At 43.1% G+C, this 72,089-nt stretch overlaps 1 protein-coding gene and 1 pseudogene across 2 annotated transcripts; one reads left to right on the top strand and one right to left on the bottom strand.

Moving 5' to 3' along the window:
• Positions 1–27,648: 27,648 nt before the first annotated feature.
• On the bottom strand, positions 27,649–35,716 carry LOC118371536 (WD repeat-containing protein 3-like; annotated as a pseudogene).
• LOC118371539 (ganglioside-induced differentiation-associated protein 2-like) lies at positions 35,712–70,709 on the top strand. 2 transcript variants are annotated; one of them, XM_052493382.1, is made up of 14 exons: positions 35,712–35,946; positions 39,028–39,246; positions 40,794–40,933; positions 41,348–41,501; positions 41,859–41,947; positions 43,926–44,002; positions 44,427–44,586; positions 49,562–49,712; positions 50,444–50,520; positions 51,218–51,294; positions 51,421–51,560; positions 58,304–58,358; positions 60,808–60,951; positions 69,894–70,709. In XM_052493382.1, the coding sequence occupies exons 2-14, from the start codon at positions 39,065–39,067 to the stop codon at positions 69,912–69,914; spliced, it is 1,467 nt and encodes a 488-aa protein (XP_052349342.1). In that variant the 5' UTR covers positions 35,712–35,946; positions 39,028–39,064; the 3' UTR covers positions 69,915–70,709. The 2 variants fall into 2 exon arrangements, with proteins under 2 accessions (XP_052349342.1, XP_052349341.1); XM_052493381.1 differs by having other exon boundaries at positions 69,581–70,709.
• The last annotated feature ends 1,380 nt before the right edge of the window (positions 70,710–72,089 follow it).

Here is a 72,089-nt window from a genome sequence, read left to right as displayed (position 1 = left end):
GGGTGGCTATGTGTATTGCCTTGCCTGGGTGGCTATGTGTATTGCCTTACCTGGGTGGTTGTGTGTATGGCCTGGGAGGTTGCTGGGTTGAGAGGGTTTGTTATCCCAGCTGTTTGGAGGGAAAGCCCGCTCCCATATTACACCCGTTTCTCCAGCTGTTCCTGGAACAGCACCCCTAGCGCCCTCTGCTCCGCTATGCCAGGAGGGCCCACTGGGCCTTAAGGCATCAGGATGCTCAGTTCGGCTGGCAACTAGCTGAAATCATCTAGCCGAACTGAACTTGTGCATATTCCCTTAAAATACCTTTGCTTGAAAAATGAGAAAAAACGGAAAAAATAATACTGTTTATCCATTTTGAGACGCCATAGTCAGTATACACCGGTGGCGGTCAGTGCCGTTTAAGAGGAGGGAGGACGTTTATTTTTTTCTTCATGAGCATGTCCTTATTTCTATTACAGCATATTGGATGACTGTCATTCATATTCAATTCACCCTGTTCAATGTAACAGCGACAGGTTAAGGCTACTTCATGATACAAAAATGTTCCTTATACCCATCATCAAAAACAGTTCACCTTCATAGCAGCCACATTGTATTCCTTCTCCCATCTATGCACTCTCCTACGCTCACCTCTTCCCTTCGCTTGTGGACTTCAATGCACAACACATCGGCTGTATGTGACCAGGCAACAAAAAAACTTTCCAAGCCAAACCGCTACACACAGCCTGCATCGTTGTCACCATATTAGCTAAAGTAACGTCATAGTCAGCATAGCTAATAGAACTAATGCTTTAGTTACCCGCTACAATCATGCAGTAAAGTTACAGTGTACAGTCAGTCAGCAGTTATACCAGCAGGCCCCGGTTGCAATAAATTAGTAAAACCAAAAGCTTACCATGACTTGGAAGAGTGTTCTGTTGGGAAGTCATCGCCAGCTAGCTAACATAGCATCCCTCTGCTTGAGCAGTGTGTTTTAGTAGGTAAACTAGCTACAGTAGCTGCATTTACTAGTCAGTGAAACTGAAAGTCAGTGAAACTGAAAGTGAAAAGAAATTGCACACTCTATTTCTCTCTTGCTTCTTCCTCATTTTGGAAGAAATTAATTTGTTCAAAACTGTTCAACTATTGTCTTTCTCTCTCTTTGAATCAACTACTCACCACATTTTATGCACTGTAGTGCTAGCTAGCTGTAGCTTATGCTTTCAGTACTAGATTCGTTCTCTGATCCTTTGATTGGGTGGACAGCATGTCAGTTCATGCTACAAGAGTTCTGATAGGTTGGAGGATGTCCTCCGGAGGTTGTCATAATTACTGTGTAAGTCTATGGAAGGGGTTGAGAACCATGAGCCTCCTAGGTTTTGTATTGAAGTCAATGTACCCAGAGGAGGACGGAAGCTAGCTGTCCTCCGGCTACACCATGGTGCTACCCTACAGAGTGCTGTTGAGGCTACTGTAGACCTTCTTTGCAAAATAATGTGTTATAATAGATTATTTGGTGACGTGATTATATTTAGTGTAGTCTTATCTAAAAAGGATAGCTTTTTAAATGTTTTACAATTTCAAAAATGTCATCACTGAGGAGGATGGTCCACCCCTTCCACCTCTGAGGAGCTTCTACTGGTATACACTTCCTTAAAATAACTTAAGAAATATGTCATTAACTTTGATGTTTTTGCCAGAGAGATCTAAGATGTTCAGTGCAGTATTTTTCAATGACATATGTGCATGAAAACATGTCGTCTCTGGTTGAATGACAACAAAGACTTTATTGAAGAACCCCCACTGTTGACCAAACACTGATGAAGTGGCATAGACTTGAAGCGGCTTGCCTCTAGAAAGAAATGTGTGTGCCCGAACAACCGAAAAAGCCCTCACCATCACAACATGTCTTCATAATATATGCACAAACTCTGCCAACCCGTTTTGACTGGGAAGCATCTGGACGCCTTCAGACTACACTACACAACACTACTACAGCCTGGAGCACCAGGCCTGACTACATTACTACAGCCTGTTATACTGAGCCTGGAGCACCAGGCCAGACACCTGTTATACTGAGCCTGGAGCACCAGGCCAGACTACACTACTACAGCCTGTTATACTGAGCCTGGAGCACCAGGCCTGACTACACTACTACAGCCTGTTATACTGAGCCTGGAGCACCAGGCCTGACTACACTACTGCAGGCTGTTATACTGAGCCTGGAGCACCAGGCCTGACTACACTACTGCAGCCTGTTATACTGAACCTGGAGCACCAGGCCTGACTACACTACTACAGCCTGTTATACTGAGCCTGGAGCACCAGGCCTGACTACACTACTACAGCCTGTTATACTGAGCCTGGAGCACCAGGCCTGACTACACTACTACAGCCTGTTATACTGAGCCTGGAGCACCAGGCCTGACTACACTACTACAGCCTGTTATACTGAGCCTGGAGCACCAGGCCTGACTACACTACTGCAGCCTGTTATACTGAACCTGGAGCACCAGGCCTGACTACACTACTACAGCCTGTTATATTGAGCCTGGAGCACCAGGCCTGACTACACTACTACAGCCTGGTATACTGAGCCTGGAGCACCAGGCCTGACTACACTACTACATCCTGTTATACTGAGCCTGGAGCACCAGGCCTGACTACACTACTACAGCCTGTTATACTGAGCCTGGAGCACCAGGCCTGACTACACTACTACATCCTGTTATACTGAGCCTGGAGCACCAGGCCTGACTACACTACTGCAGCCTGTTATACTGAACCTGGAGCACCAGGCCTGACTACACTACTACAGCCTGTTATACTGAGCCTGGAGCACCAGGCCTGACTACACTACTACAGCCTGTTATACTGAGCCTGGAGCACCAAGCCTGACTACACTACTACAGCCTGTTATACTGAGCCTGGAGCACCAGGCCTGACTACACTACTACAGCCTGTTATACTGAGCCTGGAGCACCAGGCCTGACTACACTACTGCAGCCTGTTATACTGAGCCTGGAGCACCAGGCCTGACTACACTACTACATCCTGTTATACTGAGCCTGGAGCACCAGGCCTGACTACACTACTACATCCTGTTATACTGAGCCTGGAGCACCAGGCCTGACTACACTACTACATCCTGTTATACTGAGCCTGGAGCACCAGGCCTGACTACACTACTACATCCTGTTATACTGAACCTGGAGCACCAGGCCTGACTACACTACTACATCCTGTTATACTGAGCCTGGAGCACCAAGCCTGACTACACTACTACATCCTGTTATACTGAACCTGGAGCACCAGGCCTGACTACACTACTACATCCTGTTATACTGAGCCTGGAGCTCACAGCTCACACAGACAGGTTACAGGCAGTGAAATGTGTTTTGACTCCGACCACCAGATGTGGCGATGACACAGGTCTTCTCCACACACATCACACATACTGCGGGACACCAAGCCCCTTACCCCCCATGTCCTCTCACATTAGTAATGAGGGCATCAGGTTACAGCACATTGTTTCACTAGATGAATTGGTATACATACGTGCACCGTGTGGGAGGGGTTCACTTTGATTTGCCAGAGACGTGTCCAACAGCAAGAGCTCTGACTGTCAACAGCCAGGTGTCATGAGTTAAGAGGAATTTAGCGCATGGGCGCGACCGAAGTAGACACTTGTTTTACAAGGTATGAGACACCAGTCAGACATTCAGCTATATTCTGGACAAACTGTTGTCCCATGAACCTATATGTGTCCAAATGCCAGTAAAAGAGTGTAATTTAAAACGTTATTGGACCAGACAGCCTTATCATATTCAACAATACCAATCCTTATTTTCTTGCCTTTATTTACTGGGACTCGAGGGTCTCTATTTACTTTGAGTGTGTGTGTATATAAGGGTGTCTGTGTATGTATGTGTGAGGGTCCTGTTGTACTCAGGGGTTAAACTCTGTCCCAGCTGGTCCGACGTGTCTGTCAGCAGAGGTATTACAATCCCCCTCTGAAGGAAGGGGGAAGGAGGGGGCGAGACATGGGCCTGTGACTTTGAACCCCCCCCAGTTTGTGTGTGTCTATATAAATTGATTGTCTTATCTAAGACAGTGAGGAGAACATATTTTTCACACTGGTCGCCATTTCAGCCAAAGTAGCATTAGCACCTCGGCATACAGTACATTAAGAAAATCAGTGTGTTGCCGTGGCGATCCTTATTGGAGGACAACGTGCTAATGCTACAAAGGGACTCTAACGAGCGAGAGTCCGTGTTAATTTCTCTGTTTGACAAAGGGTCTCTGTGATCAGCCAGTGTGTCAGCGGTTAGCAGCTAGGGCCTGTGTGCTGTAGCAGGTGTGTCCTCCACACTTCCTCAATGCTGAGACACACGGCATGTGTCAGCTAAAAGACATAATGGGTGTCCGTGGAGGGGGCCGGGGGAGGACGCGGGGTCAGGGGGTGGGAGGGATCCTGCTGGGGGTTATTTGTATCGGGTACAGAGTTGACAGCCTGAATGATAGATCATTTACATCTCCCTGCGTAACTCTGTGGTCCTGACATCAGAAGCTCCTTATTTTTCCTCCGTGCCCCTCTCTGGGCTGAGGCCTGTGGATGATGGTCATCTGTCAAGGGTTTGGCTGAGTAACCCAGTGGAAAGAAGAAGAGAGAAGAGAGAGGGATAGTGAGAAAATAAGTTAGAAAGGGAGAAAATAGAAACAGTGTGAAGGCTTGAAGAAGAGTGAGGAGGACAGGCTTCGAAAGGAGTGAAGAAGAAGAGACAGTTGAGAAAAGAACAGGAGGAGAAGAAAGAAAAGAGGTGCTTGTGACAGGTCTGATGGCCTCAGGTACTCACACTCCTCCAGTCCCAGGGTTACCTTTAAACCCAGGGACGGGGTGTGCACTTTGAGATATGTCACTGGGAGCTCAGTCTGGGCTTGAAAAAGTGATGAGGTCCCAGGACTGCTCTACCAGGCTACCGGTTGGTCTGAAACAGAGAAAACAGAGCACTACTGTCCATCAGAGAGATTTGGTATCTCACCCCCACCAGGCCCACTGATCAAGACACTGTAACAGCAGACTCCTAGGGGACCACAGACCATCCCACAAGAGGATTAAGCCCTCCACACCTCCCTCTTCTGATCCATCTCAAGTGGCACATATGTAAATCACAGTGTACACACTGACTGGCTGGCTGGCAAGCGGTACTGGACAAAAAGGACAAAAAGGCTTCTCAACAGTTTTTACCCCCAAGCCGTAAGACTCCTGAACAGGTAATAAAATGGCTACCCAGACTATTTGCATTGTGTGCCCCCCTCCCAACCCCTCTTTTACACTGCTGCTACTCTCTGTCTATCATATATGCATAGTCACTTTATCTATACATTCATGTACATACTCCCTCAATTTGCCCAACCAGCCAGTGCCCCCGCACATTGGCTAACCGGCCTATCTGCACTGTGTCCCGCCACCCACCACCCGCCAACCCCTCTTTTACACTATTGCTACTCTGTTTATCATATATGCATAGTCACTTTAACCATATCTACATGTACATACTACCCCAATCAGCCTGACTAATTGGTGCCTGTATATAGCCTCGCTACTGTTATTGCCTCGCTACTGCATATAGCCTCGCTACTGTTATTGCCTCGCTACTGTATATAGCCTCGCTACTGTTATTGCCTCGCTACTGTATATAGCATTGCTACTGTTATTGCCTCGCTACTGTATATAACCTTGCTACTGTTATTGCCTCGCTACTGTATATAACCTTGCTACTGTTATTGCCTCGCTACTGTTATTGCCTCTCTGCTGGGTCCCTCTATCGCCATTTAGTGGGTGTTCAGGAGAATGTTGGAAAGTATTGGGCTTCTCAAAGTGCGACTGTAAGGCCAATGACTCAGCAGTCAACATCTCATTGGTACAGCTCCTACCCCCAGACCATCAGGCTGCCAAATTCTATCCCCCCCCCCAACCAACATTTACCCTGCCCCCACCCCAATGGACATTTATTATTGCACAATTATTAATATGTATATATTATTATTTATATTGTATTATTATAAATAAATATATAGCATTGAATTGTTGGAGCTCGGAGCTCAATAATTTCACTGTAAGAGATTTAAATGTTAATAAGCATTTGTTGCATATTATTAGCCATTTGTTACATGTCATTCACCACCATTCACATGTAATTTCAATTATTAATTCCAAGTAAGCCCAACCCATGCAGAGATACTTATAGCCAGAAGTGGAGGGTAAACCTTTCCAAAGTAGAGAACAGTATGAGCTGATGCAGCAGGGCACTCAAGGTCTCTGGAGGGAATATACTTTGCCAAGGTCAAGTTCTGCTACCTCTGTTTCTCCAATTAGAGCCTCCAGTTGGATAGAAAGCCCCCTAAAATATCTAACTCAATCGACTTTCTGTAAAGTACAGGAACAATTTGTTGCTTACAGTGTCTTCTGAAAGTATTCATACCCCCTGACCAATTCCACACTTTGTTGTGTTACAGCCAGAATTCAACATTTATTAAATAGATATTTTAGTAACATTTTGCTTGACACCCAACGTCATAACGCATTATGACACGGCCGTAACCATGTCCTAATGTCATAACAGCTGACATAACTTGTTATATCCTGTCATAATATGGTCATAACACTGTCATGACCCATTTATTTACACCTGTTGTGACATATATTCCATTATTTTATGGCTGGTTGGTTATGACACCTACATAAGAATGTCAAAACCCACATTTATTCAAATGTATTTTTTCCCTGCCAAGAAGTTTCCTTTAATTTTAAAGAATGTTTCTTAAGTCCTTTGTTGTTGTTGTAACAAATTCTTTACAGTCATGTTTATTTTTATTTTTTTTTATTTTTTTTTACAGTCACCATTATTTTAAATAACTTGTTACAAAGCATTATGACCATCCTGTATCACTTTTCTTGGACCAAGAAAATACACTTTATGACACTGTTAAGAAGCATTATGACCATCATAATCATTTAAGCCAGATAGGCCTATCACGTACATGCCCTTATGTCAGTCATCAGTCAAAAAGAGGGTTTCTTGTCCTGCTCCTGAAATCCACTCCTGCAATCATCCCAGTCATCAAAAACAGAGCATTGTGGTAGGTGGATATCTGACATCAATGTGTGTAATTACAATGATAATTTAATATGGTCCATTTAAAAAAAAGTTATATATGGTGTAATAGAATGTTTGCCTTGTGTGGTAAGTTTTGTGAGCTTTCACACTCTTATGTAGGGGTCATAACAAGCCATAAAATAACATAATATGTACATAATTAAAAAAAAAAAACGTTTATTTAACTAGGCAAGTCAGTTAAGAACAAATTCTTATTTTCAATGACAGCCTAGGAACAGTGGTTAACTGCCTTGTTCAGGGGGAGAACAACAGATGTTTACCTTTTCAGTTCTGGGATTCGATCTTGCAATCTTCCGGTTACTAGTCCAACCCTCTAACCACTGTGCTACCTGCCGCCCCATATGTCTAAATATATGTGTCATTCCAGTGTGTCTTTTTTCTCTCACCAATCGACACACAAATACCCCATAATGACAATGAGAAAACATGTTTTAATACATTTCTGCTAATTTATTGAAAATGAAATACAGGAATATCTCATTTACATAAGTATTCACACCCGTGAGTCAATACTATGTAGATGCACCTTTGGCGGTGAGATTTGCACACCTGGATTGTACAATATCTGCACATTATTCTTTAAAAAATTCTTCAAGTTCTGTCAAATTGATTGTTGATCATCAGTCTTGTCATAGAGTTTTGACGTAAAAAGGACATGAAAATCTAACTAGGCCACGAAGGAACATTCAATGTCGCCATGGTAGGCAACTAGGTTATTGTCCTGGTGAAAGGGGAATTTGTCTCCCAGTGACTGTTGGAAAGCAGACTGAACCAGATTTTCCTCTAGGATTTTGTGCTTATAGCTGTATCCGTTTATTTTTATCCTAAAAAACTCCCTAGTCCTTGCTGATGACAAGCATACCCATAACATGATGCAGCCACCACCATGCTTGAAAATATGAAGAGTGGTACTCAGTTATATGTTTTGTGTTGTTTTAACACATTTTTTTTTGCAGTATTACTTAAGTGCCTTGTTGCAAACAGAATTGTCACGCCTTGGTCTTAGTATTTTGTGTTTTCCTTAATTATTTGTTCAGGCCAGGGTGTGACATGGGGTTATTGTATTGTCGTATTGGGGTTTTAGTAGGCATTGGGATTGTGGTTGATTAGGGGTGTGTCTAGTATAGGCTTGGCTGCCTGAGGCAGTTCTCAATCAGAGTCAGGTGATTCTTGTTGTCTCTGATGGGGAACCGTATTTAGGTAGCCTGGGTTTCACTTTGTATTTCGTGGGTGATTGTTCCTATCTCTGTGTAGTTTCACCAGATAGGCTGTAATTAGGTTTCACGTTCCGTTTTGTTGTTTTGTATTTGTATCAGTTATTTCATGTACCGCGATTCATTCATTAAAGACATGAGTAACCACCACGCTGCATTTCGGTCCGACTCTCTTTCAACAAACGAAGAACGCCGTTACAGAATCACCCACCACACACGTACCGAGTGGCGTGGTAACAGGCAGCGACAGCATGAGCAGCGAAAGGAGGATGAATTATTTGGAGAATGGACATGGGAAGACGTGTTGGATGGCAAAGGTTGTTATACTTGGGAGGAGATACTGGCCGGAAGAGATCGCCTCCCATGGGAACAGGTGGAGGCACTTAGGAGAGCAAAGGCAGCAGGAGATAGGAGCCGACGGTACGAGGGAACACGGTTGGCAAGGAAGCCCGAAAAGCAGCCCAAAAAAATTATTGGGGGGGTGCTTACAGGGAGTATGGCTATGCCAGGTAGGAGACCTGCGCAAACTCCCTCTGCTTACCGGGGGGCTAGAGAGACCGGGCAGGCACCGTGTTATGCTATGGAGCGCACAGTGTTTCCAGTGCGGGTGCATAGCCCGGTGCGGTTCATACCAGCCCTTCGTATTGGCCGGGCTAGAGTGGGCATCGAGCCAGGTAAGGTTGGGCAGGCTCGGTGCTCATGAGTTCCAGTGCGCCTGCACGGTCCGGTCTATCCAGAGCCAACTCTCCTTGTTTATCGTGAGGAGCCAAGGAGGAGACCAGAACCAGAGCCGGTGTTAGAGGTGAGCGAAGCAGAGACTGTGAAGGAGTTAATGGGGAAAGTGGAGGAGAGAGTAATGAGGGAGTTGCTAGTATGGTGCTATAGGTACGATATTCGTCCGACGGAGCATGTCGGGGATTTAATGGCACCTGGGTCAGCGCTCCATACTCGTCCTGAGGTGCGTGTTAGTCGGCTGGTGAGAAATGTGCCAGCCTCACGCACTAGGCCTCCTGTGTACTTACCTAGCCTTGCACGTCCTGTGCCAGTCCTGCTCTCAGGCTCTCCAGTACACCTTCACGGTCCAGTCCATCCTGTGCCACCGTCACACACCAGTCCTCCGGTAGCAGCCCCCCCCAACCAGGCTTCCTGTGCGTGTCCTCGATCCTGTAGCACCAGTTCCAGCACCACGCACCAGGCCGTCAGTGCGCCTCGCCTGTTCAGCTCAGCCAGAGCCTTCCTTCCCTCCTGCGCTACCGGAGTCTCCTGTCTGTTCAGCGCTATCAGAGCCTTCCTTCCCTCCTGCGCTGTCGGAGTCTCCCACCTGTTCAGCGCTATCAGAGCCTTCCTCCTCTACAGCGCTGCCGGAGCCTCCTGCCTGTTCGGAGCAGCCTGAGCAGTCAGTCTGCATGAAGCAGCCAGAGCTGCCAGTCTGCAAGGAGCTGCTAGTCTGCAAGGAGCTGCCAGTCTGCAAGGTGCTGCCAGCCTGCATGGAGCAGTCAGAGCTGTCAGCCTGCATGGAGCAGTCAGAGCTGTCAGTCTGTATGAAGCAGCCAGAGCTGTCAGTCTGCAAGAAGCAGCCAGAGCTGTCAGTCTACAAAGAGCTGCCAGTCTGCAAGGAGCTGTCAGTCTGCAATGAGCTGTCAGCCTGCATGGAGCAGCCAGAGCTGTCAGTCTGCAAGGAGCTGCCAGTCTGCAAGGAGCTGCCGGTATGCATAGAGCAGCTAGATCCGCCAGTCAGCCATGATCTTCTAGATCTGCCAGTCAACCAGATTCTTCCAGATCTACCAGTCAACCAGTCTCTTCCAGATCTGCCAGTCTGCATAGAGCAGCTAGATCTGCCAGTCAACCAGAATCTTCCAGATCTACTAGTCAACCAGAATCTTCCAGATCCGCAGCCAGCCAGGATCTACCGGATCCTACTACCTGCCTGAGATTAATCTCAGTACTGGGCTTCCTCTCAGTACTGGGCTTCCTCTCAGTACTGGGCTTTCTCTCAGTACTGGGCTTCCCCTCAGTTCCGGGCTGCCCCTCAGTCTAAAGCTGCCCCTCAGTCCCGAGCTGCCCCTCAGTCCCGAGCTGCCCCTCAGTCCCGAGCTGCCCCTCAGTCCCGAGCTGCCTCAGTCCCGAGCTGCCCCTCAGTCCCGAGCTGCCCCTCAGTCACGAGCTGCTCCTCAGTTCAGTGGGGTTCTGGGTGAGGACTATTAGGCCATGGTCGGCGGCAAGGGTGGATTATCCCAGGACGCGAAGGGGAGGAACTAGGACATTAATGGAGTGGGGTCCACGTCCCGAGCCGGAACCGCCACCATGGACAAACGCCCACCCGGACCCTCCCTATGGTTTTGAGGTGTGTCCGGGAGTCCGCACCTTAGTGTTCTGTCACGCCTTGGTCTTAGTATTTTGTGTTTTCTTTAATTATTTGTTCAGGCCAGGGTGTGACATGGGGTTATTGTATTGTCGTATTGGGGTTTTAGTAGGCATTGGGATTGTGGTTGATTAGGGGTGTGTCTAGTATAGGCATGGCTGCTTGAGGCGTTTCTCAATCAGAGTCAGGTGATTCTTGTTGTCTCTGATGGGGAACCTTATTTAGGTAGCCTGGGTTTCACTTTGTATTTCGTGGGTGATTGTTCCTGTCTCTGTGTAGTTTCACCAGATAGGCTGTAATTAGGTTTCACGTTCCGTTTTGTTGTTTTGTATTTGTATCAGTTATTTCATGTACCGCGATTGATTCATTAAAGACATGAGTAACCACCACGCTGCATTTCGGTCCGACTCTCTTTCAACAAACGAAGAATGCCGTTACAGAATGCATGTTTTGGAATATTTGTATTCTGGACAGGCTTCCTTCTTTTCACTGTGTCATTTAAATTACTATTGTGGAGTAACTACAATGTTGTTGATCCATCCTCATATCACAACCATTAAACTCTGTAACTGTTTTAAAATCACAATCGGCCTCATGGTGAAATCCCTGAGCAGTGTCCTTAATCTCTGAGTTAGGAAGGATGCCTGGGTGTATTGAGTGACTGGGTGTATTGATATACTATCCAAAGCCAAATATACACATCTACCTGTAACGCTCGTCGTATGAAGTAGGATCGGACCAAAGCACAGTGTGGTAAGTGTTCCTAATTATTTATTAAAACTGAACACTGAGACAAAATAACACAATGGCACAACACAAAACAGTTCTGAAAGGTGCAATAACTACCAACAAAAACCCTGTGGAAAAAAGCTACCTAAGTACGGTTCCCACTCAGAGACAACGACAGACAGCTGTCCCTGATTGAGAACCATACCTGGCCAAAACAAAGAAATACAAAAACATAGAAAAAGGAACATAGAATGCCCACCCAAATCACACCCTGACCAAACCAAAAGAGAGACATAAAAAGCTCTAAGGTCAGGGCGTGACACTACCAATCGGTGCCTTTCTTTGCGAGGTATCGAAAAACCTCCCTGGTCTTTGTGGTTGAATCTGTGCTTGAAATTCACTACTTGATTGAGGGACCTTGCAGATAATTGTATCTAAAAGGGGTACAGAGTTGGGTAATCATAAATAAATGATGTTAACCACTATTATTCAACACAGAATGAGTCTTTGCAACTTATTATGCGATTTGTGAAGCACATTTTTACTCCGTAACTTATTTAGGTTTGCCATAACATAGGGGTTGAATACTTATTGACTTATGAAATTTCAGATTTTCATTTTGTATTAATTTCTAAAATGTTCTACAAACAAAATTCTACTTTGAAATTATGAAGTACTGTGTGTAGATCAGTGACACAACATCTTGATTGAATCCATTTTGAATTCAGGCTGTAAAACAACAAAATGTGGAAAAACTTAAGGGGTGTGAATACTTGAAGGATGTGTTTGTTCTCACCAACAGCACTATAGGGCTTCTTTGGAGAATCAGGGTTTCACATTGTGATGTCATCGTTCCTTCCTGCCAAAGGATTGGTGATTTCACAGTGTGATCGGGGGTTAGTTCAGTTGGCATCCTGGCTTTGGGGCCCTGGCTGGTTGAGCTCTGGACGGTGGCTACCAGGTCGTAAAAGTGGCTCAGTTTGGGATCCAGAGAGGAACATGTCACACCCAGTCTGGTGGCTTCTGGGTAGTATGAAACAGCTCAGTAATGATCCCATTTGTGAGTTCAGCGGGACCCAGTTAGTCAGCCTCTTGATCAAGTCAAAATAAAATAAAATTGTATTGGTCTTAATCACATACAGTGGGGCAAAAAAGCATTTAGTCAGCCACCAATTGTGCAAGTTCTCCCACTTAAAAAGATGAGAGGGGCCTGTAATTTTCATCATAGGTACACTTCAACTATGACAGACAAAATGAGAAAAAAATCCAGAAAATCACATTGTAGGATTTTTAATGAATTTATTTGCAAATTATGGTAGAAAATAGGTATTTGGTCAATAAACAAAAGTTTATCTCAATACTTTGTTATATACCCTTTGTTGGCAATGACAGAGGTCAAACGTTTTCTGTAAGTCTTCACAAGGTTTTCACACACTGTTGCTGGTATTTGGGCCCATTCCTCCATGCAGATCTCCTCTAGAGCAGTGATGTTTTGGGGCTGTTGCTAGGCAACACAGACTTTCAACTCCCTCCCAAGATTTTCTATGGTGTTGAGATCTGGAGACTGGCTAGGCCATTCCAGGACCTTGAAATGCTTCTTACGAAGCCACTCCTTCATTGCTCGGACGGTGTGTTTGGGATCATTGTCATGCTGAAAGACCCAGCCACGTTTCATCTTCAATGCCCTTGCTGATGGAAGGAGGTTTTCACTCAAAATCTCACGATACATGGCCCCATTCCTTCTTTCCTTTACACGGATCAGTCGTCCTGGTCCCTTTGCAGAAAAACAGCCCCAAAGCAGGATGTTTCCACCCCCATGCTTCACAGTAGGTATGGTGTTCTTTGGATGCAACTCAGCATTCTTTGTCCTCCAAACACGACGAGTTGAGTTTTTACCAAAAGTTATATTTTGGTTTCATCTGACCATATGACATTCTCCCAATCTTCTTCTGGATCATCCAAATGCTCTCTAGCAAACATCAGACGGGCCTGGACATGTACTGGCTTAAGCAGGGGGACACGTCTGGCACTGCAGGATTTGAGTCCCTGGCGGCGTAGTGTGTTGCTGATGGTAGGCTTTGTTACTTTGGTCCCAGCTCTCTGCAGGTCATTCACTAGGTCCCCCCGTGTGGTTCTGGGATTTTTGCTCACCGTTCTTGTGATCATTTTGACCCCACAGGGTGAGATCTTGCGTGGAGCCCCAGATCGAGGGAGATTATCAGTGGTCTTGTATGTCTTCCATTTCCTAATAATTGCTCCCACAGTTGATTTCTTCAAACCAAGCTGCTTACCAGCCTGGTGCAGGTCTACAATTTTGTTTCTGGTGTCCGTTGACAGCTCTTTGGTCTTGGCCATAGTGGAGTTTGGAGTGTGACTGTTTGAGGTTGTGGACAGGTGTCTTTTATACTGATAACAAAACAAACAAACAGGTGCCATTAATACAGGTAACGAGTGGAGGACAGAGGAGCCTCTTAAAGAATAAGTTACAGGTCTGTGAGAGTCAGAAATCTTGCTTGTTTGTAGGTGACCAAACACTCATTTTCCACCATAAAAAAATCCTACAATGTGATTTTCTGGATTTTTTCCCCTAATGTTGTCTGTCATAGTTGAAGTGTACCTATGATGAAAATTACAGGCCTCTCTCATCTTTTTAAGTAGGAGAACTTGCACAATTGGTGGCTGACTAAATACTTTTTTGCCCCTCTGTATTTTGCAGATGTTATCGCAGGTGCAGCAAAATGCTTATGTTTCTAGCTCCAACAGAGCAGTAATACTTAACAATACAAACAATACACACAAATCCCCAAAATTAAAATAAAGACATTAAGCAGCCCAGCGATGACTACCTCATCATTAAAGTGACATTGTGATTTGTGCACATCCAAAACACCAACTGGAACAGGAAGAAAAACACAGCCGCAGTGAACCACCTGACTTCTACACATGCCACTTCCCCCTCCTTTTATACCTGCCATGACACCATCCTTTTTAGACCAAAGGTCACATCAAATAAAAGGTAACAGAAATGCTCTTGTATTTATTCCAGGGTATTGGTTATGGGTGTGAAAACGTTCTGTTGTTGTAACACGCACGTCGTGGGAAGCAAATTAATTGAAACATATCTAAAAATGAGTTGCCTAATTTTCACACTGCTATCGGATAGCCAAGTGTGATCTGTACCATGTTACGTCTGGTGTGGATTAGAGATTAGTCCACAGCTGTCCAGTGAACCTTATCGTGCCTAGATCTCCCGGTTTCTCAGAGAACGGGGTAACCTTTCAGTCCCTTGAGGGCGAGGGTGAGCGGCTGGGACCACCTGACACCGGATCGCCTCCCTGGAATTTGGGGAGAGGCGATGTCCGTTCACAGAACCCACCCCATGAGGGATGTGGCATCCCTGAATTGTGTTTATTTGTTGGTTGCCTGTCATGAAAACCTTACCATGCACATTAGTCTTGTCTATGAATTTTCAAGGCTTTTTTCCCTCTCTTCTCTTCAAAACCACTCCACCACATCATAACCTCTGTGAATTTATGACCCTCGCCTCATTTCTCCAGTCCTCCCTGTCCTCCTCCCTCTCTCACCAACTGTCTTCTCTCCTCCATGTTCCTCTCTCCTTGCCCACATACTCCTCAGTGTTCCTTTGCCCTCGTTACACACAAACGCACACACACACACACACGCACGCACGCACACACACACACACACACACACACACACACACACACACACACACACACACACACACACACACACACACACACACACACACACACACACACACACACACACACACACACACATACACATACACATAAACACGTAGCCCTGTTCTTTGGAGACACGTCGGCCTGGCAGGCAGCGCAGGGCACTAAAAAGCTCCAGTGATGAGAAACCTCCCAGTCCTGCTGAGAACCCATCTTCTGTTTCACACCATTGTAAATTTATGCGCTCAGCACTGGGCACTTAGAAGGCTGCCCTTTCTCCCTCAGAGGAATGAAGGGATGAAATGAGGGAGAGAGAGTGGAGAGGAGGGAAAGTCTTTACTTTTTTTCCCTCTGTGTACCTCTGTCTTGCCCTGCCAACTCAGCAGTGGCGGTGGGCCTCGATACACATTCCTACACTTCTTCGTTGCTTCTCTCTGAATTATCAGGTGCTTAATATGTGTGTTTTACAGGCTTGGGCTTGAACATGTGTGCTGGGAATCGGGTTGCTGGAGTCACATCAGAATTAGACGTTCGTCCATGTTTCTCAAACGTCAAATTCCGAAGTGTTTAAGGTTACGTTTAGAAATTAACTCCGAAATCTTTATGTTAGGCAATAACTCAGAGTGGTTAGGGGCCGAGGTTAACGTTCGGGATTTCTGTTGCAGGATTCAAACATGCAACCTTTGGCACCAGAGGCAGATGCTTACACCCATTTTCCATCCCAGTCCACAACACCCTGCATCAAAACTGAAACCTACTTGAAGATAGGGGCAGCAGGCAGCCTAGTAGCTAGAGTGTTGGGCCAGTAACTAAAAGGTTGCTAGATCGAATCCCTGAGCTAACCAGGTACAAATCTGCCCCTGAACAAGGCAGTTAACCCACTGTTCCTTGGCTGTCATTGTAAATAAGAATTTGTTCTTAACTGACTTGCCTAGTCAAAAGAAGGCAACTGTGGCCACTTCCCTTTTTATCTCTGGCCATCCTCAGAAATGGATGGACGTCAAATACTGACTTGTATCACGGGGACCTGGCTGCTTAGGGACCTATGCACACAGTGAGACCACAGCACAGCCAGCACTGTGGGTCCCACAGCCGCACACACACACACACACACTCACACACAAACACACACACACACACACACACACACACACACACACACACACACACACACACACACACACACACACACACACACACACACACACACACACACACACACACACACACACACACACACACACACACACACACACACACACACACACACACACACAGTCTTGTACAGCAAACCTTGTGTAGACACGCAATTCAGTCCCATTCAAAATCTTATTTTCCCTAACCCCTAACACTAACCCTAACCCTAACCCGTACTCTTACCCTAACCCTAACCCTAACCCGTACTCTTACCCTAACCCTAACCCTAACCTTAACCTTAACCTTAACCCTAAAACCTAACCCTAACCCTCAAACTAACCCTATCTCCTAACCCTAACCCTAAACCCAAGTGTAACCCTAAAACTAATTTTAACCTTAACCCTAAACCCCCTAGAAATAGCATTTGACCTTGTAGGGACCAACAAAAAGTCCCCAGTTGGTCAAATTTTAGTTGGTTTACTATTCTTGTGCGGACTTCTGGTCCACACACACACACACTCATGCACACACACACAAACACACAGCCAAGGGCCAGCCGGGGTCATCCGGTCTCCTCTCTCCCCCTGTCCTCCCTCACCCCATCTCTTCTCTCCCCCATCTCATCCCACCCTCACCGCCCCTTCTCCTCACACCCTCACCCTTTCTCCCCCTCCACAGTTCTTCCCACCCTCATTCTGTCTCCCCCATTTCCTCCCACCATTACCCTTTCTCCCCCCTCCATCGATCCTCCTACTCTCACCCTGTCTTCACTCACCCCCTTCCTCCCCCCCTCCATCGATCCTCCTACTCTCACCCTGTCTTCACTCACCCCCTTCCTCCCCCCTCCATCGATCCTCCTACTCTCACCCTGTCTTCACTCACCCCCTCACCCCCAAGGTAATACATCATAACCCAGCTCTGACATGAGTTACTGTCACTCATTACAGCTGGCCAACATGTCTCCTATTCCCTCTCTCTTTCTCTCTTACTATTTTTCTCTATGTCTCTCTCCCTCCGTCTTTCTCATTGGGGTGACTGGTGGATGGATGCATCCATTAAAACATACTCTTACCCAATGTCGTATGTGATACAAGTGTGCAGTGAGAGGTAGCAAAAGCAGCGGTGGTGTTACACACACTTTCTTTTTACAATTCGGACACACGGCGCTCTCATATGATATGGGCGGTTAATCGCCTCTGGTGTAATTCATATTCTATTCAGGCAGTGTGTCAGGCAGCTTCAGAATGAGGCCCCCCACAGCTTAGTGGCACTCTGCCCAGGCCAGACCTCTCCACCCTTACTTCACCAGCTCTCTGAAAACCTCACTAGAGAGAGAGCAGTCCTTAACACTCTAGACACCCTAGACCAACAATATTTAAGACTTGTCTTATCTATGATCGTTTCCAACATTTGATTTAACCTTTGCTAAAAAGAAGGGAAATATAACCTTCAAGGGTGGTTATGTGTTCATAATTCTTCTTACCTTCCCGGCTAAACCCAGATGAAATCCGGGCAGCTTAAATCAACATAGACTTTCAACGGACTATAGCAGTAGTAGTGTGTGATGAATGAAAGATTTCTATCGTTTTACAGATTTTTTTTGTCACAGTAGTTTGGGAATTAAATAAAAAGTGCTGCCAAATCGGTGTAATGGAAGTGTGGGAGTCACTGTGTGCTTTAGATGGATTTATGGCTCTGTCGCAAGTTAGCCAGTAAAATGTTACTTGAGAGCAGCTGAAAATGTAGCTAAAATAAACAGAGGAAGAAAGAGAAGGAGAAAAATAGAAAACAGAAAAAGAAATCTTAGAGACCAGGAAAACAAATATCTAATGATCTTACACGTGGTGCTTATCTTCCGAACAGCTGAAAATACCCCTCTTTTCTAAACCATTGATAAAACAACCAAAGGGAGAGAACTCTCAAAGAGATTTCCTTCCCTCCCCTCCATTCCTCCCCTCCATCTCTTTACAGCCAGCACAAGCCTCTGGAGAGCAGGCCTGACTCTGTTTAGCCGGCCTGCGTTAAAAAGGGTTATCTGTAATGTTTGAAGGTGCTAAGCAGAGATCTGTCAGTGTGAGCACGCTGGGGGGCTATTCAGGGATGTAGGGAGGGATGGAGAGTGAGGTTAGAGAGGAGGAGGAGATGAAAGAGAGAGGGAGTGAGCCACTTAATGGTTCTATTGGATGAATCACGAGTGAGAGATCCGCCGTGGCCAGAGACGATCACAGGGCCTAGCAGTGTAGCTGTAGCTTGAGCTGTAGCTTTAGCTGTAGTGGTGATCCCAGCCAATAGGAATGCCAGCTCAGAGCCATGAAACAATAGACGACTTCAATTGGGTTATTGGTCTGTGGAGAGACCAGCGCGGCACTTAATTAAACACTAATATGAAGTAGTCAGCAACTCTCCCTTTGTTTTGGAAGGGCTTTGGGAAGAGGTGGGTGGAAATCTTCTCCTCTGTGAATCCTGGTGTCCTGCGTGGGTTGGGGGTGGGGGTGGGGGTGGGGGGGGGGGGGGGGGGGGGGTAGTAGAGGTGTTATTAGTGAGTGAGACGAGGATTAAACCGTATGTTTTGGTGGTATGTGTGAGTGTGTGCATGTGCGCCCAAGCTGGTGTTGGCTCCCCTGTCCAGCTAGAGGGCTGGCCACTGACAGAGGGATTACCCTGAGCTCAGAGCCCAAGCCTGCCTGCTGACAGATGACTGGGGCCTCAGAGTCAAGACACACCCTGGGGACACACACTCTGCACCCTCATCTGACCTCTAGGTATGAGTGTGTCTGTGTGTGCATCGTGTATGTGTGTTTGTTTGTTTGTTTGTTTGTTTGTTTGGATCAGCGATCGTAGTGAGCGGGCAATAATCCAACAGGCTGGCAGCCAGTCTAACTGTACAGGGGGATAAATATTAGCTACTCAGCTCTGAAATATGGCAAGAGTGAATATACTAGCTTTATTGTTCCCTCTATGTGCAATCTGCCTACATTAACCATTGCTGACAGTAGAGCTACTAGAGCAGGGCTCTCCAGCCCTATACCTGGAGAGCTAGCCTCCTGTAGGTTTTCACTCCAACCCCTGTTGTAACTAACCTGATTCAGCTTATCAACCAGCTAATTATTAGAATAATGTGCGCTAGATTAGGGTTGGAGCGAAAACCTACAGGACGGTAGCTCTCCAACAACAGGGTTGGAGAGAGAGTGTGAATCTATAACATAAGACAGATGAAGAACAACTATGGCCGGGTTTCTCGATTTGTTCGGTCTTATGGATGCATTGTTACTAGAGTGCTTTAATACAAAGTGGCTCATGAAAATATCTGTTAACTTTACCTAATATTGTATTTATCAGTGTCGAGATGGTAATAAAAGACTATAGAGCGTGTTAATTCATGGTTGATTGACAGTTTGACCCTCTTTCTGGGTGGTCTGGGGGATTCTTTGACAGGCGGTCCTGACCCTTCTTTCAGACAAATAAAAAATCTTTAAAGGGAATGGCCGTGCCCACATCAAGCTTAAATTTCTTATCTCCAAATTCTGTCCTGTCATGTTAGACACAGATTCCACGTTCCCCTTTAAAAGAGACACTCTTCCCCTTTAAAGATTCAACCTTTTCTCCCTCTAGGGGGAATTTGACACATTTTGATATGGTTCATGCTGCACTCATTACAGACCCAGGGACTGACTTGGGGTTCTGGATGTTGTTGTTTTTTCCACCCACAAGACTTAACAGGCATTTTTGGAATAGCTTCTGATTCCGCCTGATTATTCATTGTTTCCTAGTCTTTGGAGCTAGTTTTGATACCTTGAGTCAATGGTAGGTCAAACAGAGACATGCCCACTGCAAAAGAGCATCCATGTGGTCTCACTTTTCCCTACAGGATGTTTGGGATGGACTTCCTCTTTGTGTGTTAATTGACTGTGTGGCTAGGGGTAGACTCAGATAAGTGGCTGTGTGCTGGTTTTAATTGGCTGGTCTACTGTGTCGACTCAGAGTAGACCAACTGAAATGGCTTTGGATCCTTGGACATATCAAAGACTGGAACACCAATTATCTCTCCAGTCCTCCTATGCTGCTAAAATAAACTGATATGGGTAGTTATCTTCTCCTTAGTCCATGGTCCACACATCTACAGATAAATAAGATGCCTTATAACTTAAAACATCAATTGTTCAAATGAAGGCAAGGGAAGAACTACGTACATGTACTGTATATAGAAACAATCCACTATTCAGTCTGACTCATTCATGCAGCTCAAAATGAAACTTTAGACCCACCAGGTAAGGTCAGCAAAGTGTACTGTGTTTGTGAGTCTGTACAGTACAATATTTATGTTGTGGGTACAGGTATTTGGGATTCTTTAATGTTTTTTAAAATTTCATAACATTTACTTAACTAGGCAAGTCAGTTAAGAACAAATTCTAATTTACAATGACGGCCTACACCGGCCAAACCCAGACAACGCTGGGCCAATTGTGCGCCGCCCTATGGGACTCGCATTCACAGCCGTGATACAGTCTGGATTCAAACCAGGGTGTCTGTAGTGACGTCTGTAGCGCTGATATGCAGTGCCTTAGACCACTACGCTACTCAGGAGCCCACATAAAGTAACTCTACATAAACCTATATGTCATCGATGCTATGGATTTGGGTTATGCTCCGTTATGTATTGGTTTCTGTGTTCCTGGCGTGCAGCGTTTATAGATCCAGTAAGGCTTTTATAAGACATGAAATTGGCTGTCTGTCTGGGGGATTGTGGGCCCACGTCCAGTCTTGTATGTGATCACTCCCATGGAGACTGTAGGTACTTCATCACAATGGCAGACTTTACTCTCCACTCCCCAGCAAAACATCCCCCAAATTTGTTGCAGCGTTTTTAGAGCTTAGATTGGTTATTTGTGTAAAAATTCTGTCATTTCTAGCACAGGAAGTTGTTTGCTTTATTTTCTACATAGTTCTAAGTATAAAATACATAGTTAGTTGTGACCATTTACTTTTAAATTAGTATAATTTAATTAATATAATATGTGCCCTCCAAATGTTTGCTCTAATGATGCTCTTTGCGATACATGCTCTGTGTATTTAGGCCACTTCATGTAGCATAACACGCTCTACTATATACTTGTGTCCAGTTGACTAAGATATTGTGCTCAGTAGCTACTTTGTGAAAGTGTTTGTGTTAGTTTCCACAGGCTGTCGTCATTGCTTGTGTGTAATCCAGATTTATGTCACAGTATATTTAGATAATAACATAGATTAAACCTTCGACAACAAATCTCCCTCCATGTCATTTCGTCCGTCAGTCCTGCTGCTTTCAAACATACTCCATAAATCCTCAGGCAGAGTGCCGTTGTTCAAGTGTTTTTGGAACAAATCTGACCAGAGCGAGTCTAATAGATTTGTATTTATTTTCAGTGTTTAATTGGACAAGTGAACAGCATTCGAGCAGGGACCAATAGTGTCATTATTGTTCTAGAGAATAAACACTGAGAGGTCCTGCATGGACTATAAAACCTTAGGATAAACATGGCTCTCAAAGGAAAGTATTGAATGTCGGTTTATGGGTAGTAATATGAAGTGCAGGGCTCAAAAATGACTAATTACATCAGCTGCGTGGATTTCTGGGGAAAGCTCTTAAAAGAGGAAAGTAAGCAGTTTGTGTGTTGGTGTGTGTTTGTCTGTGTGTGTGTTGCTTCATAAGGGCCCAGGAAGGGTTGACCCCACTGTGGGGTAGGGGGGAGAAATGGTTTCCTCTCTCCTGATCTCTCCAAACTCGCGTTATTAAAACATGTTCCTCTCTTCCGCCCAGATGAGTGGAGGCGTGCTGCTGACCCACTCAACATGTGTGACTGACTGACGCTGTGGAGGGAGCACCTCCACTTTCAGCTCCTGGGGCTGCAATACAACAGCCACCATGACTCTTGATGGAACACACTGCTGGAATGGATAACGAGGAAATTAGAATGTTTTTATAAAGTGTTTCTATCTACTTTTTCTAATGTTGAAAGTTGAGATGAGAATGGAGGGAAAGCCTATAAATAATGACATGAAAATAAAACTCATGGTTTATCCTCACGACTGCTGTAGCTTTATGAATGTGGTGGGAGGTATAGCAGAAATATGCAGGGAATACTAACCATATTCACATAAATAATGCCACAGTGAATTTAAAATTCAAATATGAAGAAAATAAAAACGCAAGAAGGAAAGAAAAGAAGGTTAGACAGACAGAGTTGAAAGGCAGATGCAGATAAAGGGAGTGTGCACATGGTAACTACTCCAGAGAGAGATGGTCAGCACTGGGAATGACTGAGTGTTCTGTCACCTCATCACTCAGACCCTGACTGGAAGACCACCAATCTCTAGCCGTCTCTTGCCCCATTCTCATAGCAGCCAGGTTACGACTCAGGGTCTTCTCAAACCATATCTTACTCAGGTAGTTACAGGCTTATTTACTCCGAGTGGTGCAGTGGTCTAAGACACTGCATCTCAGTGCAAAAGCGTCATTGCAGTACCTGGTTTGAATCCAGGCTGCATCCTATCTGGCTGTGATTGGGAGTCCCATAGGAAGGTGCATAATTGGCCCAGCGTTGTCTAGGTTTGGCCGGGGTAGGCCATCATTGTAAATAAGAATTTGTTCTTAAATGATTTGCCTAGTCAAATAAAGGTTACATTTAAACGTTTTTAAAAAATAGAGTGCTGAAGGCAGATTTAACCTAACACATGGCCCACTGAAAGAATGACTGGTGGACTGACTCACCGACCAATTGTTAACTTCCTGTTTATTTGTTCACGTTCTCAAGTTTCAATCCGTTCGGAAAGTTGAACATAATTTGTTTGGAAAGTCCTCTAGTTCAGCAAGAATGACTTGTGGACCGGTTCACTCACTGACTAACTAACTGACTCACTGACTAATTGTTAATTTACTGTTTACTGTCTACTTTTAGCAGGTGTTGCTCATCCCTCATCTGAACAACTTCTCAAACTTCTTTGCAATTGTTTGTGGTTGCTAGGCAAAAGCCTCCCAAAAGAGCCAAAGAAATACCACAATGACACTGTAATACAAGAAGTAATATTAATCTATGTGAAAGATATAGGTCATGAACTGTTTGAACTTGGAAATTATAGACAATGGATTATTTGCAGTGTCACCTCCATGCTGTGGTATGCCACTAATGTGATGGCGATTCTGTATTGATGGGCAGTTGGGATCAGTGGTCTGTCAGTGTCGGACGGTTTCCATTTGCTTCCACAGCCACAAAGTCAAAAATGGCACAAAAAAAATCCCTTTTTCATCTTAATTTAATGTTAGGGTTAGCAGTGTGGTTAAGGTTAGGGTTAAAAAAGAATGTAAGAAGATAAATTGTAGAAATGGTTGGGTTTATGACTTTGAGGGTATGGAAGCTAGTGACAACCATGTTGGACCCAGTCCTAACCTTAACCATTATGAGCTAAACAACAGAACAGGTGCTAGGGCTGTAATCTACTGACACAGGCTTGGATAGGGGGCTTTGGATTCACATGGTCTCCGCAGGTGGCTACTGCCAAGAGTTTTGGGAAAGGTAAGACTGCAACCCAGTGGTCATGTTCAGTAGTGTACTGTCTAAGCCCCTTCTTTTTCTCTCTCTCTTCAATCCTTCAGTGGGTCACAGCTGACTGTTTTGGAAAACACTCATATTCTCTATACAGATTCTTAAGACATGTGTAGATATAGGATAGGTCCTCTGCATGAATGCAGCAAATTACAATGGATACATATCTGCTTTCTACCTGACCTGTGTGGTTGACCTACTTATTGATAGTCATTCCATACTCTCGTGCTGCTGATTCAGTTTCTGCTGTTCTGCCTGTGCCTACGGAACCCTGACCTTTTCACCAGACATGTACTTCCTTGTCGTGGTTCTGCTCCAGTTTCAACTGTTCTGCCTGCGGCTATGGAACCCTGACCTGTTCACCGAACGTGCTACCTTGTCCCAGACCTGCCGTTTTCAACCCTCTCCCTCTCCACCACACCTGCTGTCTTGACCTCTGAATGCTCGGCTTTGAAAAGCCAACTGACATTTACTCCTGAGGTGCTGACAAGTTGCACCCTCTACAACCACTGTGATTATTATTTGACCCTGCTGGTCATCTATGAATATTTGAACATATCTTTCAGAACAATCTGGCCTTAATGGTCATGTACTCTTCTAATCTCCATCCGGCACAGCCAGAAGAGGACTGGCCACCCCTCAGAGCCTGGTTCCTCTCTAGGTTTCTCCCTAGGTTCCTGCCTTTTCTAGAGAGTTTTTCCTAGCCACCATGCTTCTGCATCTGCATTGCTTGCTGTTTGGGGTTTTAGTCTGGGTTTCTGTATAAGCACTTTGTGACATCTGCTAATGTAAAAATGGATTTATAAATACATTTGATTGATTTGATTATAACACTGTCTGTATAGTCTTGAAACAGGGCACATGAGATTCATGTCAATCCATTGAAATCTATCCAGTTACACCCACATATAACTGCTACGGATAAGCGCTTATTCTACAGTTCTCTCTGTTTATTCATCTGAAGAGCCAAGAGTCAGTATGAGAAAGTAGTGGGTCATTTTTCTGGATCAGTCACAGCTATGGAACCAACCATTGAGCCCAATTTTTCCTCACAGGTACACTGGCCTGTTGTATGTGAAAAGCCATAAAGCTGAAATTAATAATAAACTTGGGGTCATTGTGTAGCTGTAGCCACAATACATATGAGTGAGATGGAGGGAGGAAACCTCAAACATTTTACTCACTCTTGTGTGCCATGGCTGTTATGAGTGTTCTGTAACAGTGCAGAATATAACAGGTTGACAAAAACATCAGGAAAAAAATCTCTCACTTTTAGATATTGCTTGAGGCAGAGAATGAGATTACACATGTAAAACTGGAAAAGTGTGCTATATTGAATAAGACAAGGTTAAAGGGCAACCGCACTTCCTGATTTGGACTTGTTTTAGATTTGGTTCTTTAAGAAATGCTAGCGACCATGGCTGAATTCAAACGCAAGTTGATTTCAGTGCCATGGTTTGATGTGGGTGTCTTGTGTGTGTTCGCAGGTGGGAAGAGTTAGCCAAATTGTTTCACCAATTAGCTTCACTGGCTGGTCTGCAAATGTGGCAAAATGTATTTAACTTTGGATAGCCTAGCTCAGGGGCTGGTTAGGGGCCGTCAATAAATTACACCATTTAAATTAGATAGTATTTACATATGGCACACCTTTTAAATTTCTCATTAAATTCCCCAAAATGTATTTCTACAATTTATAGTTGGCTTGCCATTTTTAAGTCATTGAAATTTTGAGTTATAGGAATTTGAACATATTGTCCCATTTACATTGTGTAATTTACCAATGGTCCCTAACTAACCCCATAGGGATAACCAAAGTTAACAAAAATGTACCACAGGCATTATGATTGGGTCCCATGAAGTTGTGTTCCAAACTGATGATTACTTGTGTGTTGCCATCTGTGGGCAGGATTGAAACAAACTCAACATTCATTTATGTTGTGATACAGTCACGAACCCAAGCCTCACAAAACGATGCCACGTAAACATTTACATTACATTACATTTAAGTCATTTAGCAGACGCTCTTATCCAGAGCGACTTACAAACAGTTTTCTAAATGAGAAGTTTGTTTTTAGGGGCAGCTGCTTTTTAAATTGAGTTCATAGTTTTAGTGAAAGGTAACTTAAATGTTGGGGGTAATATTCAGGTCAAACTTTGTTTGCTACGTAGGCTATCTGAAAAATTTTCATACTGTTTGGAAAATAAATGATGCATTCTAATACCATTTTGAGTTGAGATTAGTCTGTAATCCATTGCTGGTGTGTTGTAACATTGTGTGTGTGTTTCAGTTTTTTGCTGAAGAATTTTTAATTTAGGTAGAAGTGACATTTATAGCTTAAAGAGCCAAATTCAGCCTCATAAAGAGTTTCTGGCCCTTTTCACAGCCTTCTAAATACAGAGTTAATTTGATTTTTGTCTGCTACAAGATTAAAAAGCGAACAGGGGAAAAGGTGTTTTAAGGTGTCCGTTTCATTAATTCACAGCGCCCTGCGGTCAGGATATAAACACACTTGTGGAACATTACGTGTTTGATGTGGGTGAAACATTGCCAATGTTAAGTGATTAAAGTTCAGGGTTGTGGAAAAAATGAAAGCAGCCCATATTTCAGCAAAATATGGTACTGAAAACTGCGATGGGAGAGATGTGGGTCCTATACTCTACTCTTGGGTGAATTATGTTGTCAACATACACAAGGTATAGTCACCATAAATTCAGCCTGGGTTACAAGAGCAGTAAAGTCAAGCTGAATCTGCCTCCCACTGATGGCAGTATGGAATAACTGTGGTGAGAGGAGAGGGCAACCTGGTCTCAGAGCATTTCATATTATTCTGTACGTAAATCTGAGTCGCTCCATTTAGTATATGTTATGTTTCGTATGGTATGTATTCATTTGTGAATGTCCATCACCCATTCATATGACATGTTACGAATTTGCAAAACATAAGATATGTTACGAATTCTAGCTTGGTGTCTAACGTTAGATAGCTAGTTGAAGGGTTAGCTAAAAGGGTTAAGGTTTGGTGAAGGCTTATAGCTAACATGCTAAGTAGTTTCATAGTAGCTAAAAAAGTAGTAAGTAGTTGAAAAGCTGGTAATTAGCAAAAATTCTGAAGTTGTCTGTGATGAGATTCAAACTCACAACCTTTGGGTTACAAGATGTTTGCATTAGACGCCCACCCATCCACTCCAACCAACTACTCTACTTTTGTTTTTGCATTAAGTAATCATCGGTCTTATCTAACTGTACCAAACGTATCATTGTAATTTGAGTGTGCTGGATTTATACTATGTTACATCTAGTCTATGAGACCAGGCTGGAGAGGTAGGAGGAGCTCCCCTGTAGCTGACTGAATCTGGTTCTGTATTGTGAGCTCTTTTGGAGTGGCAATCTTGGTGGTCTGAGAGACTGGTGGTCTGTGACAAATCGGACACCGCTCTTTATCCCCCTGAAGCCCACTTCGGTTTGGCCCTGATCCAGCCCTGAACCACTCCCCTAAGCTGTGATACAGGAAAACCCAGAGAAACAGGCCTAAATCATACCTGTCAAACCCCCATGTGACGGGAAACTAAGACCGGCCAGGGAGGGAAAAGTCCAACATGAATTGTATTCATTTAAGATGGAGTTTTATGTGTTTTATACGAGACTGTGGTTGCATAGGGATCTGCTGTGTATACATACACTACTTCCTTTTGACTTGAGTTAGGGCACAGTGGATTTATTAATTCACAGGCGTTCTGTAAAACCTGAGGAAGCGAGGCTTGACATGAGTGACTCAGACACAGTTTATTTAGGAAATGAAGCATGTCATTGAACAACAGTGTTATGTCCTATCAGGATCCTATAACAGTTGAAATATAAAACTAACCGTGTAAATCTCTGCTAAAGGCCTTGCCTGCAGTAGCCTACTAGTCATGATGTGGGGTAGATATCAGAAGAAGCTGGTGTGAGGAGCTATAGAAGGACGGGCTCATTGTCATGGCTGGAATGGAATAAACGGAACAGTATCAACCAAACATATGGAAATGACATGTTTGACTCCGTTCCATTAATTCCATTCCAGCAGTTACAATGAACCCGTCCTCCTATTGGTCATCCTACCAGCCTCTAGAGAGAGAGTGATTCAGGCAATGATGAGTAGAGCTCTCTTCTCTCTCTCGCTTCTCATTAAGGCTGCGTCGGCAAAGAACATGATGTCCTCTTTGCTCTCGACCTCAACCTGGAGAAACTGGAGACCAGCACTGTTGAACCCCAGAACATCCAGGAGCAGAAGGCGAGAAACAGTTTGAAAAGACTTGTGGATCATCGGCCTTTAGAGTAAATGTTTCTATATTCTTTGATTGGACTTACCCTGAACTCTCAGACTTTAAAGAGGGTGTTGCTTCTTAGCTCATCTATGACGGTTGGCAGCATCTGGTTACTGGAGATTTGGCCAAAGTGGACCCTGGAGAGATAAGGACCAACCAGTACAGTGAGGACAGACACAGACAGACATGAGGCTCATCTACTCGCAAGTACCACAGAGACACCAGACACACACACCTGTGTGAGGTTATTTGCATATTGTTGTGTCTGATGTAAACCTCTTATCTCCACAACAAAAACTTTTCAGGAAATTTAACAAATTACCATATTCTCCCCATTAACAAACATACAATTATGAAACTTCAGAAGCTATTGTGAATACATTTTCTTGGTCTTAGTCATGAAATGTTCAGAGTACATAGCTTTATATATATATATAAATATAAAAGAAAAATAGGAAAATTAGCAAAAATCGAGTTACAAGGTTTTCATCAGAAATGATGTGAGAGAAATGCACAAACAACTGACTGACAAACACTTATGATTAGTGTAATGTTGTTTGTTAGCATGTCCATCGTCTCGAGACGCCATCCTTTCAAATATAGTGTCGTTGACTCGACTAGTGGAAGTCTGGAAAACTATAGTATTGGATTGTGCGTTTCAATGGAAGCGCCGGCTGTTAACGTTCGCATTTTATTGGCCGTAAGTAGAAATGTAATTTTCCTTCAGGAGAAGCATTTCCTTGTTTTGCTCATTTTGTTTTTCCTTGTTTTGTCCATGCCTCTTTTCCTACTGTGTGTCGGACAATGTTTTAGTAGCTTATGCAGCATTATCCTATGATACCTAACTTGTTTGAAGTCAGAATTATTTTTCGGAAACACCACCTCTGTTTGGAGCTCCACCCATGCAAATTAGCAACACATAACTAGTTTGAATCTAGACTATATAATTATATAATCATCCTAAAGGGAGAACTTCCCCAGGTTATCGCACTACTTGAGAAGCCTGTGTTGGAGGCTAGCATACCTGAGCAGAAAGAAGCGGCACACTAGCTCGACCTCCAGGCCATCCTGGACATAGCTGTTGAAGAGAGACAGCAGGTCTGGGACGTAGGGGAATGGCAGGACCAGCAGAGACACCTCCGGCTCACTGGAATGGGCCTTCTTCATCACGTGCCATGACATAGTGAGACGGCTGCAAGGGAGGCAGAAGAGGATGTAGTTACAATGGTTACATGATCGATTAGTGAGGAACGGAGCTAGTACCCTGGGCTATGCACGTATCATAATTTCAGGTGGGATTAAAAACATACAGAAACGTTTCCAAAGGCCACAAGGATAAGATTGACTTTAGTTGGAGGCAACTGTTTGCCGGCTGACTGGCAGGCTGATGCTCCTACATTTTCCTTATCTCTGATCTGTACAGCTCCAGAGCCTCCATGACAAGCTCAGCCTGAAGAGAGACACATATACTGTATACACACACACACATACACACACACCATTACAGATTACACACATACAACCTCTCCATCTCTGCAGTCTAGTTACTTGACGTGGAGACTCACAGCTGTCATGACTGTCCTGTGAGGATCACAATGGGACAGATCAGCTTGGAAATGGCTGACAATAACAGACCTTCTCTCACCTGCAGAGTGGAGGAGGGATCTGGTGTGGGGGTTTTGACACCTCCACACCCTGTCGTAAATTTAAGGAGAAGACTTTCTTTATTCCCCTCCAGTATGAACAAAGGAATCTCTGTTTCACAGACTTTTCCCGACAAAACTCTAACTCGGTCAAACATGAATACTGGAACAATATTTGTAACATAATGTGGTGTGGGGAGTGGTCAGTGGGGAGCTATGGAAAACTAATGTGATATTGCTTTTCGTTTTGTGATGTCATTAAAAACTGTACGGACAAAATACTGTAACTTGGAAAGTATATCCCCTTTATATGTCAAGTTTCCATCCAATATGTTGTGCATGTAGTATGAAAAATGTTTAAAGTATTGTTGTTAAGATAGGAATGTGATTTTAGGAGGTATAAGAGAATCTATCTCCTATAAACTGTGCATACGTAGGTAGCCATGCCCCGAGTGAGGTCGGAGAGCGTGTCAGACAGACGGAGCTGTCCCCTTCGAGCCTTGTTAACGAAATGAACATTAGACCAGGGAACGTGAGGCAGGTAGCTACACGTTTGAAATGGTTGGTACTTTGAACCTCAACACGAGGTGAAGAAATACACTCACCTTCCTTTAGACCAGAGAAACAGCAAGCTGCAGCTTATGTTCATCGTGGGTCAAATCTTGACTATCAACACGAGGAGGAAGAGGAAAACAAACCCTCTCAGACAATCACTGGTACAGCTGATTAGCTGTCCTGAGTAAAATATCTTGAACTCTTCAAACCATCTTACTACCCTTGACAAAACATTGTAGTACGCTACTCTCATCACCTGACTGGAACCATCGGCACAGCTGGCTTATCTTCAAATAAGCAGCTTCAAGATCGAATGGAACAGAGTGAACTCTGTAGTTCTGTTCAGGGCTACAAGCCGGACAAAGACATCCACACGTAAATACGTTGATGATTTCTTATTCCAAACGGTGGCGGTTCGTGTGCAAACTATATGATTCATGTGAGAAAAGTCCTGAAATGTATTGACGATAAGTGTCTTTTTCTCTCTTTCTCCATGGTGTTGGATAAAAAGCCATATTGTGAATGTCCGCTAGGGAACGTTGCCTCATGTAGTAAGTGTGTATGTTTCTTCTGTGTTATTTTTTAGTTAGCTAGTAAATAAATAATTAAACCAATTTGTTTAGCACTGAATCATTAGCAAGGCTGGGTTTTTTGCAGATGCTTGAGTTTACGACTGTTCAGAATGATGATATGAGGTAATGATTAATAAGAGCTCCAGCTCCAGCTGTTTATTGATGTAATAGATATTTACCTTATAGAGTTTAATTCCAGAGATGGTAACTCATAAAACAAACTCTTCCGTGGTGCCCCAAATCCTAATTAGTTCATTGTTACATGATTAATTTAAATTGGGTAACAATTATACATAGTTAAATGATTAAATGAATAACAATAATCAGATTAATGAAAGTAAAGTCATGACACAGCTTTGACTGTCTCTATGTTCTTCTTCACCACTTGTGCTGCTTTTGGTCTCTCCAGGAACCTGTGAGACACGCGAGACGTCAGTGAGAGAGAAACGACACAGAGAAAGCACACCTTTATACTTCCACTGTTTGAAATAAATAATAATAAATTAAGTCACTCCGATGGGAAAGGGCGCATTTAGGTCACATAATTGCTTGCCAATCATCAATATTCAACACATTTCTAATAATGGAACTCGAGGCCTCATCTCCATATGGGAAATGTAACAGCATGGGAGGTGAATGTCACCTCTAGAGTCTGGATGTGCTCAAACTTGACTGCATCCCATTGTTGTATCTTCTTTTCCTTCCCCGCTGTGAAGAACATATGGTTTTGGGAACAAACTATAGGTACATGGTGCTGAGAAAAGAAAGAAGGAGAAGGAAAAGGAAAGCAGATGAGAAATGACAAAACGGCGACATGAAAGAGCAGGTGGGGTGATGTCATCGGTCAGAGGTGGCTAACTTGGACAGTGTTTCTGAAACTGGAGATTAAATTCAATATTTTACTGGAAATGGGGAGAGTGAAGTCAACGTATATTAAATTATATAATTTGAGACCGTTGGTAAAGCGTCCACATTAAGCCATTTACACTGACCATATGTCTGACGGCTTAGGACGATGTGTTCTGGCAGTATATTATATATTCATATTAACATTAGGTTATACATTTTCTGTACCTGTCATCGTGGGCAAACATAGATCGGTGACAGTCCCCAAAATGAAGACCCCAGATCTTGACGTTTCTGTCTGCAGAACCGGTTGCTATCATGGCACTGTCCTGACAGGCGGAGAAGAAGTAACATTCAGAGTCAAGACAGATTAGACACACATAACACACAGCAACTTTAACCATGCACATTCTATATTCATCTACCGTCACACATTACATTAGTTTTTAGTTTAGATTGGTTTGCCAGATTGAGTACTGGTACTCACATGAGAGATGTCTAGGCAGAACACAGGGAGCTTGTGTCCATACAGAGAGAAGAAGAACTTGAGTGTGTCAGTGTAGAAGACCTTGACGGTACAGTGCAGCAGGGAGACAGCCAACAATCTCTGGTCAGGAGAATATTTCACACATGCAACACATCCTCATCCAGCTGCAGTGTACGCATGCGTTTCATCGTCAGCCTCCTGCAACACACACACACAAACTCCAGTCAAGGGCTCACTCCATAGAAGCTCACCTGAATAACACCATGCAGCCTGGGATCACTAGTACCTGCCTGGACAACAGAACTTCTTTGCCTCTAGTATAAAACAGCATTATTGTGTTATTGACAGTATGTGAAACAGGAATACATCTTGGCTTCCTTCTGTGCAGCCTCTCCATCCTTAATCAGCTGAAACTCTGACGTCACTATCCCCTCTCTGAGGAAATAACATAATCACAGTCAAATAAACAGTCAGAGGAAATGGGAATGATTGTATTGTATGGGGGCAATCCCAAGATAAAGGAGTGATGCTGAGACTTTAAAATGTATGTCAAACAAAGTGCAGATGCAAAGTTTGGTAATGTTTTTTGTAATTTTGTTACCAAACGTTGCATCTGCATACTGTTCTTCAAGTAAATGTGCTTTTGTAAAAGAAAATGTGGAAATTGTTAAAAGTAATCATTGTGCATAGAGTTGTATGGTTTGTTTAACTTTTAAAACATTGGTTTTTGTTTGACATACTGTAGATTTTAAAGTGAGTCTCAGCATCACTCTGTAAACAAGGACTTGTCCATGGGCTTTTATCTACAGATAAGGGAAACTTTGGAGTTGTAATGTAGATTGGCACTTTAGAAGATAAGATCCATGAACGCTCTACATGTATTGTGGATGATGTTGAACATGGACAGGTAGATCCTGACAGACAGACAGTACCTGATCAGGAGACGGACAGATGGTCCACAGAGCTCCGTTATGGGCATCGACAGTCTCCAGGAGGGTTCCTGATGCCAAGTCAAAGATCTGAATCTTACCATTCTGACAGGAGAGGAGAGAGACAGACTTGGTTAGCCCATAGACATTACATCATTGTATCTGTCCCACTATGGCGTCTGTGAGAGCATGGGCAGCGCCAACATGGCAAAAGTCCTCAATGGCACTGCTCATAATAAAACAGGCGCGGGGACTAGAGTCCTCTCTCGGTAAGCCTGAGTTCCACACAATAGTCCAATACTGGATAATACACATCTGCAGAAGTTTGGTGTATGTTAGTGTGTGCATGCATGTGTGTTACCTTGGTTCCTAGGATGATCTGCATTTCTCCAGGGACGAACAGGGAGCAGAGGGCATACTCACACGCCATGGTGCGAATCACCTGCAGACCTGTGACAGAGAGGAACTTCCTGTTACGACACCCATTCAGAATGAAGAAAACGTATTATAATATGTGTCTAGCTGTCATAATATATGTAAACTTTTAAAGATGCTGGAAAGCCTAAAGCTTTAATTAACTAGATTTAACTTATACAGTGAAACCCCATGGTCAGATCAATCCTAGCGCTGTGTGACCTGATGTTTCCACCTGTTCCAGACTTTGACAGTGTCCCCGGAGAGGCGGAAGGGACAGCAATGTTGTCTAAGCTGAAGGCCAATGTGCGGGCACCCTGGTCCCCCAGGGCGAGCCTGGAGGTCTTAGTGCCCGTGGGGTTCTTATCAGACGTCTTGAGGCAGTAAGTATCCACTGTGTTGTTCTGGAGCAGCTTGGCTACCTTCAACTCCCCACCCGCAAACAGCAGGCAGTCCACCCATCTAGGATATAAAGTGACACAAAATGTTGGTTGGTTGAGTATGTGAGAGTATGCATGTGTGTGTGTGTGTGTGTGTGTGTGTGTGTGTGTGTGTGTGTGTGTGTGTGTGTGTGTGTGTGTGTGTGTGTGTGTGTGTGTGTGTGTGTGTGTGTGTGTGTGTGTGTGTGTGTACCTAATCTTGGCAGAGGCCTTGATGTTGGTCAGTCTCACAATCTCATAGGCCAGTTTCCTCTCCACCACAGGCTCTGGGGCGTCCTCCTCCTCTGCACCCTGCACATCCCTACATGAGGGGGCAGCAGCACCTCATCTTTATATTTCACAAATGTAATCATCATACCTGTATATATAAACATTTGAAGTATTTAGTTTGATTGGAATTAGATTCCACACATGTTTGACGAATGTCCCAACTTGAACTACATCTGCAGACTGGTTTTTGCCATGGCTGTAGTGACAGCGTGATCTCTACTCTGTCTGCGACTTACCTGGCCTTCTTCTTGGCTCTCTTCAGCTTCTTGGCCATCACCCTCTCCACCTCTTCCTGGCAGCACACTGAACACCTCCAGCACCACGTCAGAGCCCTAAAGATCAGAGAAGGGAAAAATAAACCAAACACCGACCTCTATTGGACACTGTACTTACAAAGATTTTGTAAATATCATTTCACCTAATTGGTAGTTTAGCAGGTAGAATAGGGAACAATGAAACATTCAGGGACGTGAGGGTAATGAGGTCGAATACTGTTGAAGGCACTCTATTTAAAATAAATGTATGTGAAACCACACTTTCTGCACTGTTGTTCAAATAAATCGTTTATGTAGTATAATATCGCTTATGTCTTAAGCATCCGAAATAATGCCATAGATTCGGTTTTAGAAAAATAGTAATCCTGAAAGCAAAACATGGAAGCATTATGTAAACCTGCTGGTGTTCCAACTGGCCCTACTAAAGTCAACGATTTACCCCTGATCCACCGAGTTTTGATGAAAACAGTAAAGAGAAAGCATGTATATTTGATAATCATACGCTGCTGTTTATTGTTGACCAGCATATGTCCCTAATGTGCACTGTGAACCGATAATGAAGCTCCAAGGAATTCACCGTTTTTTAGCAGAATTTTGTGAAAGCTCTGAAGCCAACAGGAAATTTAACCCTAACCTATATAACCATATATATTTTTGGGGGGCTATGGTAACTAGTGGAAACCCGTTTTCTGTCTACTGGGCACACGAGGAAGACCCTACTAATCAAACACATATGTAGTCGAACACAAACTATAATAGATTTTTTTATTATACAGAAACACAGAGAGGCAGAAAATACGTATATTTTAAATATGTTGTTATGATTATTGTACTTATCTTGTTCAATTGCAATTGAATTATCGATCAGTCACAGTAACTAGTTTTCGTATTTATTACATTAGTCTGTTTTATGGGGTTGCTTCTAGTGTTGTTGTTTATTTTATTACAAAATATCTCTGCTCTATGCCATATATTTGACCGTATATCTAAATGCATACATTTACCTGCAATATAGAAAATGCTCTCGAGGATTGAACGCTGTACTATGCGTTTTACACAAATGTTGGGATTTATTGTACATCCCTGGGCATTATTCCGGAAGGGATTGTTAAACGTGTTTGGGTTCTTTGTAGTGAATCAGCTGATCAGGTACTCACCTAACTATAGTAAACGTGACTGTGCGATGGGAATTGGCTTGATCAAATCAAGTTTTGCCATGTTTGTGATCATAACAAAATCATGAAGACTCCCTGCATTCGATGCTTTTTGTAATTCAGTCCTGCTCGGAGTAGACAACATATTCGTGGACGAAGGAAAACGGGTAGGTGTAAATGTTTCTTCTGGTAACCTAACGTTAGCTAGATAAATACATATTTGATTTCCTTCCCCTTTTCGACATGTTACTATTTGCTGCCGTGCTAGCAGGTTATTTGCGAATTAAAGTAAAACGAAAGCAAACGCTGCACTGGTAATGTATGTGATGGTCAGCTGAGCTCGAACTCCATGGTTGGTGATGACGACACATTGTATGTTCTCATTTGATGTTTTCCCCATAAATAGGGCCTATTTAACCGTTCAAATGGTAATAACATAATATGAGTAATGGCACAAGCTAAAACACTTTTTTTTCAAGTTATGAAAATTAGCTAGTATATATTTTATCTTCATTCTGCATTTCATCGAGTCCTTATGGTCCATTCAAATTCCCTGTCTGTTTAGGTGCACTAATGTAATAATAATGAGCCGGACCTAGTCAGACCTTGCTTGCCATATTCACCCAATTTGATCTAACTGCCACCTAACCTCCCAAAAAATGCAATCAGAATATTCCAAACGTAATAAAATGTCTACTGGCAAATTTGGCTTCTGCTATTTAGGTGATAGGCTTTATTTGTCAGGTTGTAGACTAGAAGTTACAGATGTCCTGAAACCGGTTAATTTATTACTGTCTAGAACTACACTAAACAAAAATGTAAATGAGCTGAAATAAAAGATCCAGCAACTTAGCACAGCCATTAAAGAGGAGTGGGACAACATTCCACAGGCCACAATCAACAGCCTGATAAAGCACCGCATGAGGCAAATGGTGATCACATCAGGTACTGACTGGTTTTCTGATACACGCCTAGGGTTGCAAAGGGTCAGAATCTTTCCAGTAAATTAAGTTACGCCCTGGAATTTGGGGAATTTAGCTTAAATTCATTAAAAAAAGTTAGCTTATAACAGTTAGCCTTTTTTTTGTGGGATACATGTAAGGCAATTCTAGGGCTTGTGGCATATTTTGGTTAACTATCCCCATAGAATAGAATTGCAACCCTCTGCATGCACAGTGCATTCTTCCATCACATGTGCAGTGCACTCTTTCATCACATGTACAGCTGATTCTGAAGATCTTGCACTCTAATGAGATGCTATTGAGCCCACACTACAAGAGCACAGTCACAAGGGACAACAGACACACCGGTCTACATTTTCAGAAGAGCTGAAGGCAGTCATCAATGACCTTGGACCACAGAAGGTATTTGCACTGGTGACAGACAATGCTGTGAATGTGAAGTCTGCTTGGTCTAAAGTGGAGGGGTCCTACACTCACATCACACCCATTTGCTGTGCTGCTCATGCATTGAATCTGCTCCTCAAGGCCATCATGGCACTGAACAATTGGTTGGATACACTCTACAATAGAGCCAAGGAAATTGTTAGGTATGTGAAGGGTCATCAAGTTATAGCAGCAATCTACATCACCAAGCAAAGTGAGAAGAATAAGAGCACCACATTGAAGCTGCCCAGCAACACCCATTGGGGTGGTGATGTCATAATGTTTGACAGTCTCCTGGAGGGGAAGGAGTCTCTCCAAGAAATGGCCATATCACAGTCTGTCGATATGGACAGCCCCATCAAGAGGATCTTCCTGGATGATGTATTTTGGGAGTCTGAAACCCCTGAAACCTATAGCAGTAGCCATTGCAGGGATTGAGGGAGACAATGCCATCCTGTCTCAAATCAAATCAAATTTTATTTGTCACATACACATGGTTAGCAGATGTTAATGCGAGTGTAGCTTAATGCTTGTGCTTCTAGTTCCGACAATGCAGTGATAACCAACAAGTAATCTAACTAACAATTCCAAAACTACTGTCTTATACACAGTGTAAGTCTGATGTTCAGACTCTGCTTGCAGATGTAAGAGAAGAAATTCGTACTGCCCTGCCCACTTCACTGTTGCTCCAAGCAGTTCTGAAATGAAGCCCATACACGCCGCAGCGTACATGTTGGACCCCAAGTATGCTGGCAAGAGCATCCTGTCTGGTGCAGAGATCAACAAGGCCTATGGTGTCATAACTACCGTGTCTCGCCACCTTGGCCTGGATGAGAGCGAGGTTCTTGGCAGTCTGGCGAAGTACACTTCCAAGCAAGGACTTTGGGATGGAGATACAATATGACAGTCGTGCCAACATATCTCATCAGCCACCTGGTGGAAGGGACTTTGTGGATCTGTGAATCTTTCCCCTGTTGCCTACATCATCCTCCAAATCCCACCAACATCAGCTGCCTCAGAGCACAGCTGGTCCTTGTTTGGGAACACACACACCAAAGCACAACAGGCTGACCAATACAAGGGTTGACAACTTGGTGGCCATCCGGGCAAATTTGAGGCTTTTAGAGCCTGACAACAAGCCATCCTTAACAAGGTTGGAAAGTGACAGTGAAGATGAGGCCTCAGTCTGATGTTCAAGAGGTGGACATTGAGGAGGTCCAGGGAGAAGACATGGAAGCCTGAGAGGAAGACAACCAATTTCAATTTGAAACTAAATCGGTTTATTTATTTATTTTGGAAGGCTTTAATCATTTGCAATTATGACTACTTATAAGGTAAACTGTTTCTGTTTCTGTCTCCATATGATATGGTAAATATATCCAATGCAAAAAAACATTTACATTTAAATGGTATTAATATTAATTCCGATATATTCCTATGGAACGTTTCCACCTCTGAATGTTCCCCAAAATGTGCAACCCTATCCACTCCCCAACTTCTGTGACCAACAGACACATAACTGTATTCCAAGTCAGGTGAAATCCATAGATTAGAGCCTGATGAATTTATTTAACTGTAACTCAGTAAAATCTTTGAAAATGTTGCATTTTATTTTTGTTCAGTGTAATTTTAATCTGTCAGAACAAAGCCTTTCTTTGATTGTGTTAAAATGCTTTTGCTCTACAAAATGGGTTGTTATTTCTACTTTTAACCTACTGAATGATGAACACTGAAACCACCAGACCATTTGTAAACACAAATGTATTCACCACTTGTGACTGTCTGCTGGTCCTTGTCATAACTGCTCCTGGACAGTGGACACTGATATATGCACTTTATGTCTTTCTCTGGCTTTGTTCACAGTGGGGAGCATTGAGGTGTAGGCCAGCGAAGTGCAGGAATGGATCCTCTGGGAGCACGCTCTCAGTTTGTGGAGGTACAGACTCTGTCCACCTGGGAGCGGCAGCCAGACCCTGAGGGAGAAGAGACAGAGAAGGAGTATACCGACAGCCTGGTCAGCCAGGAGGCCTTCCCCTCCCCTTTTCCCTACAGAGAGGACATCAACAGGAAGATAGTGCTCTAGTGAGTATGCACACTGACTGGACCTCTATCTCTAATACCACTTCCCTATCATTTGGTCTCTCTTTTGCTCTCTCGCATTCTCTTTTTCTTTATCTCGGGGGTCACTCATTTTCTCATACGTTCATAATCGTCAAACTCTTATCAAATGCCTTTGTTGACAGCAATAAGGTCTCTCAAGTTGAATCCCTGGCTTCTTGTGCCTTGTGATTCTGTTATTGCTCCATGCACCTCTCTCTCTCTCTCTCTCTCTCTCTCTCTCCACATGGGCATTCTAGACCCTACCTCATAGATCCTCTTTGTGGAGCGAGGCTGAGCACATGATGTGTCCAGAGGTTCCACTAGTAGGAGTCTCTCAGTAAGACCTTTGTACCCAGGTGGCCTCAAGCCCTCTTCACATTCCTGCTGTTGTTAAAGGAACAGACTGGACTGAACTACGGCCTTTTTACACAAGTCTTAGGAAAATCACTTTTCTGTTCCTGATTTGTCAGCATTTTCAGGACTTGACACAGTGTCTTGATTGACTTGCACTCCCTTTGCACAAGGATCAACAACGATCACCCCAAGTGCAGGGGTTAAAGTGTTCCGTCACTGCGATGGATTTTCATCATATGGATTTTTTGTGAAGATTTATTTTGTTAGGATCTATGTATTTTTTTTCAATTGAAAAGGACTGGGATTGGTCAAACATTTAATACATGTACAAAATGATCCTTTTTTCCTAAAGGTATGATGGTCATTACTTCTTTTTTTACATGAAAGGGGTGCTTAACTTGGCCCCGCAGACAATCGATCTGAGCTCGACTTAAGTTTCATTCATGGGGTTTATTTTTGCTTTAACCCCTGCAGGTGTGTACAACAAGGCTTGATCACAGCCAACCATTTTGAAGTCGTACTGCTGTGATTATGCCGATGTAGTGAGGAATAAATCATTATGACCTGTCCATTGGCTGTTTGCAAGCTCCAGCATTTAAGTGAAGTGAAACCTCACTGTAAACCTGATCGTGCGTCTTCTTTTCTTTTTCAGTAGCTCGGCTGTCTACTGATGTGCACTCCAGTGTCGAGGTTGTCATAGGCTTATTTCTCAATGACTGAAGATTAAGGATGTCATGACTCAGTACCAACTTAACTGCTTGAGTAGTTCCCCTTTTAGAGTTTGACAAAGCAGGGCTATTTTACACGGAGCACGTGTGCGCCTAAGTTGAAAAATGTAAATGCACACAAAGCAATTTAGGAGCAAAGTGACAAATATTTGAGGTGTTATAGCTAGAATCCTTCATTTTTCTAGGCACACTGGTGCTCCTAAATACAAATTCCAGGTCGCACAGTAAAATATTTAGGCGCATAAGTGAGTTAAATGGTCGCACTGTAGAGCCCTGCAAAGCCCTGTGGGCAGGATCTTAACTCAGTAAACACACCTGTAGTCAAACTTACTGTTGTGTAAATCATCCATGAATGTCAAAGAGATACGCAAGCTCCAACCTCATACTGTACGACAAATACAGAGTTAAAATATCTAACCCTCTTTCTTTCTGCTGTCTCCTCTCAAGTAATGGCGACGTGGCCCTGCTGAACTGCACAGCGATTGTCAACACGAGTAACGAGACTCTGACAGACAAAAACCCCATCTCTGAGAGCATCCTCTTACACGCTGGGCCTGAGCTTCGAGATGAGCTGCTCAAACTGAACGGTAGGGGGCACCACTGAGTTATCAGGTCAAGGACAACATGCACAAAACAAGATGTTTTGACATGGATTAGGTACTATATCAACTTGATCAATCAGAATGCTTATTTTCGTTGTCCAACTTCTCCTATTGGTTTGTGTCTACTGAAAATGACCTTGTGTTATGCTGTCAAAATTAATGTAATGTGTTAACATCATGTGCGCACTGGAGACAAACACATTACTGCCAGCTTTTTATACCACTTGCTAATATTCAAACGGGGGGTGTTAGATTGGGTCTTGTTGCTGTGTGTGTTGCTATGCAAATCCCTTTCAAGGCTGTGTTCATGGTGAAGAATGTTATATTTGTGTGTTCTGTGTGGGATATACTCTTGTATTACCTGTATGTGTGTATTCATGTGTATGTGTTTATCCACAGGATGTCGGACAGGCGAGGCGAAAATGACCAAAGGCTTTAACCTAGCGGCACGCTTTATTATCCACACGGTGGGCCCCAAGTACAAAGCCAAGTACAGGACGGCTGCTGAGAGCTCACTGTACAGCTGCTATAGGAATGTAATGCAGCTCGCCAAGTAAGACATTAACTCATCATTAGTCTACATGAGGTTGGGGAAGGTTTTTTAGACATTGCATAAGTACAACACATTGTTCTATGTGTTCCACCTCGTGTTCATTTGGCATTCCGTTAGATGTGACTGGGACAGCAGGCCTGCTGATTACATCACAGCTTGTTCACACAGTGTTTACTCCCCACATAACACGTCTGTGTGGAGCGCGAGGTGCTCCCTTACTGCCCATTAACCTCATGTTTTTTGTAAAAACAATTTACTGTGTTTGTGGTGTGTACTGTACTATCAATTGAATGGGGTTTGTGGTGTGTACTGTTAGTATGTGGGGTTGTGTGAGAGCTGATGTTTGTGTCTTTGCAGAGAGCAGGCCATGGCATCTGTGGCCTTCTGTGTGGTAAACACAACTAAGAGAGGATACGCACTAGAGGACGCCACACACATCGCCTTCAGTAAGACACGCACACATTCACTAATAATGATCTCTCATACAGTAGCGTACCCTACACCATGTCACATCATTTTAAGTAGCTCATATGTGGCTTTGAACTATTATTTATTTGTTAGACATTTTGCAGGATGAAATCTCTTGATGCAACATCTCGTTTTCAAGAATATCCTATTGAAATAAACTAAAACAAACAAACAATACTTAGAAAAAATAATATGGCAACTACTAACAATAACAATTAACTAATAATATTTTATTAAACTTACATTAACAGCAAATTAAAAGTTGTAGATCTACAACTAATAAAAACTACTGCTACAAATATCAATTCAACTGCTACAACTACCAATACACCTACCAATACACCCCCCCCTCCAAGGGGTGTAGAGAACATTTAGCATTTTTATACATTTCATGCAATTCTACTCATTTTTCCATTGGGTGGAGAGAAAAATATACTGGGTACATATATTTATTTTTGTCTTTTGGAAATTGGCTGCCAGTTTCCCATCCCTGACATGTGTATATATGCATGCATGCATACAAATACAGACCAAAAATACATTTAAAAAACGCAACATGTAAAGTGTTGGTCCCATATTTCATGAGCTGAAGTAAAAGATCCCATAAATGTTCCATATGCACAAAAAGTTTCTCTCAAATGTTGTGCACAAATGTGTTTAAATACCTGTTAGTGAGTATTTCTCCTTTGCCAAGATACTCTGTCCACCTGACAGGTGTGGCATATCAAGAATCTGATTAAACAGCATGATCATCACACAGGTGCACCTTGTGCTGGGGACAATAAAAAGGCCACTCTAAAATGTGCAGTTTTGTCACACAACACAATGCAACAGCTGTCTCACGTTTTGAGGGCGTGTGCAATTGACATGCTGACTGCAGGAATGTCCACCAGAGCTGTTGCCAGAGAATTTAATGTTCATTTCTCTACCATAAGCTGCCTACAGCATCGTTTTTAAGAGAATTTGGCATTATGTCCAACCGGCTCACATCCGCAGACCACATGTAACCACGCCAGCCCAGGGCCCCTCCACATCCGGCTTCTTTACCTGTGGGATCATCTGATACCAGCCTCCCGGACAGATAATGAAACTGCGGAGTATTTCTGTTTATTTAAATGGACTGGTTTCCTTATATGAACTTGTTGAAAAGATTGTTGCATGTTGCGTTTTGAATTTTTGGTATGTGTATATATATATGTGTGTGTGTATAGATACACAAATCTCCACATGGTGATGTTTTTGTTAGTTAAAAACAGTTTGTTCTTCGCATTTAAAAAAGGGCTTTCTTATATTAATTCAGTAATTATTAATGTACTGATGTCTATATGTAAATGATTCTAGTCAGTTTGTATCTGAAGGTCTTCTGCCGATCTCATGAAGTACCCTTAGCATTTGTAAATGGTGCTGTTGTCGAAAGCAGTACTGTGATTCTTGTATCGTTAGGTGTTCCTTAATATATAAACAGGGGCATTTTTTAAGTTGATTTCAAAATAAATTGGTACCAATGCAGTTGTCTTCTGTTTGAATAAGTGATTCATACATTGTTTAATGATGTTTCTTATAATTGCATCCAATAATGAATCGGCAAAGATATGTTATAAATTAAATCTAATTCGCAAAGTAAGGTCTTGGTTGTGTTTTGGTAGATGATGTCACCATAGTCTATGATAGGATGCAGCATTCCGGTTACTAAGGTCTTTTAAATGGATATAGGAATACAATTAATAGGTCTGTATAGTAAACAAAGCTAATAGTTAACTGTTTTTCTAATATAATCAATATGCTTTCCAAAAGATTCAGAATCAATACTTAATCCCAGATATTTCAAACAATCAACACTTTCCAGCCTTGCAACTATTCATACTGGCATGATGTTTCATAACTCATCCATGACCCCTGACCTATGTAAAACATATGACTGCGTCTCTGGAGTGTGTAACTGTTGTTTTTTTGCAGGAACGGTCCGCAGGTTTCTCGAGAACCATGGAAAGAGCATAGAGATGGTGGTGTTCGCTGTGACGGATATGGAAGAGGTGTGTTCTTATATTCTTCTCTGCACATACCTTCGATGTTTTACACATTCCAAGGTTTATGTGCACATAAATGTACTGGCTTATTCTTAGGGCAACCAACATTTTCTGTAGTGTAACAGAACTCAAGGTAATGTTTGGAGCTGTGTTTCGAAGGCCATGTTTCCATGGTTTATTGTGATTATTCACTAATTTGTTATTCGTAGAGAACGTAAAATAATTCAAAGATGACATGAGTGTTCCAGTGTGAGGTAATTATTCCTGTCAAAAGAGGGCAGACACAACAGACCAACTATTTTATTGATAAGGAGTACGTTTATTATTTTTATATCAGTCTGGGGATTTGTGTTATACTGCATGTGCTGTCTATTTTATGGTATTATTTTTTTATGTTTGTATAACATTTGTTTTTGTATATGTGTCTTAGCCTACATACAGGAAGCTGCTTCCTCTCTACTACCCTCGTTCTGAGGAAGAGGAGCGCGCCAGCCTGCCCCTAATCCCTGCTGACATTGGCAACTCGGAGGGTGAGCCTGTCGTCCCAGAGAGACAGATCCGCATCGCTGAGAAACCAGGCAGTCTGGAAGGTAAGACTACATTTCCCACAACCCACTAGGTGCGACTCATCTCCTAGCTGCAAAACTGAACATGGTTTCAATGTTTATCATAGTACATAGTAACATCTTCCATTCCATGTACAATACCAGTCAAAAGTTTGGACACCTACTTATTCAAGGCTTTTTCTTTATTTGACTATTTTCTACATTATAGAATAACAGTGATGACATCAAAACTATGAAATAACACGTATGGAATCATGTAGTTAGCAAAAAAGTGTTGTTGCTGAGCACTTGCTTTTCCTTCACTCTGCGGTTCACCTCATCCCAAATTCAAAGTTCTTGACATTTTCTGTATTGACTGACCTTCATGTCTTAACGTAATGATGGGCTGTCGTTTCTCTTTGCTTGTTGGAGCTGTTCTTGACATAATATGGACTTGGTCTTTTACCAAATAGGGCCATCTTCTGTATACTACCCACTAACTTGTCACAAAACAACTGATTGGCTCAAATGCATTAAGAAGGAAAGAAATTCCACAAATTAACTTCTAACAAGGCACCCCTGTTAATTGAAATGCATTCTATGAAGCTGGTTGAGAGAATGCAAAGCTGCTGTCAAGGCAAAGGGTTGTTACTTTGAAGAATCTTAAATATAAAATGGTGATAATAGACCTGCTGCCACCAGCAGTCCTGTGCAGCAGCTGTAGTTCCAGGAGTCTGAACAGAACTAGCTAGTGCTGCCTAGTTTAGGTTCTGTGTCCATGGAGAAACACTCAGTGGACATAGGATAAGAATGCAGGAGGATCTGTCATAGTCTAGTCAGTGGAACATCTCAGTCATATCCTCAACGGTGCGAGCACACACACAACACATACCGAGTGAGGGATCTTACGTCAGATTGGAAGGCATTAGGAGCCATCTAATTGTTAAATTAAGCATGTCTTCCTGTTGATTAATATTTTCCAATGAGCAGGTGCAGTAACTGCAGAAAGGAGGGCATACGGTGCCTTCGGAATGTATTCAGACCCGTTGACTTTTTCCACATTGTTACAGCCTTATTCTAAAATGCATTAAATACAATGAAAAAGTGAAAACAGGTTGTTAGAAATGTTATCAAATGTATAAAAAAAATATTTAAACGAAATAATTTATGTAAATAAGTATTCAGACCCTTTGCTATGAGACTCAAAGTTGAGCTCAGGTGCATCCTGTTTTCATTGATCATCCTTGAGATGTTTCTATAACTTGATTGGAATCCACCTGTAGTAAATTTAATTGATTTGACATGATTTGGAAAGGCACACACCTGTCTATATAAGGTTCCACAGTTGACAGTGCATGTCAGAGCAAAAACTAAGCCATGAGGTCGAAGGAATTGTCCATAGAGCTCCAAGACAGGATCGTGTCAAGACACAGATCTGGGGAAGGGTATGAAATCATTTCTGCAGCATTTGAAGGTCCCTAAGAACATAGTGGCCTCCATCATTCTTAAATGGAAGAAATTTGAAACCACCAAGACTCTTCCTAGAGCTGGCCGTCCGGCCAAACTGAGCAATCAGGGGAGAAGGTTCTTGGTCAGGGAGGTGACCAAGATTCCGATGGTCACTCTGACAGAGCTCCAGATTTGCTGTGGAGATGTGAGAACCTTCCAGAAGGACAATCATCTCTGCAGAACTCCACCAATCAGGCCTTTATGGTAGAGTGGCTAGACGGAAGCCAAAAGGCACCTAAAGACTCTCAGACCATGAGAAACAAGATTCTCTGGTCTGATGAAACCAAGATTGAACTCTTTGGCCTGAATGCCAAGCATCACGTCTGGAGGATACCTGGCACCATCCCTACGGTGAAGTATGGTGGTGGCAGCATCATGCTGTGGGGATGTTTTCCAGTGGCAGGGACTGGGAGACTAGTCAGGATCAAGGGAAAGATTAACGCAGCAAAGTACAGAGAGATCCTTGATGAAAACCTGCTCCAGAGTGCTCAGGACCTCAGACTGGGAGCAAAAGTTCACCCTCCAACAAGACAACGACAATTGCCAAGACAACACAGGAGTGGCTTCGGAACAAGTCTCTGAATGTCCTTGAGCGGCCCAGCCAGAGCCTGGACTTGAACTCGAACAAACATATCGTAAGAGTAGAGGTCGACCGATTATGATATTTCAACGCCGATACCAATTATTGGAGGACCAAAAAAAGCCGATACCGATTAATCGTACGATTTTAATAAAAATTATTTTATTTTTTTTGTACTTTACGATAAATAAAAATATTTAAAACTTTATTTTTTAAATTTGTAATAATGATCATTACAACAATACTGAAAGTGTTAATTAACTTATTATAATACATCAATCAAATCTATTTAGCCACAAGTAAATAATGAAACATGTTCAATTTGGTTTAAATAATGCAAAAACAAAGTGGAGAAGAAAGTAAAAGTGCAGTATGTGCCATGTAAAAAAAGCTAACGTTTAAGTTCCTTGCTCAGAACATGAGAACATATGAAAGCTGGTGGTTCCTTTTAACATGAGTCTTCAATATTCCCAGGTACGAAGTTTTATTATAGGAATTATAGGACTATTTCTCTCCTATACCATTTGTATTTCATATACCTTTGACTATTGGATATTCTTATAGGCACTTTAGTATTGCCTGTGTAACAGTATAGCTTCCGTCCCTCTCCTCGCCCCTACCTGGGCTCGAACCAGGAACACATCGACAACATCCACCCTTGAAGCATTGTTACCCATCGCTCCACAAAAGCTGTGGCCCTTGCAGAGCAAGGGGAACAACTACTCCGTCTCAGAGCGAGTGACGTTTGAAACACTATTAGCGCACACCCCACTAACTAGCTAGCACCCCGCTAACTAGCTAGCCATTTCACATCGGTTACACCAGCCTAATCTCGAGAGTTGATATGCTTGACATCATAAACAGCTTAATGCTTGAAGCACAGCGAAGAGCTGCTGGCAAATGCACGAAAGTGCTGTTTGAATGAATGCTTACGAGCCTGCTGCTGCCTACCACCGCTCAGGCAGACTGCTCTATCAAATCATAGACTTAATTATAACATAACACACAGAAATATGAGCCTTTGGTCATTAATTTGGTCGAATCCGGAAACTATCATTTCGAAAACAAAACATTTATTCTTTCAGTGAAATACGGAACCGTTCTGTATTTTATCTAACGGATGGCATCCCTAAGTCTAAATATTGCTGTTACATTTTACAACCTTCAATGTTATGTCATAATTATGTACAATTCTGGCAAATTAATTACGGTCTTTGTTAGGAATAAATAGCCTTCACACAGTTCCCAACGAGCCAGACGGCCCAAACTGCTGCATATAACCCGACTGCTTGCACGGAACACAAGAGAAGTTACACAATTTCCCTAGTTATAAGAAATTCATGTTAGCAGGCAATATGAACTAAATATGCAGGTTTAAAAATATATACTTGTGTATTGATTTTAAAGAAAGGTATTGATGGTAATGGGTAGGTACACATTGGTGTAACGACAGTGCTTTTACCGCGAATGCGCTTGTTAAATCATCACCCGTTTGTCAAAGTAGGCTGTGATTCGATGAGAAATTAAGTAACAGACACTGCATCAATTATATGCAAAGGAGGACATGCTAGATAACTACACATGGTTGATGATATTACTAGTTTAACTAGTGATTATGTTAAGATTGATTGTTTTTAATAAGGTAAGTTTAATGCTAGCTAGCAACTTACCTTGGTTTCTTGCTGCCCTCACGTAACAGGTAGTCAGCCTGCCACGCAGGCTCCCCGTGGAGTGCAATGTGGTTAGAGCGTTGAACTAGTAACCGGAAGGTTGCATAAACGAATCCCCGAGCTGACAAGGTAAAACATCTGTTGTTCTGCCCCTGAACAAGGCAGTTAACCCACCAGGCCGTCATTGAAAATAAGAATGTGTTCTTAAGCTTTATTTTGGTGTATTGCACTTGTGATTTTATGAAAGTTAAATATTTCTAATAATTTAACTTGAATTTCACGCTCTGCAATTTCACCGGATGTTGTCGAGTGGAACGTCTAGCCGTAACAGGTTTTAACTGACATGCATAGTTAAATAAAGGTGTAAATTGATATGAAAACTTGAAATCGGCCCTAATTAATCGGCCATTCCGATTAATTGGTCGACCTCTACTGGAGAGACCTGAAAATAGCTGTGCAGCAACGCTCCCCATCCAATCTTACAGAGCTTGATAATATCTGCAGAGAAGAATGGGAGAAACTCCACAAATACAGGTGTTTATAAATTTAGCAAAAATGTTTTTTTTAACTGTTTTTTTGCTTTGTCACTATGGGGTATTGTGTGTAGATTGATGGGGGGGGAACAATACATTTTAGAATAAGGCTGGAACATAACAAAAGGCACTGTATGTCTTCAATAAAGGAATCCAAGATGGCCTCCCTCTTGTTTTTTGGGGTGTTGAATATGTTTCTCTTTCAGTAAGGGTGTTTTTTAAATATTTTTTTTATATGTGTTTGTGTACTGAACTATAGTGCTGAACTAAATGTTTGTTAATATCAAGATTGTGTGTGTACCTCTTTTTTTAATGACTGTTGTCCATATGGAGCTCCAGACCCAGAGGTGTTGATCCAAGACAAACAGGCTGTGTGTGGGTCAGGCCCAATGACAAACACTGGAATCAATATACACATATTCTGCCTAATCCAGCGGGGCCACGGATGAGCTGCTTCTCTTGCCTTGGGCTGGATGGCTCAGGACTGGGAGGAAAGCCCAAGGTCTAGACACTAGACAATTTAAATAAACACACAGAAGAGACCGGCCCGGTTTCACAAGCAGTGAACATGTGAAGTGTGATGTTTCATGCTTATTTTGTGTGTTTGTGTGGCTTTTCACAGCAGTGCTTTGAAAGATTATATTTGTTGATATAACATTGAGGGAGAGTATTTATGTATTTTAGAGTTGGAAGTAGTTTCATAGAATGTGTCTGTGTGTACTGGGTAGATGACTGTGAGGAGGAGACTCTGGACTCAGACCTGGGTCAGGTGGGGAATCATGCGTTTGCCCGGATGGAGGGAGATGTGGACAAACAGCGCAAACTCATCCTGCAGGGCCAGCTGTCTGACGCAACCATCCACAAACAGCACCAGAGAAAGTGAGTCTAACACAACTTGTAAACACATGGGCAGTATTTCTGTTACATGTATTTGAAATACGTATTTGAATTACTTCTGAGTGTTTTGTATGTTGTATTTCACTGAGCTGAACTACACTCCAATGTATTATGTAACAAGATACTTTCGAAAGCTGTAATTTGTATTTTCAAAATACAATTCTATACCATTTATTTTATAGTGGTTCACAATTGTATGGCCCCTTTTCTCCCTGCATTGGTAACAAAAGTCTGATGATGGCACTGGTGTAATACAAGTGTCTGCTAAATTAACTAAATGTATATGTAAAAATGAACAATTGCCAAGTATGCTGAGTAGAATTCTAATGAGCTACCCACGGAACAAGGCCAATGGCAATACCCAGTGTGCTTTGCAGTTGTTCATTTTCACATTTACATTTTGGTCATTTAGCAGACACTCTTCTCCAGTGCATTCAACGAAGGTAGACAAACGACAACATTTCAGTCATAGCACGTAATACGTTTCTGTAACCGTTACTGAGAATGTTGTTTCTGTTCAGCCGGCTACTTGCAAATGTATTTTAAAATACAAAACACATGTATTTTAATTAAATACAGTACTTTTATTTTGATACATTGGTCTTTAGGGTATGCATCCTATACCCTAGTTTTACCAACATTTACAGTACACCCTTAGCCAGTACAATACTGAGTGTTGACATAATGTGTTATAACATCTCCTGTTGTTGCAGTTATAACCGTTGGTTATGTCGAGCCAGGGCAGAGGACTTGTCTGACATAGCAGCACTGAAAGCCTTATATCAAACTGGTAAGTTGGGAGAGTGTGAGTTCGTGCGTGGTTTTCTCTGTGTTTGTTCTCATTTACAGCAATGACCTGGGGAATAGTTACAGGCGAGAGGAGGGGGATGAATGAGCCAATTGTAAGCTGGAGATGATTAAGTGACCGTGATGGTATGAGGGACAACTTGGGAATTTAGCCAGGACACCGGGGTTAACACCCCTCCTCTTACGATAAGTGCTATGGGATCTTTAATGACCTCAGAGTCAGGACACCCGTTTAAAGTCTCATCCGAAAGACTGCACCCTACACAGGGAAGTGTCCCCAATCACTGCCCTGGGGCATTGGGATATTTTTTAGACCAGAGGAAAGAGTGCCTCCTACTGGCCCTCCAACACCACTTCCAGCAGCTTCTGGTCTCCCATCCAGGGACTGACCAGGACCAACCCTATGCATTTCCTTAGACCACTGCACCACTCAGGATCTCCTGCTCTCCCTCTTTATCTTACTGTCTCTTGCCTCATTCTCTCTGTTCCCACGCTTTCATTTGGTTTCATTTAGTTATTTGGTTCATTCGTTTGTATTTATTTTTCAGCGATGGCGATTTATAAAGAGGGGCTCATAACACCCTCCTGTTTCAGTGTGTGTAATTGTTCCATGTATCCTCTAGGAGGCAGTGTAGTAACACTGGCAAGCCACTGGTCCATGTGTGTGTGTGTTCCCACAGGTGTTGACATGTGTGGCAGGACGGTGATGGTTCTTGTTGGCAGAAATATTCCTGTGACCCTCATCGACATGGAAAAGGTACCAGGCCTCATTCGCAGGCAAGATCATGAACGTTACAGTTTTAGTGGTGCAATAGAATACAGATGAATGTTGTTGCTCTGTGTGAAAGCCTTGACCGCTCCACCACGTGTGTCTCCACTGCAGGCCCTGCTGTACTTCATCCATGTCATGGACCACATCACAGTGAAGGAGTATGCAGTGGTTTACTTCCACACTCTGACCGGAGAACACAACCATCTGGACTCTGAATTCCTTAAGAAGCTCTATGAGATTGTAGATGCCAAGTAAGACACGTACACCATGCGTTTTATTGATTTAGTGAGGCGAGAGAGAGCTAGATTAACTGAAGGCTATAGAGACAATTAGACTGTTTGTTACCAGATACGATGTGCGAATCAAATCTGAACGCGTGAGATGGAACTGGTCTTCAGCAAGTCCTTTCCATGAATGAGGTTTTACCATGAAATTGTTATGGGCTCTATGAACTGTCAGTTGTAGTTTGTTCCTTAGAGAGTACAGTTGGCTCATCCTCCAGTAAGACCGGAGTTTCATTTCATTGACCAGTGCTGGTTTATCACCTTTTTGTATAGCATCCAAGTTTATTGTTCACACTACCAAGGAGCTCGGAGAAGGTTCCCAGAAAGCGTTGGCAGTAATGGCAGTTCCCAGAAAGCGTTGGCAGTAATGGCAGTGAGGCGCCCAAAATCTGAGACGCTAACATTACGAAAGCATTAGCATTTCCTGCCAGCGCTACAACCTTCACTGAACAAACAGCCTGTTGCAGACAACAATCAGCCATGAGTGAACTTTATGTGCAATTGAAGAAAACGGCATCAGGTTCTGTGTGACTTAAAAGAAATGTCCCTTCCTCTGTGACAAGACTAAGAAAAGCACCATACACTGAGCAGTACCAATGTCAACACTATACAACCCTGACCTCTTGTGTCGCACTGGACTGGAGCTGAAAACCACATACTGCCAATGAATACTAGATGGCTTCTCACCCTCAACACTATAGCCGTAAATAAGGCAGCACCACTCACACCCACAGTATCTCCTCAGCAGTGGGCAGTTTCACCCAGTCATTCTGAGAAATCTAGAGGGAGATATAGACTGTCAGCCTCTGGACATACCACATAACTTATTTTGTGACAACGGAGATTCCAGTCTTTGAAGCTAGTTTTTGTCGTCATTGAAAAATCTTTTGGGGGTTATATCTAGTGTTCCTATGATCTAACGGAAAGTCATCGGGGCGGCAGCGTAGCCTAGTGGTTAGAGCGTTGGACTAGTAACTGGAAGATTGCGAGTTCAAACCCCCGAGCTGACAAGGTACAAATCTGTCGTTCTGCCCCTGAACAGGCAGTTAACCCACTGTTCCCAGGCCGTCATTGAAAATAAGAATCTGTTCTTAACTGACTTGCCTGGTTAAATAAAGGTAAAATTAAAAAATTAAATCTCACTTATTAGTAGATCAACCGAGTTCATCAAATCAAAAGTATTTATATAGCCCTTCGTACATCAGCTTATATCTCAAAGTGCTGTACAGAAACCCAGCCTAAAACCCCAAACAGCAAGCAATGCAGGTGTAGAAGCACAGTGGATAGGAAAAACTCCCTAGGAAGAAACCTAGAGAGGAACCAGGCTATGTGGGGCCCCCACACCACTAGAGGGATCTCTTCAACCACCAACTTACCATCCTGAGACGAGGCCGAGTATAGCCCACAAAGATTTCCGCCACGGCACAACCCAATTGGGGGTGCCAACCCAGACAGGAAGATCACATCAGTGACTCAACCCACTCAAGTGACGCACCCCTCCTAGGGATGTTTACACCAATAATAACATGTTTGTTAGCTCTTGGCACCACTGACTTCTTTTCCCAAGCATTGTGATGAGCAAGCTGTGAGCCATGAGAGAAACCTTGTGATCCCCATGAGAGAAACCTTGTGATCCCCATGAGAGAAACCTTGTGATCCCCATGAGAGAAACCTTGTGATCCCCATGAGAGAAACCTTGTGATCCCCATGAGAGAAACCTTGTGATCCCCATGAGAGAAACCTTGTGATCCCCATGAGAGAAACCTTGTGATCTCCATGAGAGAATCCCTGCGGCCCCATGAGAGAATCCCTGCAGCCCCTTTAAGAGAATGCTCTAGACCAGGGTTTCCCAAACTTTGTCCTGGGGCCCCCCCTGGGTGCAAGTTTTGGTTTTGTCCTATCACTACACAGCTGATTGAAATAATCAAAGCTCGATGATGAGTTGGTCATTTGAATCAGCTGTGTAGTGTTAGGGCAAAAAACAAAATGTGCACCCAGGGGGGGGCCCAGGACCGGGTTTGGGAAACCCTGGTCTAGACCAATAAAAAGGACAGACTACAATAGGAACTCTGTTTTGGTCATCTCTTTGGAGTTGGCTTTTGGACTTAGCAGAGATCTGTTTTGGAAATGACTAGGCCTAGACCCAAGAAGAGAACCTCAAGAACCTGTCTGGCAGGGGGATGAGGGAGTGAGAGGCTGTTCCACTATGGCGACAGATGGGTCAAACAAGGTCATAGTCTACCTTCCTGTGGTGTCTTCTAGGTCTCTCAGAACACTGAGGAAACTGGTTAAATGGTTATTTGCTTGGTGCGGGTTTCTCAAGTGCCCTATAAGCCCGTACTGGCTGTGGGGGGTTACTGTGAACACTGTGTACTTCCAAAAGATGGTTCCATTTCATATAATGTGGAACAAACCCATGTAATTACATGGTACCTTACATAGGCAGGTTTAGTGTATTGATATTGCAAGTACATCGGTAGTCCATGGTGTGGGAAAGGGTTGTGTGTTTCTGTGCTCTTGGATGGCCTTGTGGCATTTTTTTGGGGGCAGTACCATGTGCCTTGGTCTGGGAGAACTGCTACATTTGGACGTTTGTCTGTTTTGTAAAAATGCACTCTTTTCTTTCAGGACATATTTTCAATTTTTATGTTGCTGTTTTTTTTCTCAATTAGCACAAATATAAGTACGTTAGAATAATAATGACAACTATGTAACATGCTAGCCAATAGTGATGTGTCAGTGAATTAATTCTGTAGTTCTGGGCAGCCTCCGAGAATAACATCAATTTATACGCTGATTCGGTGAGTGAGTTTATAAGGAAGCGCTTTGGATATGTTGTACCCACTGTGACTATTAAAACATACCTTAACCAGAAACAGTGGATACTGAAAGCACGAACCACTGCATTTAACCATGGAAAGATGACTGGGAATATGGCTGAATATAAACAGTGTAGTTATTCCCTCCACAAGGCAATTGAACAAGCAAAATGTCGGTATAAGGACAAAGTGGAGTCTCAATTCAAGGGCTCAGACACGAGATGTAGGTGGCAGGGTCTACAGACAATTTTTTATTTTATTTTTATTTGACCTTTATTTAACCATGTAGGCAAGTTGAGAACAAGTTCTCATTTACAATTGCGACCTGGCCAAGATAAAGCAACGCAGTTTGACATATACAACGACACAGAGTTACACATGGAGTAAAACAAACATACAGTCAATAATACAGTATAAACAAGTCTATATTCACAAGTTCTATCTTGTCTGAAAATGTTGTAGTTTGGGATGAAAATTTCAGAATTTTTGGTGGTCTTCCTAAGCCAGGATTCAGACACAGCTAGAACATCCGGGTTGGCAGAGTGTGCTAAAGCAGTGAATAAAACAAACTTAGGGAGGAGGCTTCTAATGTTAACATGCATGAAACCAAGGCTATTACGGTTACAGAAGTCATCAAAAGAGAGCGCCTGGGGAATAGGAGTGGAGCTAGGCACTGCAGGGCCTGGATTCACCTCTACATCGCCAGAGGAACAGAGGAGGAGTAGGATAAAAGCAATAAGAATTGGTCGTCTAGAACGTCTGGAACAGAGTGTAAAAGGAGGTTTCTGGGGGCGATAAAATAGCTTCAAGGTATAATGTACAGACAAAGGTATGGTAGGATGTGAATACAGTGGAGGTAAACCTAGGTATTGAGTGATGATGAGAGAGATATTGTCTCTAGAAACATCATTGAAACCAGGAGATGTCATCGCATGTGTGGGTGGTGGAACTAATAGGTTGGATAAGGTATAGTGAGCAGGACTAGAGGCTCTACAGTGAAATAAGCCAATAAACACTAACCAGAACAGCAATGGACAAGGCATATTGACATTCAGGAGAGGCATGCTTAGTCGAGTGATCAAAAGGGTCCAGTGAGTAGTGAGGTTGGTTGGGGTCACAAGCGATTTAGACAGCTAGCCGGGCCATCGGTAGAAAGCTAGCATAGGATGGAGGTCTGTTATTAGCCACCTCGTGCGTTTCCGTCGGTAGGATTAGTGGGGTTCCGTGTGGTAGAGGGGATGAATCCAATTCGCAAAAAAAAACTATAGATATAGTTATAGAGGCCCAAGGGAAAAAAATAATAATAATTGACCGATCGGTCTATTTAGATAGCAGCCGATAAGACAGCTAACGGTTAGCGGACTGCAGATGGGCGTTCAGGTAACGCTGCGACGGAGGAGCCAGCCGGATAACTCCCTCGGGTAGATTAACGTCGGTAGTCCAGTTGTGAAGGCCCGGTGGGGCTCCGCGTTGGCAGTAAAACGGGTCCGGATAGGTGATTGTAGCCCAGGAGTGACTGATGGAACTCTTCAGCTGGCTAGCTCCGGAATAATTGATGTTTGCTCCGGAATCGACGAAAGCCAACAGTCACACGGATAGCAGCTAGCTAGCTGCAAGATCCAGGTATAAATGTCCAGAGTTAGCGGTTGAAATCCGGGGACATGGAGTGAAAAATAGGTCAGGTATGTTCCGAGCCGCGCCGTACAAAACTGGCGATAGATTTTCGAGCTAAAGGATAGCTGATGACCACAAATCGTGGTTAGCTGAATACTAACGATTAGCCAGTAAAGAAGCTAACTAGCTTCTGATTAGCTTCTGATTAGCTTCTGATTAGCTTCTGATTAGCTTCTGATTAGCTTCAGGCTAGCTTCAGGATTAGCTTCTGGTTAGCTTCTATGGACGATTACAGATTTGAGGTAAATAATACTTTTTAAAAATATATATAAATTGGTGAGGCGGGTTGCAGGATAGTGTTTTGAAGATGAGTTTATGGAAAATAAAAAAAGATATATAAAAAGGTATGCGAAGAAAGTTGTAAATATATATATATATATAATATATACGGGACACAACAAGACGAGGACAAAAGCCGTCTGAACTGCTATGCCATCTTGGAGCGATGGCATGGCAGTGAAGGACTACAAAAAGAAACCCAGCCACGTTACGGACACCGACGTCTTGCTTCCAGTCAAACTAAACACCTTCTTTGCCCGCTTTGACGATAATACAGTGCCACCAACGCGGCCTGCTAGCAAGGACTGCGGGCCTCCCTTCTCCTTGGCCGACGTAAGTAAGACGTGTTAACCCTCGCAAGGCTGCCGGCCCAGACGGCATTCCTAGCTGCGTCCTCAGAGCATGCGCAGACCAGCTGGCTGGTGTGTTTACGGACATATTCAATTTCTCTCTATCCCAGTCTGCTGTCCCCACATGCTTCAAGATGGCCACCATTGTTCCTGTACCCAAGAAGGCATAGCTAACTGAACTAAATGACTATCGCCCCGTAGCACTCACTTCTGTCACCATGAAGTGCTTTGAGAGACTAATCAAGGATCATATCACCTCCACCTTACCTGACACCCGATGTTAATCGACAACAGGTCAGCATTCAACACCATAGTACCCTCCAAGCTCATTAAGCTTGAGGCCCTGGGTCTCAACCCTGCCCTGTGCAATTGGGTCATGAACTTTCTGACTGGTGGCCCCCCAGGTGGTGAAGGTCGGAAACATCACCTCCACTTCGCTGATCCTCAACACTGGAGCCCCACAAGGGTGCATGTTCAGCCCCCTCCTGTACCCCTGTTCACCCATGACTGCATGGTCATGCACACCTCCAACTCAATCATCAAGTTTGTAGGTGACACAACAGTCGTGGGCTTGATTACCAACAACGACGAAGAGACAGCCTATGGGTAGGAGGTGAGGGCACTCTGAGTGTGGTGTCAGGAAAACAACCTCTCGCTCCTCAATCTCAACAAAACAAAGGAGATTATTGTGTACTTCAGGGAACAGCAGAGGGAGCACCCCCCTGTCCACATCGACGGAACAGTAGTGGAGAAGGTGGAAAGTTTATTTTATTTTTATTTATTTTTTTAGTTCCTCGGCGTACACATCACTGACAAACTGAAATTGTCCACCCACACAGACAGTGTGGTGAAGAAGGCGCAACAGCGCCTCTTCAATCTCAGGAGGCTAAAGAAATTTGTCTTGTCACCGAAAACACTCACAACTTTTACAGAACCACAATCAAGAGCATCCTGTCGGGCTGTATCACCGCCTGGTACGGCAACTACCCCGTCCACAACCGTAAGGCTCTTCAGAGGGTAGTGAGGTCTGTACAAAGCATCACCGTGGGCAAACTACCTGCCCTCCAGGACACCTACAGCAGTCAATGTCACAGGAAGGCCAAAAAGATCGAGGACAACAACCACCCGAGCCACTGCCTGTTCACCACGCTACCATCCAGAATTAGAGGTCAGTACATGTGCATCAAAGCTGGGACCGAGAGACTGGAAAAACCGCTTCTGTCTCAAGACCATCAGACTGTTAAACAGCCATCACCAACACAGAGGGGCTGCTGCCTATATACAGACTTGAAATCATTGGCCACTATTGAATGGATCACGAGTCACTTTAATAATGCCACTTGAGTAATGCAAGATATGTAAACATTATACTCTATTCTATTGCATCTTGCCTATGCCCATCGGTCGTCGCTCATCCATATATTTATATGTTCATATTCTTACTCCATCCCTTTACTTGGATATTATTTCACTGTCGGAACTAGACGCACAAGCATTTTGCTACACTCGCATTAACATTTTTCATGTATGTGAAAAATAAAATTAGATTTGATGTCGTTGATGTTTTTTGCTTTGTTTTATATTCTAGGTTTAAGAAGAACTTGAGGGCTTTCTACTTTGTACACCCCTCGTTTCGCTCCAAGGTAAAGTACAGTACCTCTCTTTTTCTGCTTCACCAAACTCTGTTGTATGTATTTATACTACTGTGTGTAAAAGGCATTGCTGTAAAATTATTTACAGTGCATTCGGAAAGTATTCAGACCCCTTGACTTTTTCCACATTTTGTTAAGTTACAGCCTTATTCTAAAATATATTAAATCATTTTTTCCCTCATCAATCTACACACAATGCCCCATAATGACAAAGCAAAATAGGTTTTTAGACATTTTTGCTAATGTATAACAAGTCTAACTGAAATATCACATTTGCTTAAGTATTCAGACCCTATATTCAGTAATTTGTTGAAGCACCGTTGGCAGTGATTACAGCCTCAAGTCTTTTTGGGTGTGACGCTACAAGCTTGGCAGACCTGTATTTGGGGAGTTTCTCCCATTCTTCTCTGCTGATCCTCTCAAGCTCTGCCAGGTTAGATGGGGTGAGTCACTGCACAGTTATTTTCAGGTCTCCAGAGATGTTCGATCTGGTTCAAGTCCGGGCTTTGGCTGGGCCACTCAAGGACATTCAGAGACTTGTCCCGAAGTAACTTCTGCGTTGTCTTGGCTGTGTGCTTAGGGTTGTTGTCCTGTTGGGAGGTGAACCTTTGCCCCAGTCTGAGGTCCTGAGCACTCTGGAGCAGGTTTTCATCATGGATCTCTCTGTACTTTGCTTTTTTCATCTATCCCTCGACCCTGACTAGTCTCCCAATCCCGGCTGCTGAAAAAATCCCCACAGCATGATGCTGCCACCTCTGTGCTTCATCGTAGGGATGGTCCCAGGTTTCTTCCAGATGTGACGCTTGGCATTGAGGCCAAAGAGTTCAATCTATGTTTCATCAGACCAGAGAATCTTGCTTCTCATTGTCTGAGAGTCCTTTAGGTGCCTTTTGGCAAAGTCCAAGTGGGCTGTCATGTGCCTTACTGGTGCCTTATGGTCTGGCCACTCTACCATAAAGGCCTGATTGGTGGAGTGCTGCGGAGATGGTTGTCCTTCTGGAAGGTTCTCCCATCTTCACAGAAGAACTCTGGAACTCTGTCAGAGTGACCACCGGGTTCGTGGTCACCTCCCTGACCAAGACCCTTCTCCAATTTCTCAGTTTGGCCGGGCGGCCAGCTCTTGGAAGTGTCTTGGTGGTTCCAAACTTCTTCCATTTAAGAATGAGGGAAGCCACGGTGTTCTTGGGGACCTTCAATGCTGCAGAAATGTTTTGGTACTCTTCCCCAAATCTGTGCCTTGACACGATCCTGTCTCGGAGCTCTACAGACAATTCCTTCGACCTCATGGCTTAGTTTTTGCTCTGACATGCACTGTCAACTGTGGAACCTTTATATAGACAGGTGGGTGCATTTTCAAATCATGTCCAATTGAAGTTCCAGGTAGATTCCAGTCAACTTGTAGAAACATCTCAAAGATGATCAATGGAAACAGGACGCACCTGAGCTCAGTTTCGAGTCTCATACCAAAGGGTGTGAATACTTATGTAAATAAGGTATTTATGTTTTTCATTTTTAATACATTTGTTAAGATTTCTAAACCACTTTTCGCTTTTGTCATTATGGGTTATTGTGTGTTGATGTATTTATTTTTTAAATCAATTTTGGAATAAGGCTGTAATGTAGCAAAATGTGGGAAAAGTCAAGGGGTTTGAATACTTTCTGAATGCACTGTATACTACAGTGTCTACAAGGCATTGTTGGGATATGTACATATACTAGGGTTGGGGTCAATTTCAATTCAGGAAAGACACTGAAATTCCAATTCTCTTCAATCACTTTAAATAATTTGTTTTACTTTCTGAATTGACTGGAATTTAAATGAAATTGACCCCAACCCCAGTATATACTGTACAAATACCTTGTACATACAGTATATGTATTCAGTGCATATACAATGCAACAATCTCTTTGGCTGCTTTGACACCACTGTGTTTTTAAAGCTCTGTCTAGTTCACAACCTATTCTGACCTAGAACTGCAGGACTCCACACACACAGGTGCCCAAGACCCTTTAGGTGGGACAAGGCTCACAGTGTAGCAATATTATAACTGGTGCATTTTAAGGATCCATGATCTTAGAGGAGTTGTGTGTATGACTGATGGTGCTAGGTTTTGTGGTAAATGGGTTTAAATGGTTTGGAATGGGAAGCAGAGCTACCAAAGAGCGGAGTGGAAGTTTATTGGCGATATTCAATCAAACCTAATAAGTAGATTTTAGGGAGATGTAAATTAGTTTAAATAAACTACCACAGGAATGTTTCAGCCAAAACACATCCATGCTTGGTAAACAAACCAGTATTACAATTGAGCCATTAGGGCAGGTTTCCCAATCCGGACACAGGACTAACAAAGACCACACACACACACACACATTGTTGTTGCTATTTCCAGTATTACCAGTGTTTCCTGAATCTTGTCATGTTAATTTCTCTGTGTGTCAGGTGTCCACCTGGTTCTTCACAAGATTCACTGTGTCAGGGATGAAAGAGAAAGTCCATCATGTAGAGACCCTCCAGCAGCTCTTCACCTGTATTCTGCCTGAACAGATAGACATCCCCCCCTTCATCCTGGAGTACGACGCACGGGTGAGGGCCAACAAACACCACTCTGTCTCTGTCTACTTTTACTAGCCTTATTGACTTACATCTGCAGGGCTCCACTCTCTCTCTCACACACACACACACACACACACACACACACACACACACACACACACACACACACACACACACACGGAAGCATTCAGAATTGTGGGTACGATGCATTCGGGAAAGTATTCAGACCCCTTCACTTTTTCCACATTTTGTTACGTTACAGCCTTATTCTAAAGTGAATTAATAACATTTTGGGCCTCATCAATCTACACACAATACCCCATAATGACAAAGCGAAAATAGGTTTTTAGAAATCTTTGCAAATGTATAAAAAAAAAAATGTAAACACAACTTATTTATAGAAGTATTCAGACACTCCGTTATGAGACTCAACTTGTTTCTACAACTTGATTGGAGTCCACCTGAGGTAAATTTAACTGATTGGACATGATTTGGAAAGGCACACACCTGTCTATATAAGGTCTCACAGTTGATAGTGCATGTCAGAGCAAAACCAAGCCATGAGGTCGAAGGAATTGTCCATTGGCACAGATCCGGGGAAGGGTACCAAAACATTTCTGCAGCTTTGAAGGTCCCCAAGAACACAGTGGCTGCCATCATTCTTAAATGGAAAAAGTTTGGAACCACTAAGACTGTAAGGTAACAAAATGTTTAAAAAGTGAAGGGGTCTGAATACCTTCCGAATGCACTGCATATTCCCACGTTGTATCAGATCCTAAGTGCTGCACTTGTGTGTTACGATTTAAAATGTAACTTATCATCTTCAGACTATTTTTGTCAGGTTCAAAAGACCCAATTGTCTGCAAAAAGAAACAGCAAACCGTTCTGCAAATATTTTTGAGTAAACCCAAGACCTGTAAAGAACTTAATGGTGATGGCAGTTTGGTCAATTTGTTGTAATGGGTGTGATCCATCACTGGAAATGAAACAGGAATTGTTATTTAGTTGAATGTTAATTTAATTATTTATCCTGGGTTATTCCAAGGTTACTGGTCACAGAATCACAAAAATGTAATTAAATGGTTTCTAAATGTAGGTTTTTGTTTCTTAAAAAAAGCAGTGAGGGTGGTTGATAAGCGATAGGAAGTTACTTTGGGCCTGCTCACTAAAAATAGTCCCTGAAAAAACAAGAGGTGGGAAACACGGCTCTTTGGGAATGACCATGGGGAACACTAGGGTTGGTTAATTCTACTGCAGGAGTGAGAGGTAGAGCAACCAACAGTGAGACAATGAAGTACAGCACTATGACCTAAAGGTCATGACTCTATGAGGAGGACCTCTCTCATACCTTATCTAATGCCAAAGTTTTAATGCATAAAGTGGGTTCCCCTAAACAGCACATTGTCAGGACTGTGATGTTGTAGTAGTTCATGTTGCTTAGGGGCATTCCACTGTGTTCTATGGTTATATCCTTGACCTGGGTAATATGTATGCTATCATCTGGGCTGTTTTTACAATAGCCTGTAAACTGCATGCCCTTCGATAATATATTGTACTGTGTTCAAAATGAAGCCCTTACAACGACACTAAGTAGCTTGTTTATTTTGTCTTTCTCGCTACGTGGATATTGTTGTACCCATTGTTTTCCAGATGTTTTATTGAGACACAACACCCACTCTGACCTGTATCCATATAAGATGGATGTAAACACTTGACATTCCTGTTAGTATATTTACACAGGTCTGTGTGTTCTACTCAATTTGTCATCCAGAGTTATCAACCTTAATCAGATGGAAAGCAGAACTGAAAAGGAATGAGAGTAACACAATGGCTCTTATTTGATCTTGTGTTGACATAAGCCAGAGAGAGGGGAAACGATGCAATCATTCCTTTTTTTTGTATTTTTTGGTTGTTGTTTAATTTGTAAGCTAGAGTGCTTGATTATGCTGATCTTTCTCTTGTCCTTGTTTTGCCTGGGTCGGTTGGGTTCGATTGTCCTTGTTTTGCCTGGGTCTGTGTTGGCTTATACACTGCTCAAAAAAATAAAGGGAACACTTAAACAACACAATGTAACTCTAAGTCAATCACACTTCTGTGAAATCAAACTGTCCACTTAGGAAGCAACACTGATTTACAATAAATGTCACATGCTGTTGTGCAAATGGAATAGACAACAGGTGGAAATTCTAGGCAATTAGCAAGATGCCCCCAATAAAGGAGTGGTTCTGCAGGTGGTGACCACAGACCACTTCTCAGTTCCTATGCTTCCTGGCTGATGTTTGTGGGTCAGTCATGGTGTGGGATCCTAAAACCCCTTGTGAGACCATATGCTGGTGCAGTTGGCCCTGGGTTCCTCCTAATGCAAGACAATGCTAGACCTCATGTGGCTGGAGTGTGTCAGCAGTTCCTGCAAGAGGAAGGCATTGATGCTATGGACTGGCCCGCCCGTTCCCCAGACCTGAATCCAATTGAGCACATCTGGGACATCATGTCTCGCTCCATCCACCAACGCCACGTTGCACCACAGACTGTCCAGGAGTTGGCGGATGCTTTAGTCCAGGTCTGGGAGGAGATCCCTCAGGAGACCATGCCCAGAGCATGCCCAGGCGTTGTAGGGAGGTCATACAGGCACGTGGAGGCCAAACACACTACTGAGCCTCATTTTGACTTGTTTTAAGGACATTACATCAAAGTTGGATCAGCCTGTAGTGTGGTTTTCCACTTTAATTTTGTGTGACTCCAAATCCAGACCTCCATGGGTTGATACATTTGATTTCCATTGATACTTTTTGTGTGATTTTGTTGTCAGCACATTCAACTATGTGAAGAAAAAAATATTTAATAAGAATATTTCATTCATTCAGATCTAGGATGTGTTATTTTAGTGTTCCCTTAATTTTTTTGAGCAGTGTATTTAGTAGGGAATGTGTTTGAAGTGGAGGCTCCATTATGGATCTATCTGACTGTATTAGTTGAGTTGATGTTGCACTTCTTCTGGCTCTTAATGCTAACTATGGTAACTACCTCAGTCTCAACACCCTGACCTTGATTACCTGAAATGTTGTCCCCTCACTAACCTGGCCTATGAGTGCATCAGTATCTGCGTTCAACTGCAGAGCAGCTGGCATTATCCCTTCAAGTGATTCAAGCGTTGGTCCCATTTGGATTTAGCCACAAGGCTGTGGACAGTGTATTATTATTATTATTGTGCACCAGCCTGTTTACCACTTTCTAAGGGAGAAAAACAGGAACAGTGAGATGTCTACCGTTACAATAATGTACCAGAAAAACACTGCCATTAAATGACTTTATATCAGTGCAGGCTCCTTAGAGGAAGGGGAGGACCTAAAAATAGGGAATGAATGACGTGGAAGGTGTGTTCCAAGACACGCTAGAGTTGCATTATTTTCCAGAGAATGCATAGAGCCCCGAGTTGATTATCCCTTTTATACCATGGCTATAAATGAACACATTTGCCACTAGAAATGTTTTCAGCATCCACTGGAGTATCTAGCAAGTTTACTAGATGACTACGGTAGTGGTACGGTACGGTAGTGGTAAACAAACAGACCAACTAGTCTTCTGGTCAGACTCCGAACAAGGGCACATCGCGCACCACTCCCCAGCATTCTTCTTGCCAATGTCCAGTCTCTTGACAACAAGGTTGACGAAATCCGAGCAAGGGTGACATTCCAGAGGGACATCAGAGACTGCACCGTTCTCTGCTTCACGGAAACATGGCTCACTGGAGAGACGCTATCCGATGCAGTGCAGCCAACGGGTTTCTCCACGCATCGCGCCGACAGAAACAAACATCTTTCTGGTAAGAAGAGTGGCGGGGGCGTATGCCTCATGACTAACGAGACATGGTGTGATGTTGGAAACATACAGGAACTCAAATCCTTCTGTTCACCTAATTTAGAATTCCTCACAATCAAATGTAGACCGCATTATCTTCCAAGAGAATTCTCTTCGATTATAATCACAGCCGTATATATCCCCCCCCAAGCAGACACATCGATGGCTCTGAACAAACTTTATTTAACTCTTTGCAAACTGGAAACCATTTATCCGGAGGCTGCATTCATTGTAGCTGGGGATTTTAACAAAGCTAATCTGAAAACAAGACTCCCTAAATTTTATCAGCATAGCGATTGCGCAACCAGGGGTGGTAAAACCTTGGATCATTGTTACTCTAACTTCCGCGACGCATATAAGGCCCTGCCCCGCCCCCTTTCGGAAAAGCTGACCACGACTCCATTTTGCTGATCCCTGCCTACAGGCAGAAACTAAAACAAGAGGCTCCCACACTGAGGTCTGTCCAACGCTGGTCAGACCAAGCTGACTCCACACTCCAAGACTGCTTCCATCACGTGGACTGGGACATGTTTCGTATTGCGTCAGATAGAAATATTGACGAATACGCCGATTCGGTGTGCGAGTTCATTAGAACGTGCGTCGAAGATGTCGTTCCCATAGCAACGATAAAAACATTCCCTAACCAGAAACCGTGGATTGATGGCAGCATTCGCGTGAAACTGAAAGCGCGAACCAGTACTTTTAATCAGGGCAAGGTGTCTGGTAACATGTCCGAATATAAACAATGCAGCTATTCCCTCCGCAAGGCTATTAAACAAGCTAAGCGTCAGTACAGAGACAAAGTGGAATCTCAATTCATTGGCTCAGACACAAGAGGCATGTGGCAGGGTCTACAGTCAATCACGGACTACAAGAAGAAACCCAGCCCAGTCACGGACCAGGATGTCTTGCTCCCAGGCAGACTAAATAACTTTTTTGCCCGCTTTGAGGACAATACAGTGCCACTGACACGGCCTGCAACGAAAACATGCGGTCTCTCCTTCACTGCAGCCGAGGTGAGTAAGACATTTAAACGTGTTAACCCTCGCAAGGCTGCAGGCCCAGACGGCATCCCCAGCCGCTCCCTCAGAGCATGCGCAGACCAGCTAGCCGGTGTGTTTACGGACATATTCAATCAATCCCTATACCAGTCTGCTGTTCCCACATGCTTCAAGAGGGACTTCAGGAAACAGCAGAGGGAACACCCCCCTATCCACATCGATGGAACAGTAGTGGAGAGGGTAGCAAGTTTTAAGTTCCTCGGCATACACATCACAGACAAACTGAATTGGTCCACTCACACTGACAGCGTTGTGAAGAAGGCGCAGCAGCGCCTCTTCCACCTCAGGAGGCTGAAGAAATTCGGCTTGTCACCAAAAGCACTCACAAACTTCTACAGATGCACAATCGAGAGCATCCTGGCGGGCTGTATCACCGCCTGGTACGGCAACTGCTCCGCCCTCAACCGCAAGGCTCTCCAGAGGGTAGTGAGGTCTGCACAACGCATCACCGGGGGCAAACTACCTGCCCTCCAGGACACCTACACCACCCGATGTTACAGGAAGGCCATAAAGATCATCAAGGACATCAACCACCCGAACCACTGCCTGTTCACCCCGCTATCATCCAGAAGGCGAGGTCAGTACAGGTGCATCAAAGCTGGGACCGAGAGACTGAAAAACAGCTTCTATCTCAAGGCCATCAGACTGTTAAACAGCCACCACTAACATTGAGTGGCTGCTGCCAACACACTGTCATTGACACTGACCCAACTCCAGCCACTTTAATAATGGGAATTGGTGGGAAATGATGTAAATATATCACTAGCCACTTTAAACAATGCTACCTTATATAATGTTACTTACCCTACATTATTCATCTCATATGCATACGTATATACTGTACTCTACATCATCGACTGCATCCTTATGTAATACATGTATCACTAGCCACTTTAACTATGCCACTTTGTTTACTTTGTCTACATACTCATCTCATATGTATATACTGTACTCTATACCATCTACTGTATGCTGCTCTGTACCATCACTCATTCATGTATCCTTATGTACATATTCTTTATCCCCTTACACTGTGTATAAGACAGTAGTTTTGGAATTGTTAGTTAGATTACTTGTTGGTTATCACTGCATTGTCGGAACTAGAAGCACAAGCATTTCGCTACACTCGCATTAACATCTGCTAACCATGTGTATGCGACAAATAAAATTTGATTTGGTTTAGCTAACCAAACCATCAGTCCTAGCTTGACATGAAAATGGAATTCAACAATGCCAAAAATATTTTCAATTAGACTTTTGCTTTCAAAAGCAGCTACAACGTAGAACATGTAAGAATGAACTATAGCAATTGGATTCTACCATGCAAATATATAGTGCGTTATAGGGAATTATACAATGGGTGGATCTAATCCTGAATGCTGATTTGGTTAAAACCGCATTCCAGCCAGTGTCCATTCCACAAGTTGCCACCGGTTAAATCTTTGATATTAAAATGGCTATTTACTCTTTCCCATCTGACTGCATTGTCTCATCAAACCAGCCAGCCAATTTATAAAAACATCTAGATGTTATCTAACAATTCTGTTAGACTAACCTTTAGTTTTCAATAGCGGAGATTTGTATTAACTTTTGTCTCTGACATTTGCAACATTGTTTCAACATTGAAATTCGATCTCCAGCTATCCCATACCAATGAATGTGTCGGGACGAGACAGAGGTGTCAGAATTGCAACGCTGCTGGGTTTTTCACGCTCAACAGTTTCCTGTGTGTATCAAGAATGGTCCACTACCCAAAGGACACCCAGCCAACTTGACACAACGGTGGGAAGTACTGGAGTCAACATGGGCCAGCATCCCTGTGGAATGCTTTCGACACCTAGTAGAGTCCATGCCCTGACAAATTGTGGGTGTTCTGAGGGCAAGGGAGTGGTGGGGGTGGGGGGGTTATACTCGGTGTAGATTCACATCACCAAATAACTGATTAAAACACGCGGTTTTGAAAAGGTTTACAGTAACCTAAACAGCACCCTCTAAGGTAGCACCATGGTGTAGCCGGAGGATTGCTATTTTCCTTCCAACCTATCAGAGCTCTTGCAGTATGAACTAACGTCATGTCCATCCAATCAAAAGATCAGAGAATGAATCTAGTACTGAAATCCAAATTTACAGCTAGCTAGCACTGCAGTGCATAAAGTGTGGTGAGTAGTTGACTGAGGGAGAAAGACAATAGTTGAACAGTTTAACAATTCAGGCGAAGCAACAGAGGGAGAGCTAGCAATATTTTGTTGTATATTTTTGTCTTCTTAGTTTACATTTCACATACTTAGCTAATGCAGCTAATTTAGCCTACTCAACAACCTGACTCAGAGGAATGTTTTTTTTATGGTAGCTAGCTGGCTAAGGCTATCTAACACCGCAACTCTTCCAAGTCAAGATTCGCTTTCAGTTTTATTTATTTATTGCCACCGGGGCCCGACTGTGTAACTGCTTGCTGTACACTGTACTGTGTGATTGTACACATGGATTGGATAGTGGGTTTACTAATGTGTTAATTCCAGTTTGTTGACTTTAATGATAATATGGTGACAACTATGTTGGCTGTGTAGCGATTAACGTTTATGGTATGAAGGTTTTTCTTGGAGAGGTTTTTGTGCCTGGTTACAGACAGCTGTTCTGTTGTGTACTGAAGTCCACAAGCGATGAGAGGAGGAGAGTGCATAGATGCGAGAAGGAATTCTACAATGAGCAGAGCGATGAATGCTTTATGTGGCTGCTATGAAAGTGAACAGTGGGTGATCAGGGGTTTATTCATTCCGCTGAGTCTGTTGGAAAATGTTTCTTGAATGGAAGCAAATGAAACAAGGAGGGACCTACCTGAATTTGTCCCAACAAACTATTGTTTTGTTTGGACTAATGATTACACACCAGATCATATAGATGCAGGCAAGAGTGTGCAAGGCGGTAGGGTAGCCTAGTGGTTAGAGCGTTGGACTAGTAACCGGAAGGTTGCAAGTTCAAACTCCCGAGCTGACAAGGTACAAATCTGTCGTTCTGCCCCTGAACAGGCAGTAAACCCACTGTTCCTAGGCCGTCATTGAAAATAAGAATTTGTTCTTAACTGACTTGCCTAGTTAAATAAAGGTAAAATAAATTAAAAATAAATTGAATGTTTGTCACCTTGATTACTCCAATTTGTCTCGATCTGTGCACCTACGTTATAAACTTTCATTTGTAGACTAGGTTGTTGCAACCTCATGATGGGTATAGGGCAAATTCAAGTATCATGCTGTAGCCTAAACCTATCGACGTTACTTTGAGATGGGTGAATGGAATATGAATGACAGTTATCCAATATGCTGTAATAGAAATAAGGCCATGCTCATACAAAAACTAATCCTCCCTAATGTTGAACGGCACCAACCGCCACTGGAAGGGTTGTTTACTCCGTAGTCATTCCTATCCAGAGACATTTAGTTGGAATGTGCCAGTTGTATATTTTTCAGGTTTGTGTTCTACTCAAAACTCCATTTGTCACTGGAGTTATCTAACTAAATCAGAGGCAAACCAGGCCTACAAATGGTTGAGAGAATTATACTATGGCTCTTTAATATCTTTCCTTATGCTTTCATTGCCTTTTTTGGTAACATCTTTGGATTTTGCAGTCAAAATGCTTTCGGCCGACTACTGCACACACACAGTGCTGTGTGTAACCTGATAGAAAAACGTCTAACCTCATAATGACAATACCGTTCTGTATGTGTTGTCCCTGTGTATTTTAGGTGAATGGGGCTTACCGCCCCGCCCACTCCTCCAGCCTATGAATGGACCAATCAGAACTCTGACTGAGATCAAAGGCCAAGGACTATTTTAGACTCACTTTATCTAGTCACATAACTGGCTCCACTTCCTGGTTCTGACCAGCAGGAACTCTGTGGTTTAGCTCCTTTACCAGATTATAAGCCACCCAGGGCCTCAGTGGGCCTAGGTGGACTTTTGAGTTGATTTTGCTCTGCCTGGGACCTCACAAGGACAGTATGATGGACGTTGACACTCTCTGGATACTAATGAACCTAGGATTGTGTTTTTTATTAGCAGTGCGATACAATCGGATGACAGACAGATTGACGGACAGACGAATGGGTCTCTCTGTGACGGAGCCTGTGTGAACTCGCCAACCTATCCCAGGACACACTGGTGGCCTGTCTTAAAATCCTACCTGTGTGTGTGAGAATGCGGAGAGACATCACTCATGTTTCAAATGTTTTATTTTTGCACAACTTCACCAAATGGTAGGTGGAAGGTTATGTGTTCACAATCACAAGCTGCTTAATTGTGAAGTTGTTTTTAGGTGTCCCAGAACCTAGTGTCCACACTATCCCTTTCCATCTACTCTGTTTCTTATTTACGCACACAGTTGAAATCATTTATCAAGTTTATGGAAACTAGAATGTGCCTCACATGAAACACAATGATACCGTAAACATAATTATACTACATTCAAACCTACTGCTTTTTTCTGAATACCAAATAAACTTTGTTAGCCATGCAGTCAGATTCTTCATATGTATGTTAACTTGATTTCTCCTTTGTTATCTACTCTGTTTATATTGTGCTATTATTTCAATGTATACCAGCTTTGCTCTTCTGTCATTGAACGCACACGCTTCCCTGAGACATGTTAGTGAATAAAAGACTGTATGGAGAGCCACACTGTATAGGCTATACAGTAGTTAATGGTTGAGTATCAGCTGAAGTTAGTCTTGTTTTAGTGGTCCATAGAGAAAGGATGTAGTCATCTGAGATTTGAGCTGCGTCTCAATACATTCTGTCTCAATACATTCTTTGCCAAGATGTAGAGTTTTTAATTTTCAGGTAAAGATGTGAAAATAAACAGTCGTACCATTGTGATTTCTGCTGTCCTTGTTGCATGTTTTTCTGTGAGGGGGGGGGTGGCGCTTTGGGAAATACACCCATACATTGTTTTTGTGCACTTTGATTGAACTGTTGTTGAGCCAGTTCCTTCTGATATAAAGCCAAGGGTCAGTGATGCCCCCCATGTCTCACCCTAACCTGTCAGCACAATAACTTCTCATTAATCACAACAAGGAACATTAAAAATACTTTGTCAAGATTTGTGTTCAGTGTAGGATTGTTGGGTCTAGTAATTCAGTTTAAGAACATGTATGAACATACTATACTTCAATATATGACTAACAGTTATTCAAGTCCATGCTGAAAAATAAGTTTTATCAAACTGTGTTATGGAAATCTTCTTTGCTGGGGCCCCACAATCCTGTAAGAATGGGATAAATGGAGAGAGAAGGCGATATATAAGCAGTGGCGGGATAAACAGCAGGTGTTTCACACAGAATCACTTTTTCTACCTCTGTCTTCCACAGAAGAGAGCTGTCTCTTCCAGGAAGCTGTGACGTGGTCTCACTCTGATTTAAAACCTGTCCTCTCACCCTGTCCTTCTACCTGCCCTCTCCATAACCCTCGATCCATCCTTCACCACATCCCTCCTTTATCATGTATCTTTTTTTATCCATTTATTAATCAAAGCCAAATTATAGCTTTGGATGGAGTCGAAGATGGAGAGAGGAAGGGAGGGATGGGATGATGAGAGGGGGTAAATCCATCATCCACAGACCTCCCTCTGTGATTGAGGGATTAGTTGGCTACAATGGTGTGGTGGACACAGCGACACACACACCTGGCCATCTTTCGCTCTGCTCTCCACAGTGGAGTGGGTTAGCGAGAGGTCAGGCAGCAGGATCTACAGTGTTACACTAACATGGATTAAGAGATAGACACGCTCTTTTAGTTTCTGATCACAGAAAGTGAGTTCTGTTTATGGCTTTCAGTTGAACTGATTTTTGCCATACTGGAGGATGAAGAAGGCTAAGGTCCGAAGCACGTCCTTTAGAGTGCTGCCCACTCCGTTCTCTATGTAGCTGTTGATGACCACTGAGTAAAGGTCTTCAGACCCAATGGATGCTCTGTTATGTGGATGCAATCAGGATTGTCAATGATCACCATGTGCCTGAGTCCATTACATCTTACGATCTTTGATGTTGGATTTATACAGACTCCACTGAATAGACCAAACATGACTTCACAATGACCCCATATACACAATGTCCATATCAGTAATTACTTAGTTATACACGCGCAGGAGAATAGCCTTTGAACAGATCACCATCAAACCACAATTCTGTAGTACACAGAGTGGACGGGACCTACAAGTGACCTTGGCCTTGATTGTAAAGCATGTAGTCAAAGACTCGC

Source organism: Oncorhynchus keta, chromosome 34 (assembly GCF_023373465.1).
Source record: "Oncorhynchus keta strain PuntledgeMale-10-30-2019 chromosome 34, Oket_V2, whole genome shotgun sequence".
In the NCBI taxonomy this organism is placed as follows: Eukaryota; Metazoa; Chordata; class Actinopteri; order Salmoniformes; family Salmonidae; genus Oncorhynchus; species Oncorhynchus keta.
Note: the sequence above shows the minus strand (reverse complement) of the source record. Positions and strands in the feature narration are given on the sequence as shown.

Bases quoted from the DNA above. Each gene is read 5' to 3' on its own strand.
- LOC118371539 (XM_052493381.1), top strand. From the start codon at position 39,065: ATGGATCCTCTGGGAGCACGCTCTCAGTTTGTGGAGGTACAGACTCTG. The intron at 41,502-41,858 runs GTAAGACATTAA...GTGTCTTTGCAG, and splicing joins AATGTAATGCAGCTCGCCAA to AGAGCAGGCCATGGCATCTG. The intron at 44,003-44,426 runs GTGTGTTCTTAT...TATGTGTCTTAG, and splicing joins CTGTGACGGATATGGAAGAG to CCTACATACAGGAAGCTGCT.